This window comes from Salvelinus fontinalis, chromosome 24, assembly GCF_029448725.1.
Source record: "Salvelinus fontinalis isolate EN_2023a chromosome 24, ASM2944872v1, whole genome shotgun sequence".
In the NCBI taxonomy this organism is placed as follows: domain Eukaryota; kingdom Metazoa; phylum Chordata; class Actinopteri; order Salmoniformes; family Salmonidae; genus Salvelinus; species Salvelinus fontinalis.
The window spans coordinates 36,734,638-36,806,726 of record NC_074688.1 but is presented as its reverse complement, the minus strand read 5'-3'; the positions used below and the strand labels follow the sequence as shown (position 1 = coordinate 36,806,726).

The window sequence follows — 72,089 nt, the reverse complement described above, 5'->3', positions numbered from 1 at the left end:
CACCGACACAGGCCAGCCACACCCCAGCTCCAACACCCACCAGCCCCCACTCTGCCCCCCCCAGTCCAGAAGAAACACTGGCTGGCATCGTCCTGTTAATGGACTCAAATGGGAAGTATGTCCAGGAGAAGAAACTTTTCCCTAGACACAAAACAAGAAAGGTGCGGTGCCCAACAACGCAAAGTGCCATGGAGCTGCTTGATAAGGCCCATCTCGGGTCGCCAAGCCACATAATTATACATACCGGAAGCAACGACCTGCATGCTCAGCAGGAGAGGGTGGCGACTTCACTACGGGGAGTGATTGAGAAGGCCTCCGCAATCTTCCCCAACTCAAGAATCATAGTGTCAACCCTTCTACAGAGGAGGGACTTCCACCCTGCCACAATCCAAAGAATAAACGCCAGCCTATCCCGGGACTGTGCCCTGCGACCCAATGTACACCTGGCCCACCATCCCACCCTCGATCTGGACTGTCTCTATGACCATGTTCACCTGTACAGGGAGACAGTCCCCATCTTTGCCAAGACTCTCAAGGACGTCGCTTTAAACCGCAGCCCGACCTGTCCACCCAGGAACAGCGGAGCAATTTCCACCCCTCCGAGATCACCGACACAACACCCCGGACCAGCACCCTGGACCCCCCAGCCACGACCACAGCACCACCAACCTCAATGCCCACCACAGCCAGCGCAGCACAGACCACCCCAGCCCAGCTTCAGAGCCACCCAGATGAGGCCTACCACCCCCCTCCTCCCCACCGCAGACCCACACCTGGAGGAGCCACAGCCCAGCAGGCAGAGCTACGCACAGGCTGTGAGAGGAGCAACTGGCCCAGCCCCCACCAACCAAATGAGTGACATTAAACAAATGCTGAGTCTACTATGCTCACATGTGATAGGCCGAGGGTCATGGTAAGATGAGCACAAGAACACCACCATCCTCACACTACACCCACCCAAGTAGCATGACACAAATTCTTGTGTCATCATCTTAAATGATAAACAAATCACATTTGCAAAATAATAGTTTACTTTAATTGAAAAATCCTGTTAATGGTTCTTCTTGGATTGTGAATGTTTGTCTCATTTTGAAAGGTAAAGAAAAGAGAGAGAAAAAAAAAAAGTTATGAAGTCTTTTTACGTTGCATGTTGGAATTTACAAGGATTGAAGTCCTCTGCTTTTGGGCTAAAGAGCAGAAACCCAGACTTCCTGAAAGAAATTGATGATGTTGATATTGTAGTACTACAGGAAACATGGTGCAGAGGTGATGTTTCCACTGGCTGTCCACTAGGTTATAGGGAGATAATCATACCATCCACTAAATTAAAAGGAATCAAACAGGGCAGAGACTCAGGGGGAATGTTAATATGGTATAAATCTGAACTAATTAATTCAATCGAATTGATCAAAACAGGAGAATTCTTTATCTGGTTAAAAATCAACAAGGAGGCTATCTTGACAGATAAAAACGTCTTCCTCTGTGCCACATACATTCCCCCCTCAGAGTCACCCTACTTCAATGAAGAGAGCTTCTCTATTCTAGAGGGAGAGATTAGTCACTTTCAGGCCCAAGGCAACGTACTGGTCTGTGGAGACCTGAATGCTAGAACAGCAGAAGAACAAGACACTATTAACAGTCATGGGGATAAACACCTACCAGGAAGCAATAACCTTTCCCTCCCCACATACCCCCACAGAAACAACTATGACAAAGTGAAAAACAAAAACGGAGTACAGCTCCTGAGGCTCTGTCGAACACTGGGTCTGTACATAGTCAATGGCAGGCTGAGAGGAGACTCTTTTGGTAGGTACACCTACAGCTCATCCCTTGGCAGCAGCACTGTAGACTACTTCCTCACCGACCTAAACCCAGAGTCTCTCAGAGCCTTCACAGTCAGCCCACTAACACCTCTCTCAGACCACAGTAAAATCACAGTGTATCTGAGAAGAGCAGAACCCAACCATGAAGCATCACGGCCCAATAAATTACATGGTACTAAACAAGCCTATAGATGGAGTGCAAACAGTACAGACATCTACCAAAAAGCAATTAGTAGCCAAAAAATACAATCTCTCCTGGACAACTTTTTAGCCTTAACATTCTCCTTCAGCAATGAAGGTGTAAATTTGGCCGTTAGAAACATAAACTTTATATTTGACAAATTAGCCTCCTTGGCTAATCTAAAGAAGCATAAGAGCAAACCAAAAATAACAGATAATGAAAAATGGTTTGATAATGATTGCAAAAATCTAAGAAAGTCATTGAGAAATATATCTAATCAAAAACACAGAGAACCAGACAACAAAAATATACGCCTTCAATATGGGGAAACACTGAAGCAATACAAACGCACCCTAAGAACAAAAAAGGAACAGCACATTAGAAATCAGCTGGATGGAATTGAGGAATCCATAGAATCAAACCACTTCTGGGAGAATTGGAATAAATTAAACAAACCTCATCATGAGGAATTGGCTATCCAAAATGGGGATATGTGGAGAAATCACTTTGCAAACCTCTACAGCAATATAACAAAGAGCCCAGAACAAAAAGATATACAAGAAAAATTACAAATCCTTGAATTAGCAGTCAAAGACTATCAGAATCCTGTAGATACCCCAATTACAGAAGAAGAATTATTGGAAAAACTATGCAATCTCCAACCCAAAAAGGCCTGTGGTGCTGATGGTATTTTAAATGAAATGATCAAATATACAGACCACAAATTCAAATTGGCTATACTCAAACTCTTCAACATTATCCTCACTGCAGGTATTTTCCCCGATATTTGGAACCAGGGATTGATCACACCAATCTATAAAAATGGAGACAAATTTGACCCAAATAATTACAGAGGAATTTGCGTTAACAGCAACTTGGGGAAAATTCTCTGCAGTATTATAAATAGCAGACTACATCATTTCCTTGACGAACACAACGTCCTGAGCAGAAGCCAGATTGGATTTCTGAAAAATTATCGTACAACAGACCACATTTACACCCTCCACACTCTAATTGATAAACAAGTTAACCAAAACAAAGGCAAAATCTACTCGTGTTTTGTAGATTTCAAGAAAGCATTTGATTCAATTTGGCACGAAGGTCTTTTTTATAAACTAATAGAAAGTGGTATTGGAGGGAAAACATATGATTTTATTAAATCAATGTACACTAAAAACAAATGTGCGGTTAAAATTGGCAACAAGCAAACAGACTTCTTCTCTCAGGGGCGGGGAGTGAAACAGGGCTGCCCAATAAGTCCAACATTATTTAACATCTACATTAATGAATTGGCAAAAACATTAGAAGAATCGGCAGCACCTGGTATCACCCTACACAACACTGAAATCAAGTGTCTGCTGTACGCAGATGACCTGGTGCTGCTGTCTCCCACTAAAGAGGGGTTACAGCAGCACCTAGATCGTCTTCACAGGTTCTGTCAGACCTGGGCTCTGACCGTTAACCTAAAAAAAACAAATATAATGATATTCCAAAAAAGGTCGGGAAATAAGGATGACAAATATAAATTCTATTTGGACACAGTTCTATTAGAACACACCAAAAACTACACATATCTAGGACTAAATATGAGCAACACAGGTAGCTTTCACATGGCTGTGAATGAGCTGAGAGACAAAGCAAGAAGAGCATTCTATGCCATTAAAAGGAACATCAAAATTGAAATTCCAATTAGAATCTGGCTCAAAATTTTTCAATCAGTTATAGAACCAATTGCTCTATATGGCAGTGAAGTATGGGGTCCACTCTCTAATAATGAATTCACTAAATGGGACAAACATCCAACTGAAATATTGCATGCAGAGTTTTGCAAGACTGTATTGCAAGTACAAAGAAAAACTCCAAATAACGCATGTAGGGCAGAATTGGGCCAATACCCCCTCCTCATTCGAATAGAAAAAAGAGCCATAAAATTTTACAACCATCTAAAAACAAGTGACCCTAAAACATTCCATCACACAGCTCTACAATGTCAAGAGATGAAACCAGAGAAGAGTCCCCTCAGCCAGCTGGTTCTGAGGCTCAGTTCACCAACCCAAACCAACCCCATAGAGCCTCGGGACAGCCCTCAGAAAATCTGGCCCAACCAAATCATCACAAAACAAAAAGAAAAATATATAACCTATTGGAAAGACACCACAAAAAATCAAAGTAAACTTCAATGCTATTTGGCTCTAAACAGACAGTACATGGTGGCAGACTATCTGACCACTGTGACTGATAGAAAACTGAGGAAAACATTGACTAGGTACAGACTCAGTGAGCACCGTCTGGCTATAGAGACCGGTCGTCACAGACAAACCTGGCTGCCCAGAGAGGACAGGCTGTGCTCACTCTGCTCCAGAGGAGAGGTAGAGACAGAGGTGCATTTCCTACTACACTGTGACAAATACTCAGACCTAAGAGCATATTTCTTTCCCAAAATTATAACTCAATACAAAGAATTTGAAACTATAAAAGATGAAGAAAAAATCAAATATTTATTGGGTGAAAAGCCAAAATGTGCAGTTTTGGCAGCCAAATATGTGTCCTCCTGCCACAACCTGAGGGACAGCCAGTGAAAAATGCAAAGTAATATTGATAATATTTCCCATTTAGCTTAGTTTTGTTTTGTCTTTCATACCAGGTCATATGTCTTCTCAAGTCATATTGACACTGGTCTACTACTGTTGCTTTAATTTATTGTTGTTCTGATTAATATTGTTGTTGTTGTTAATGGTAATCCCATGTCCACTACTACTGTTATTATTGCTGTTGGTCCCACCATTTATTTATATATAAATATATATATATTTTGTATATATATACATATATATTTGATTTTTATTTTTCGATATGTATACTTTGACAATGTAAGTAATAACGAACCTACCATGTCAATAAAATCAATTGAATTGAATTGAATTGAATTGAGAGAGAGAGAGAGAGAGAGAGAGAGAGAGAGAGAGAGAGAGAGAGAGAGAGAGAGAGAGAGAGAGAGAGAGAGAGAGAGAGAGAGAGAGAGAGAGAGAGAGAGAGACACAGAGACAGAGACACAGAGAGAGACAGAGACACAGAGAGAGACAGAGACACAGAGAGAGACAGACACAGAGACACAGAGAGAGAGACAGACACAGAGACACAGAGCGAGAGAGACAGACACAGAGACACAGAGAGAGTGAGACAGACACAGAGACACAGAGAGAGAGAGAGAGAGACACAGAGACACAGAGAGAGAGAGAGACAGACACAGAGACACAGAGAGAGAGAGAGACAGACACAGAGACACAGAGAGAGAGAGAGACAGACACAGAGACACAGAGAGAGAGAGACAGACACAGAGACACAGAGAGAGAGAGAGACAGACACAGAGACACAGAGAGAGAGAGAGAGAGAGAGAGACAGAGAGAGACACAGAGAGAGAGAGAGAGAGAGAGAGAGAGAGATACAGAGAGAGAGAGAGAGACACAGAGAGAGAGAGAGACACAGAGACAGAGACACAGAGACAGAGAGAGACACACAGAGAGAGAGAGACACAGAGACAGAGAGAGACACAGAGACAGAGAGAGAGACACAGAGACAGAGAGAGAGACACAGAGACAGACAGAGACAGAGACAGAGAGAGTGATAGAGACAGAGACAGAGACAGAGACAGAGACAGAGACAGAGACAGAGACAGAGACAGAGACAGAGACAGAGAGAGAGAGAGAGACAGAGAGAGAGAGAGAGAGAGAGAGAGAGAGAGAGAGGGGCAGGCCAGACGCGTCCTTGGTGAATGATCTGCCAAAAACCTGTTCTGATGAAATACTCTCTGATTGTTCTCCCTGTCAATCTGTGATAATATAGAATATAGAAAGATATCCCAATATTCTCTCAGATACAGGTAGTTTATTATACAGCTGTCTCAGAGAAGGCTTCCTTATCACTGATTTATAAAAAGCATGCCGGCGTGTGTCAAGAGAAAGTCACCCGCGAATCATCAAGCTCCATCTCGATTTCAGAATCGATTGACATGGTGTAATACACTCGACAGGCGGCAATTCAGAGAGAAGCCTAATATCACAGAGGTTACAGTGGAGGGCATCCAGACAGACACTTGTCAGATTTTAGAGATGGGAGAAATGAAACATGACATGGAGTCTCACATCAACTCTCTCCATAACAAGAAAATAACTGATAGTGGGTGACTGAAAGGCAATGTACAAATGCCCGTTTTTTTTTTTTTTTTTTTGGTGGCTTGGTGTTCAACCTCTGAACAAAAGACGCATGTCAAGAACCAAAAACATAAGGGGCCAAATAAAAACAGGGGAGACAATGTTCCATCAAAATTGAGTTAGGTGACATTTGACACACTCACACACACATGAACTCTCTCACACACATACTGTAAAGACACAAGCACCAACCAAAACAGACACTGTAACTTGCATAAAACACAAACTTGCCAGAAATAAAAGATTGGGGAACTTGAAGTGCAGTAACAGTAATAGTTCTGCCCACAAATCTTCTACGGGATTGAGGTCAGGGCTTTGTGATGGCCACTCCAATACCTTGACTTTGTTGTCCTTAACAAGACATTTGTGGAGTGGTTGAAAAACGAGTTTTAATGACTCCAACAGAAGTGTATGTAAACTTCTGACTTCAACTGTAATAGCACAATTGGTTGGACGCCCGTATAACTGCTGCCATTTCTTCCGGCGCCATTTTCAGAAGCACCTTCAACTGGGGATTATTAGTAGGAAACACGTCTATCATCTCCGTGCTCCAAGTTTCCCCACTGGCACCTCTCAGACGTCATATGTCAACAAAAATGACTGCAAGAATGACAGTTATTGGTTAAAGTGTTAATCAGCAGTTGAAACAATAACAAATGCACTCCCCTCCCCGCCACTGCCTCTGTAAAAAGCTGGGGGATGGGGCTAGAGAAATGTAATCACTCTCAAATTCATAGACAGAGCAATGGATGCAAGGACTGACCGTCCATGATATCAACACTAGAGATTTAACCATGTTTTGAGGCTATACACCGTTTGTTTACATTAACTTTGCTTACAAACAAAGTAAAACAAGCTTATATTTTGGGTTCTGATGGGGTATGACAGTTAAGCGCATGAGGCATTTCTAAGTTATATTCTTCAAGAATCAATGGGTGTCCAAATATGGATGTAGCAACTGCTGATTGCCCCTTTAAGTAATAAGCAGTGGGCCTAAAGCAGAATGCTGCGTTCACAAGTGGGAAACTGAAAATACTACGTGTAAACTGGGAGCAAAGAGGTGTGTGCATTCACTGGCTTTGAACTCGTTGAGAACGCCTGACAAGCTGCAGCAAACATGATGTAAAAGTAGGCCTACAGCTTTCATGGTCGTAAACAAATTGTAGTGTTAAAAAAGCATACTGATAGATTTGTATAAATAATGGTTTGTTGCATTTAATTGCCTAAAATGCTGTTCTCAAGGTCATTTTCTTAGTAGATGATGTCAGAGTTCATAATGTTGGAGAAGTCCTAGCTCAGGGGATGATATGCTGCGTTCACGTGCTAGTCGCAACTAGGAAACTTGGAAACTTCTAACTTGCTAACTGGTTGAACACGGCGCATGTATAACTACAACCAGTTAGGAAGTCGGACATTTCTGAGTTTCCTAGTCCTAGCACGTGAACACGGAAATAGACAAGTTTGATTGTTTTGCCTCTTTTTTGCGCATAATGGTATATTCAGACTGAGATTATTGTACTTTCTAAATCAAAAGGAACATGAACAGAATCAATTTTGTATCATCAAGTTGTATTCTGTTCTTACCTTAAAGGTTAATAATCAAATATCATCAAGTAATAGCACATTATTTTCATAGTTTCATCATATTTATTTTGGGGCATATTTTATGTTTATGCTTTCATGGTAATGCATGTTACAACACTATCACACATGCCAATACATCATCTCTATTATTTCTGAAACAGAATTAACGTTGTTCTCACACACAGTAAAATTTCAAACCAAAGCAGGACTGGATCAGCGGGGAGGAGATTGTCATTCTGTGGTGTGGACGAGGGAGAAGAAGGGAGGATAGCGGGAGAGAGGGAGAAGGAGAGAGAGGGAGAGAGGGAGAAGGAGAGAGAGGGAGAGAGGGATGGAGAGTCTGGAAGCACCATAGTCTGTATGCAGTAGACTCTGTGTAGCTCTGTGTGTCTTGTCCAGTCAGGTAACGGGTGGAATTCTGTCCACTGCACAGCTTATAAATCACAGTGCTGGCAGTATTTATCTCTGACTCAGACAACCCTACTGGGACATGAGGACGGGCGGTGAAATGAGAATCAACAGCCTGAGACCCCTCCTCTCCAACCTCCCATCAGGTCATTTCATATCCTCCTGCTACGCCTCCATGGAAACATGTGAAAAGAAACATATAAATACAAAGCAACTGACTCAGACATTCCTCAGGTCAATTTCATGTACTTGGTCCAAACTCAAATAGACCTGCAGTCTCTCTTGGTGCATTTACATGGAAAGACTTGATTTAAAGGTTTTAGTGTATCTTTAGAAGAGTTGCCACCACACTCTATCCACAGCCACACTCCATCCACAGCCACACTCTATCCACAGCCACACTCCATCCACAGCCACACTCCATCCACAGCCACACTCCATCCACAGCCACACTCCATCCACAGCCACACTCCATCCACAGCCACACTCCATCCACAGCCACACTCCATCCACAGCCACACTCCATCCACAGCCACACTCTATCCACAGCCACACTCCATCCACAGCCACACTCCATCCACAGCCACACTCCATCCACAGCCACACTCTATCCACAGCCACACTCCATCCACAGCCACACTCCATCCACAGCCACACTCCATCCACAGCCACACTCCATCCACAGCCACACTCTATCCACAGACACACTCCATCCACAGCCACACTCTATCCACAGCCACACTCCATCCACAGCCACACTCTATCCACAGCCACACTCCATCCACAGCCACACTCTATCCACAGCCACACTCTATCCACAGCCACACTCTATCCACAGCCACACTCCATCCACAGCCACACTCCATCCACAGCCACACTCCATCCACAGCCACACTCCATCCACAGCCACACTCCATCCACAGCCACACTCTATCCACAGCCACACTCCATCCACAGCCACACTCCATCCACAGCCACACTCCATCCACAGCCACACTCCATCCACAGCCACACTCTATCCACAGACACACTCCATCCACAGCCACACTCTATCCACAGCCACACTCCATCCACAGCCACACTCTATCCACAGCCACACTCCATCCACAGCCACACTCTATCCACAGCCACACTCCATCCACAGCCACACTCCATCCACAGCCACACTCCATCCACAGCCACACTCCATCCACAGCCACACTCCATCCACAGCCACACTCCATCCACAGCCACACTCCATCCACAGCCACACTCCATCCACAGCCACACTCTATCCACAGCCACACTCCATCCACAGCCACACTCCATCCACAGACACTTTAATAAGGGGCACTCATCATCAGTTCTAATCAATAGCTAATCTTTGACTCAGACTTAACATAGGTCTATTCCTCATCCCAAAACATCACAGATGTTCCTTTCTGCCAATGGCAGGTCTTTAATTGAACATACTGCCGCTATGTTCAGTCCCCAAAGCCATAAAGATTACATGCAAGACCCTATCACAGTGGTGTGTGCCATAGTGGTGGTAGTTTGGGTGTGCTGAAACATTGGGATGGAGCAGCATTGGGCCTGGGCTGAGGAAGGATGGAGAAAATAGGGAAAGGTGGAAATATAATAATAATAATAAACCATTTCAAGCCTCATCTTCATGCTTCTCTCATTCCTCTCCCTGGAGACAGCCAGTGAGCCACCCAGGATTATAATCATGTCTGTTGTCAGATTGGTACCCCAAGTGAGATTGAGTTCATTGCTTGAACAAATTTGCAAAGTAACAATGCAATTTGTTGCTGTGCGCCACAGAAGGATTGGGGCCTATGAAACTGGGAGGATCTCTGGAGCGAGAATGGAATGGAGAAGTCATCTCTTTCTCAAAGGGACTCATGTTTTCAGTAGATTATTCTTACACTTGATGAGTACACCTGTAAACCAATCAACAAGTTAATTTAAGCATGGGCTCTGCTTCACTAAGACTCTAAAGAGTGGTGAGGAATCATGACTTAAATGAAGTATGTGTCTCAGTTCTTTGAGCTCACAGACAACAAGGTGTTGCCAGGATTCTGTTGTATTTAGAAACATCTCAGACACAGTTTCAGAGTGTTTCCTTCAAACTAATAAGATGTGTCATTTCTATGAACTATAATCACTGACCATAACAGACTGACAGTGCTCTCTGAACAGGTTTGATATGGGAATAGGAATTGGTCTGTCATTTTAGGCTAACGATGAAACATTCCAGGGAGACAGTAGAGCGCTAAAGAAAAATGGCCTGCCATCCACTCATGAACATGACAGTTCCTATTCTCCAAAGTAATTACTCTGTAATAGACTTGGACCAGTTTTAATACAGAAGAGGTGAAGGAGGAGAGGACTAAGGTGAGGGAGAGAAGAATATATTTGTCTGGAAATAAAAGGCCAATGTCTCTTGTGAAAGACTTGCGACAGGTTCAGAAGCTGTGTGTGCATACTGGTAGTACATAGATGCATTCTAGATCCACTGTGTTTTACAACAGGTGCATATATACGCTATGTCTGAGGCAATACAAGCTGGGATTTAAGATAAGTGTCAGAGAAATCAAAATCAGAGGGCACATAGATGTCAATTTCCAAACATGCACTTTGATTTTCTTCCCTATCTCCACCCTTTTCCTCTGACAAATGATTCAATGATACATTCAATAAGGAGAATTACAGTGCATGCTGTGGAGATATTTTACGTGTCCAGAAAGCATATGCTGTCATTTAGATTAATCCATGCCTAAAATGAACACTCTCTGATTGAAGAAAACATTCACCCTCCATACCAGCGACAACAAATTAAAGTCAGCTTCCTGCAAAGCAGGATAAAACCAAGGGGGAAATTCAGCTTCTAACACCTCTACTTAGTGGTATGTCACGCCCATTAACGTGACTACCAGAGGAGAGAGGGTTAAGGAATATGCCCTTTGAACCTTTCACTCAATGCACATGGGACGAGAAACAAAAGACACAGAAGGAACCTTCCACTAATAGGACCAGACACATGTATTTGCATAATATATTCCCTATGAACATCCCCAAAATCAAACTGAATCAATCAACCATTTTCAGTCACATTAGATTTTATGTGCTCTGAATATTGTGCACATGTTTTTTACCAAAGTGTTACAGGAGACATGTCAAAGGAAACATTGACATAAACCCATCAGCCCTGAAGAGAAAACGTAATAGAAAAACTCTGGCATTATTTGTAGCCTACATTTATCTTGATTATGTATAGTACTACCTCAAAATACTAAAAAGCTTTTGACACACAGTATGTCTAAAGATAGAAGTTACATTTTCATTTTGCCATGAAAGGGTAGAAATGTAAACAAAACATCTGAAAGCCAACATCAATACGCCCACATGATGAATTCCTACAAAGCAACAGCTTCTTGTTTATCCCTTTTTCCATCTCTCCAGTACATCCTAGTTTTCTAGCTCAGCAGGAGAGGCTGTCTGGCGCGGTCCATCCTTTGTTTCCTTCCCTCTCTTTCTCTCTTTCCCTCCTGATTCGTGTGAAGTTGATCCACCTCTGTGTTGTGCAAACTCCTCTCCTGTGGTTCTGATTGATTCACTACGACCTGACTGACACTCAGAGCCCAACAGTGTCTTTCCTGACGACCAGAAACTACAGATCTCCAAAAAAGAGGAAAAACAAAAGTAACCTTCTCAATAAAGGCACATTTCCACCAGAAAGCATCTAAGGGTTTTGAGAATCCTCATTCAGTGAAGTGGATATATTCACACCATGAGAACCACGAGGAGGATGCATCCTACAGGGATTTCTACCATCTCTCCCAGACCTTGATACCAGGTTTAAGATGAAGCTACTGTTCACTTCCTTTATCCAGGCTGTTCTACTCTAGATGTGTGATTAAAGTACCCAGCAGTGAAGATGTGAGCCCACTCCACGGCTCTGAGAGGAAAAGCAATGTTCCACAAGACTACACATTCATTACTCAAAATAAATCTCCATTACACAAATGCCGTATGCATAATTATAGAAATAATTATAGTCGTGATTATTTTCTCCGTGAGCCGAACTCCTTTAAATTGTGATTGACACATAGTGTGAAAGACTAACACAGGCACATGGGAATAAATAAATCTAGTCACATACACTCACACACGTTGAATATGCTTTAGAAATGTGTTTCAGCGTGATGGCAAACAGTAGAATAAAGAAACATAACAATGGGACTCAGCATGGATGGCTAAAAACATACCACCGCTCAATCATAATTATATGGAACAGTATGAATACATTTGAGGAAACAGGAAAATCAGAGACAGAAATAATTATATTTCCTTGCTTTTGAATAGCATATTTTCATGTAAGTACATTATTTTCTAATAGAGATAATAACCAAGATCAAATCTATAGCTTGTTGTTTAAGCATAAGGATGTATAGGCTAAAGAAACTCAGTTGTGGAAGTAGCGGAGGGTAGCAGGACATTGATATGGATCACTTCCATCAACAACACTGAACTCAGACACCCTCCCACTGAACTCAGACACCCTCCCACTGAACTCAGACACCCTCCCACTGAATTCAGACACTCTCCCACTGAATTCAGACACCCTCCCACTGAACTCAGACACCCTCCCACTGAACTCAGACACCCTCCCACTGAATTCAGACACCCTCCCACTGAACTCAGACACCCTCCCACTGAACTCAGACACCCTCCCACTGAACTCAGACACCCTCCCACTGAACTCAGACACCCTCCCACTGAACTCAGACACCCTCCCACTGAATTCAGACACCCTCCCACTGAACTCAGACACCCTCCCACTGAATTCAGACACCCTCCCACTGTGAGCCAGCACACCTCAAATTAATCAAACTACAGTACATTGTAAAAATGAGGGACGAGGGAACACAAGCAAAACCCCAAACACACAACCAACCCAGTCTGAATGGGGCGGGGAGCTGGCCAATCCCTTATAAAGGACCCAAGCCCTTGATGTGTCCCACAGCACAGCAGTGCAGTCCCGCTGGCAGGGAATAGGAGAGATATTCTCGTGAAGGAGTGTCCATTACACGTCTGGGCCTGGACCACTTGATGTGCACCTTTCCCCCCAAAGCCATCTCCTATGGAAACAATAACCAGCCTATATACAGCATCCCTCACTGGGCCTTTTGATTTGATCACTCCCTGGGCCTTTTCAATACAACAGGAGGGGGAAAGCATACAGACATGAATGAACAGGTGACATGGGGTGACCTCTGCATGTTATTCATGCATGGGCCTTGCACCAATAGAGAATGATAGAGGCCTTTCGTGGCCAAAAGGCCTTATTAGCATGGGCAGCGCAATTGAGGGCTTCCACCATTTTAATCTAGTCAACTGGGTGGGACTTCCAAATTCATTGGCTGATCCCTCCTGGTGACCCTGTTGGAGTCATGTCGAACCGGGTCATCAGGAGGGATCAGCCAATCGTGAAGAAGCAAATTGACTACTTAAAAATGATCCTCAATGGCGCTGCCCATGCTGTCACATATGCTACAATGGCACAGATAGAGAGTAGTCCTCTATCTATCTCTATGCTTGCACCTCACACAATACATATGGTAAAACCAAAGTCAGCAGGTTTCATACATATGCAAAGGACTAGACAGCCTGCCCGGTCTGGCTTCGCTTCCATTTTAATGGGATTACTAGGAATGTCAGATAAAAAAACCTTGATGGAAAATTGAGGATTTATGTGGTTCTACCACCGGTTACGAAAGGAGACAATTTACAGACTAATCCACAACTGCCTTTTGGAATACAATCTCACCAATCCACATGGCTTCACTCAACACGTCACACCAAAACCATGCAAATTATTCCACTAAGCGGGTGAAAAAAATATGCAACACCAAAAATAAGATATGTTCACATTTATTTATTGTGCAGGGACTTTTATATACAGATACATTTTATACACCTAATTTACATGAATTGTGAAATAAATGTATCAGCTAGTGTTCCAATATTCCTCGTTTTTAATGTTGACTTTGGAAGTACTAACATAACAGAATTAGAAAAAGGAGCACAATGATAAGTGAACAGTGACATGAGATACAGTATAGTATTATACAATTAAATCCAGTCTAATTATTTCAGATAGTGTTTCTATATTTTACATGTTTCATTTTGTTATAGGTCAAATAACTATTGCACTAAATACTTCTGACAAACACATTTCATTTGTATTTTATTTTTTACATAAAAACCACAACTAGTCTGACTTATGTTCTCTAATACAATCAATAATGAGCAACTGTGCAACTGCTCCTCAGTAGTGTCCATTATAGTGTATGAAAACAATACAAAATACATTACTTAGAGGGACCATGGCCCAAACAGAGCAAAAAGTGGTAAAAAAATGTAAATAAATAAAATCATAAATCATTCTCTCAATGTTATCCCTGTCCCAGGGCGGTGACTAAGGGAGACAGATACTGACCTGCTCTCAGCTACTCAGTGGAAAGGACCTGACAGTGACAACTAATCTACTACTAGCTAGTTTATATATTGATAGACACGGATACAGGCTAGTGACATGCCTTACAAACACTTATTAACAGGTACAGAATTCAGCCCTCTTTACCATGAAGTAGCACACATCTAGTATGTTACAATTACTAAGAGTTCTGCACTAAACCGCTGCAGGCAGATATGACCCTGGTTATTCCTCAAAGCTATTAAAACATGCAGTGCGTGGTGAGGTCCTACACTACTATTTGGTGGTGGTGGTTACCAGCTGCGGTTGACTGACTCAGATAGAAAACTCAGGCGATGAGCTGTTGTGTTTTCAGGGCACTTTTCCATGATCAGAAGTCTATTTTCACCATTGCCTCTTTTTGTTGGCTAAGCCCTAGTCAGATATAGCCAGGCCCCTACATTAAAGAACCCACAGCACAGTGAGTGCTGCTATATAACCGTTTGGAAGCCTGGCAAGCCATTCTACCACCACCACATACAGGAAAGTCTGATTATTGCACAGAAGCACTGAACTTGCAAATGTTCATGCAAATGTAGGGGAAACGCAACTACAGTACACTCTGAAATCACTGGTTGTTCACTACGACGTGACACATGATTATTCACTTCTTTAATGGAAGACTAAAACACACTGTTTTGCAGTGGGGAACATGAAGCTCTCTAGGTGACCCTCTACTTGGGCTCTTAGAACCTCAGTTGGACAGGAGTAGAGGCTGAGGAGTGTGCAGGGTAATGACATGATAGAAAACAAACATCAGGAGACTCTACTAGGCTCGACGGTGACTGCATGACCTTCTGCAGACACCAGTAGAACATTTAAAAAAAAAGAGGTGCTGTTACTGTTTGGGGAAGAGCATGGCCCCATGACTCAACCATAGTTGCAAAGAAATTAGATGTATTTCTGTGTGGAATCCTCCTAGCTTCCTACAGTGAAGAAACATGAAGTTACATCCCATCACACGAACACTTCCTGCCAGACATGGTTTCTGCTAAAACACAAAAATAGTGACAAACAGATTAAATCCCAACAACAGAACAAATAATGGGCCGTTGTCAGGGCTCATTCAGTTTGAGTACAAAGCTAAAGGAGAGTTATACAGTAGATGTATAGAAAAACACTTTGCAATCACTAGTAAGTAAGCATTTCCTCAGTTACATATAACTCCATGCACTAATGAAAGGACTATCTCTAAGGAAGGTCAAAAGGAGTGTAAGGCCGACAGAAACGGCAGAAAGAGAGAGAGAAAGAGAGGAGTGGAGGAGTGAGCTGGAGCTGCTGTGATGGGTTAGTGTTGGTGGGGAGGAGATCTCTCTTCTGCTCAGGGGGACTGGGACCCTGACCTGTACTGCTTGAAGCTTCCCAGCAGACTCTGGACCCCAATCCTGACCCGGCGGGCCATGGAGTCAGCAGGGGGAGTGGGCAAGCAGGAGCCCAGGCTGGGAGGCCTCGCATCCAGACACTTCTGGTAGCGCAGCTGTGGACAGAACACACACACACAGCAGGACTCCATCAGTACAGACACTGAAACATATCAATACCATTCCAGTTTATTAATAAAATGTTCTATACTATAGACAACATATCATCCTTCAGCCCGTCTCTCTAGACCACTGATTAATCAATAATGGAGTCCACTGTCCAGTCTGTTGACTCACCATGCAGGCGGCCTGCACCGCCTCACTCAGGCTGGCAGCGTTGGGCTCACACCAGAACATGTGACAGATGAAGTCCCCGGGGCCCTTGGCCATGATGAAGGCAAAGGTGTGGATGTCCTTCCCCACACCCATGAAAGACAGGAACCGCACCCGGCACTCTGACATCACCTCCTCAGTCTGGGAAGGACAGAGGAGACAGCATGGTCAGGAGAGAGCCATACTGACATGACAGCTACCAAATGTCTGTGTGTAACAGAGATGATGTTGTGGATGGGTTAGTTAGTAACTACCTCTCTGGTGAGGATGGTGAGAGTGGCAGGGGCCACGTTGACAGAGACGGGGGTCCAATCCTGCTTCCTTGTGCTGTTCATTGCCGCCTCCAAAGCATCATTGATTGTGTCCACACCTAGGAGACGAGAAAGTTTGACAGTATCAGTATCCACAGTATCCACAGGGTAAGGTAAACTGCATGGGAGTAGCTAGCTAGCTACGTGTGCAGTGAAGCAAAACACAGTCCCACACAAAGCACAGCCATATGCTTTATTGCACAGCTAGATATATTTACCTAACTACTAAGTAAATAAAAGATTTCCTTACCCATGCGTCCCTTACCTACAGGCTTGGTCACAGGTACGTTACCAAGGTAATACACAAGGAAACGTTGGAAATTCTCATTTTTTGGAACGGGAAACTCTGCAGAGGAAGAGATAGGGATGGAGTTAGTGTCTGGTGTTTTACTTCTGTTCTAAAATTAACTGTAGAACTATCACAGGGATTACCTTGAGCAGGAATCTCCATAGCTTTGCACTGGTCAGAATTGTACCTGCTCAGAAATGGCTTGGATAACTTCCTCTCTGTCATTATCTGAATGTAGAGAGAGACATGTTCAGCTCATCGTGAAACGAGATTCCACCAGAAATAGTATATTAGATGTGACATACAGTTGAAGTCGGAAGTATACATACACCTTAGCCAAATGCATTTAAAACTCAGTTTTTCACAATCCCTGACATTTAATCCTAGTAAAAATTCCCTGGTCTTAGGTCAGTTAGGATCACCACTTTATTTTAAGAACATGAAATGTCAGAATAGTAGTAGATAGAATGATTTATTTCAGCTTTTATTTCTTTCATCACATTCCCAGTGGGTCATAAGTTTACACACACTCAATTAGTATTTGGTAGCATTGCCTTTAAATTGTTTAACTTGGGTCAAACGTTTCAAGTAGCCTTCCACAGCTTCCCACAATAAGTTGGGTGAATTTTGGCCAATTCCTCCTTGCAGAACTGGTGTAACTGAGTCAGGTTTGTAGGCCTCCTTGCTCGCACACACTTTTTCAGTTCTGCCCACAAATCTTCTATAGGATTGAGGTCAGGGCTTTGTGATGGCCACTCCAATACCTTGACTTTGTTGTCCTTAAGCCATTTTGCCACAACTTTGGAAGTATGCTTGGAGTCATTGTACATTTGGAAGACCCATTTGCGAGCAAGCTTTAACTTCCTGACTGATGTCTTGAGATATTGCTTCAATATATCCACATAATTCTCCTGCCTCATGATGCCATCTATTTTGTGAAGTGCACCAGTCCCTCTTGCAGCAAAGCACCCCCACAACATGATGCTGCCAGCCCCCGTGCTTCACGGTTGGGATGGTGTTCTTCAGCTTGCAAGTCTCACCCTCTTTCCTCCAAACATAATGATGGTCATTATGGCCAAACAGTTCTATTTCTGTTTCATCAGACAAGAGGACATTTCTCCAAAAAGTACGATCTTTGTCCCCATGTGCAGTTGCAAACCATAGTCTGTTTTTTTTTAATGGCGGTTTAGGAGGAGTGGCTTCTTCCTTGCTGAGCGGCCTTTCAGGTTATGTCGATATAGGACTCATTTTACTGTGGATATAGATACTTTTGTACCCGTTTCCTCCAGCATCTTCACAAGGTCCTTTGCTGTTGTTCTGGGATTGATTTACACTTTTCGCACCATAGTACGTTCATCTCTAGGAGACAGAACGCGTCTCCTTCCTGAGCGGTATGACGGCTGCGTGGTCCCATGGTGTTTATACTTGAGTACTATTGTTTGTACAGATAAACGTGGTACATTCAGGCATTTGGAAATTGCTCCCAAGGATGAACCAGACTTGTGGAGGTCTACAATTTAATTTCGAAGGTCTTGGCTGATTTCTTTTGATTTTCCCTTGATGTCAAGCAAAGAGGCAGTGAGTTTGAAGATAGGCCTTGAAATACATCCACAGGTACACCTCCAATTGACTCAAATGATGTCAATTAGCCTATCAGACGCTTCTAAAGCCATGACATAATTTTCTGGAATTTTCCAAGCTGTTTAAAGGCACAGTCAAATTAGTGTATGTAAACTTCTGACACTAGAATTTTGATACAGTGAATGATAAGTGAAATAATCTGTCTGTAAACAATTGTTGGAAAAATGACTTGTGTTGTGCACAAAGTAGATGTCCTAACCGACTTGCCAAAACTATAGTTTGTTAACAAGAAATTTGCATAGTGGTTGAAAAATGAGTTTTAATGACTCCAACCTAAGTGTATGTAAACTTCCAACTTCAACTGTAGAAAACATGGGAGTCTCACCCTGGAGCACATCTCATGCAGACTGGTGGCAATGTTCTTGGCAGGTGAGTCACAGCGGAACACGTGACACTTGAGGACCTGGGTTAGGTTGTCTCGCGCTACATAAGCAAAGTCTCTGTTTTAACAAATACAGAAAAGTACACCTTTTACATACTGGTACATGAACCCATGCATTTCTCCATCTTTAATGATAACCACCCACAAGAAAAAAAACTGGCAAAACAAAACAGATTGCATGCAATCATGTTAGATATGACAATACAATAAATTAAACTATACGTAGGATAAACACCCTCGGACATGAGAATACATTTCTAAAAGAAAAACTGAAAATAATCGTATCTGTACAATACCTTTCCCTGTATAGGGCAGCGAAATGCAGCATGAAAATAAATAATGATCAGTTAAACACAGTTATTACAAAAACACTAGCAGAAAATTAAAATCAGATTCGTGGTGAATGTCATTGAAAAGAACTTATTGCAATACCATGGACAACCCACCATAGAGCAGCTGTGTTGTTGCAATATCATGGACAACCCACCATAGAGCAGCTGTGTTATTGCAATACCATGGACAACCCACCATAGAGCAGCTGTGTTATTGCAATACCATGGACAACCCACCATAGAGCAGCTGTGTTGTTGCAATATCATGGACAACCCACCATAGAGCAGCTGTGTTATTGCAATACCATGGACAACCCACCATAGAGCAGCTGTGTTATTGCAATACCATGGACAACCCACCATAGAGCAGCTGTGTTATTGCAATACCATGGACAACCCACCATAGAGCAGCTGTGTTAATGCAATACCATGGACAACCCACCATAGAGCAGCTGTGTTAATGCAATATCATGGACAACCCACCATATTGCAGCTGTGTTATTGCAATACCATGGACAACCCACCATAGAGCAGCTGTATTATTGCAATACCATGGACAACCCACCATAGAGCAGCTGTGTTAATGCAATATCATGGACAACCCACAATAGAGCAGCTGTGTTAATGCAATAACATGGACAACCCACCGTAGAGCAGCTGTGTTAATGCAATACTATAGACAACCCACCAGAGGGCAGTGTTGTCTCATGGTTGCAGTTCTGTATTTAAGCATGCCATTGCCAAGTTGGGTTCAAATCCAGTTAGGACTCATAGGCCGCATTTACAAAGGCAGCCCAATTCAGATCTTTTTTTCACTAATTGGTCTTTTGACTAATCAGTCCAGCTCTAAAAAATTCTAATGTGAAAAAATCTGATGTGATTGGTCAAAAGATCAAAATGTGGAAACATATGAGAATTGGGCTGCCTGTGTAAATGCAGCTGTAATGACTCACACAGCTGGGCAAAGAACTGCTATGTGCAAATTCAGAAGGAAAACAGACCCATATCCACAGGTCTAGGATGGGAAAACGCTACCCTAAGGCATGAAGATGAACATGTTTTAATAATACTTCTTTATTTATTTTTTTCACTTTTATTTAACCAGGTAGGCGACCTGGCCAAGATTAAGCAAAGCAGTTCAACACATACAACAACACAGAGTTACACATGGAATAAACAAAGATACAGTCAATAATACAGTAGAAAAATAAGTCTATATACAGTGTGTGCAAATGAGTAAGTAAGATAAGGGAGGTAAGGCAATAAAGTAGGCCATAGTGGCGAGGTAATTACGATATAGCAATTAAACACTGGAGTGATAGATGTGCAGAAGACGAATGTCAAAGTAGAGATACTGGGGTGCAAAGGAGCAAAGTAAATAAAGAAATACAGTATGGGGATGAGATAGTTGGATGGGCTATTTACAGATGGGCTATGTACAGGTGCAATGATCTGTGAGCTGCTCTGACAGCTGGTGCTTGAAGTTAGTGAGGGAGATAAGAGTCTCCAGCTTGTAGAGCGTGCTGTGGGTGGGTGCTGCTATGGTGACCAGTGAACTGAGATAAGGCGGGGGTTTAGCTAGCAAAACTTAATGCTGCAATATGTAACTTTTTTTGGGGGGGGGGGGCGACCAAATTCACATACAAATGAGAGTTATAGATCTGTCACTCATCGAAAGCAAGTCTAAGAAGCGGTAGATCTATTCCATGTGCACTATTTCTATGCTTCAATGAGAATTAATATTTTCTGTGTACACCAAATTCAAACAGGTGAAAATACAATATTTTTAGTTATGGAAAATATATTTCACAGCGGTTTAGAAGGTACAAACATTCTCTACACTTAAACTTGCTTGTTTTGTCACAAACTGAAATTTGGTAAACTATTAGAATTTTTGCAACCAAGAAATGGCGTAGCAATTTCTACAGTGTGCATCTTTAAGAAAATGGAACAAATTACCAGCTTTTATGTAATTCCCAGTGTCTAATATCTCTTAATTAGGTGTGGATGGGTCACGATGAAGTAATAGTTAAGTGACGGCTAAGACTAGATAAACAAGTTACTAATAGATTGTGCTAAATAAACACTATATAAAATATTACAAATTCCAAAGAGTTAAACAGCATTTTCTGTTCCTGTAAAAGTAGCTACATCACTTAATCGGACTGCCACAGTTGTGCAGTGCTTTACAACCTCCAGATGTGGTGCCAAACGGTGACTAACTAGTGGACACTCACCTGCCGTTGTCTCGGCCCACACCCCACACGCGGATGCTGGCAATAGGCTGGGAGTGCAGCAGAGTCTGGCCCAGTGGGTCGATCAGATTCATAGTGTCATTCTCCAGGACCATCAGCATGTCCTTACCCTGGTAACACAACACAAACATATCACGATCCTCCTGAAGCACCACCATGCATAGGAAATTGAACCAAATTACATTTGAATGTGCCATCTGTTCTACAACTAATAATATTCTAGCAAACACCTGTTAGACTTGATCCCGTTTTAGATGAAGAGACATTCCCAAGCATTGGTGCATATGGATGACTATAATTACTATGATGTTCAACATTATTCAACACAGAGCAGCTGCAGGGAATAGCAGTAAATGTGAGAGGTTGCTGGGTAAAAATAGACCAAGCAAGGTAAACAGAGGGTGTTGCCCAGACATCAACCGCATGCCCAGGCTCTTCCCCCAAACAGGAAGAGCCCACCCCAGTCCCTTACTGTAGCCCTGCTCCTCAAACTCACCTCTCCCCAGATGCCAGCAGTGTCATGGAGGTTGTGTTTATGGTAGGACAGCTGTCTAATGCAGTTGTTGACAGCCACGCTGCTCTTCGCTGGTGCCATGTCCTCTTCAGACATCTCCACCCAGCCCAGAGAGCGCACAGCAAAATACTGGAATAGCAAATTGAGGCAGGAGAGAACACAGGATGGGCCAGAGAGAGGGAGAAGGATAAACCGACAGACGCAGTCCAATTAGGAAAGGGAAGAGTAGTTGTATGTTGACAGGAAAGGGACAGACAGACGACTACAGTCTTCCTGCCTCAGTGCATTAGTGAGTGTAAATGTAAGTGAATTTGAATGTACCTTAACCTCCAAGTCAGTGCAATGGGGATCAAGGTTCTCCTCTTCAGATTGAGAACAGCTATAAGGCAGTCAGGTATAGTTTGAGAAAGAATAAGAGAAAGAGAAGGGTTTAAGAGAGACTGTTTTGGCTGAAAATGAGAAAGCTTATCACATAATGTACTACCACAACACCACTTACTTGAGGTTGATGGATGCATAGCGCAGGGTTGCCCCTTCAAACTCCTTCAGGCTCTGATCAGAAGCCACCTCTCCCTCCTGCAATCAAGAAAAATACAAAGAATTTGTCAATTCATTATCACCAAGTTGATCAACATCCAGATGTGCTGCCTTCTAAACTCCACTGTTTCTAAAACTGAAATATTGTGGGTTGAAGCTGGGAAATGTCATGTGCTCTGTTATGGTATTATTATTTTGGCTATTGAAGCGTAATGCTCTGCTTCTGTCCCTTAGTACACACCAAGACAGTAAAAAAACAAAACGTAACCCTACTTTTTCCATGTCAACTATTTTCCACATAATAATGATTTATCCGCAGAGTCTGTGGTGAGAGTTTACGTTGAATGTATATTACAAATTATGTTTTTCAATGAATAATCGGAGACATAAAAATGTCTTTTTCCATACTCATTAAAATAAATAGAAGGTATTTTAACTGTGTTGCGCTTTTGGTATAGTCTATCCTAAATGTGAGGTCTTAGCCATGTCCAGATTCTCATTAGTACTTATTAATATTCACTCTGTCTCTTACCTTCCACAGCTCTCCATCACTAGTCCCTTCATCTGGGTTAGAGAGGTCTCCCCATGTTTCCTAGGAGTCAGACAAATACATGATGCCGTTTTTCTCCCAATATTCCAAATTGGGAGAGCATAGATCTAAGTTCTCTACGAACAGAACATGACACAAATCATCCCTAAGGCCTATGGGTAAGAGCTCACCTCCTGCTCTTCCTCACAGGGTGTTGTCTCCAGGGACATACTGGAGGACATCATGGAGTCTCCCACCTTGTCCAGAGGGGAGGGGGGCTCCCATTGAGTAGTGCCAGTAGGGATGTGCCAGTAGTAGGTGCCAGAGGTGTCTCGAACCCGCATCCACCCAGAGGGCAGGTCTGTGTCCGCCTCAAAGGCCTCAGAGTCCCAGAAGGACTCTGTGTGGAGAGAAGGGAAGGGTTAGAACGAGGAGTCCGCTAACGTTGCTTGCAACCTGAGAAGCACTTGTTATGTTAGACTAGACTATAATCATCATTGCTCCAACAAAACAGTCACACAGCTGATTTCAACAACTCGCCCTTACCTTTGTTTCCATTTGGAGGGCTTTCAACAGTGCTTTCCTGAGACATTGCTGGCCAGTTGGTTTCTTCATCACTTGGTGTTCCATTCACGTTAGAGAACAGCAGACAGGGATTTCTAGCCACACCACCTCCCTCTCTTTCAGCCTCCACAGTACTCTGTTCGGACTCCCTCTCTTCCTCTATAAGACTGCAGGCCTCTTCATCTTCCTCTGGATCTTCCTTCTCTTTGTCATCTTCTTCACCCTCACCCTCTTCATCCTCTGCAGACAGTAGAGTATCAATGAGTAGTGGCTCCTTGAGGATGGTCTTGGCGGTGTTGGGAGATTTGGTCTGCTCCTCGTTCCTCTGCTCCTCCTCAGTGGTGTTATGAGGGGAGAAGTCCTCTTGGTTCCCATTCTGGTCCTGATGTTTCTCAGCAACTTTCCTCAGCTGGTTCTGCCCCTCCTTGACCCACTTAGCATTGTTGCCGCCAGTGGATTCTTGGTCACTCCAAAGGCCGCTGTCATTCAATTTGTTTTTCAGCACTTCATCTTGATGATGGTTGTTGGCTACATGATAAGACATATCATCATCATGGCCACCCATGGTACTATACAGCAGCTCTGAGGGGAATACAGGAGGGTATGGTTTGAGAGAAAAGAGATGCCTTTGCCCATCTGATCACTCGAGAGATGAGTCAGTTTAGTAATGGGAGAAAGTGACCTGGCTGGCTAGTCAACTGTTTGACATTGTAACGTGAACTAACATTAGTTAACTTGCTAGCGAGGTAAAGGTAATGTTAGCAAGCTAGCCGGGTAGCTAGCTACCCAGCCTAACTAGTTCGCTAACTAACGTTGACATATTAAAGTAGTAAGCTAGGTAGTTAATGTCAGCTAATGTTAACTGCGCCATTAACTAGCTACAGTACATTATCCATGATGACACAAATCGCTACGCTATACAGCTAGCAAACGTTACCAGATATCGACAGTTGGCCAGGCCTCTCTAGCTAGCTTGCTAGTTACTAATTTAGCAAGCAATCAATAACAACTTAAATGCCATGACAATGTCAAACGCTAGCTACTATATTATTGCTAATTTAGCATACCAGCAATGTGGGTTAGCTAACGTTAAGTCAACTAAAATGCAAGGTAGGCGGCTTCGTTAGCCTCCTTGCTAGCTAGCTACAGAAAGTAGCTAGGTGATCATCTGAAATAACGGGCATCATCCGCCATCATCATTCCATAATATGGCCAGAATTGGTAACGTTACACGAACACAAAGGACGGCACTTTAAAATGTGCGCCATTAGCTACTAAATATACTTACTTGTGCTGTCAGTGTGTCTTCGATTAAATATGTTCTCGTTATTGTTACATATTTCCACACGTATAGAGGGGTCGTTTATCTGGATTCCCAGTCAATACTGATGCTGCGCTGTTGTGTATAGTGATGATGAAAGATGGGAAGGGGAGGCGGGCGTACGTCACGAATTTGTCGCTCTGTGTTGCCTCGAGGTTCTCTGCCTCAACCCGCTTACGATCGCTGATCGGAGACCACAGAACACATTATCAAAATATATTTATAGAGGTGTTTTCGTACTAAATCAGTGCCATGGTACAGTGGTCTGAAATAAATGACTATCGCCCCATAGCACTCACTTCTGTCATCATTTAGTGCTTTGAGACTAGTCAAGGATCATATCACCTCCATCTTACCTGTCACCCTAGACCCACTTCAATTTGCTTACCACCCCAATAGCTCCACAGACAATGCAATCGCCATCACACTGCACATTGCCCTATCCCATCTGGACAAGAGGAATACCTATTTACGAATGTTGTTCATTGACTATAGTTCAGCATTCAACACCATAGTACCCTCCAAGTTCATCATTAACCTTGCGGTCCTGGGTCTCAACCCCACCCTGTGCAATTGGGTCCTGGACTTCCTGACAGGCCACCCCCAGGTGGTGAAGGTAGGAAACAACATCTCACACAACGTCAACCAAACAAAGGAGATGATAGTGGACTTCAGGAAACAGCAGAGGGAGCACCCTATCCACATCGACAGGATAGTAGTGGAGAAGGTGGAAAGTTGTAGGTTCCTCAGCGTACACATCACGGACAAAATGAAATGGTCCACCCACACAGACAGTGTGGTGAAAGTGCAACAGCACCTCTTCAACCTAAGGAGGCTGAAGAAATTTGGCTTGTCACCTAAAACCCTCACAAACGTTTATAGATGCACAATTGAGAGCATCCTGTCGGGCTGTATCACTGCCTGGTATGACAACTGCACCGCCCACAACTGCAGGGCTCTCCAGAGGGTGGTGCGGTCTTCAACGGGGGCAAACTACCTGCCCTGCAGGACACCTACAGCACCCGATGTCACAGGAAGGCCAAAAAGATCAAGGACAACAACCACCCGAGCCAAATCCTGTTCACCCCGCTACCATCCAGAAGGCGAGGTCAGTACAGGTGCATCAAAGCTGGGACCGAGAGACTGAAAAACTCAAGGCCATTAGACTTTTGAACAGCCATCACTAGCACAGAGAGGCTGCTGCCTACATACAGACTTGAACTCATTGGCCACTTTAATAAATGGAACACTAGCCACTTAAATAATGCCACTTTAATGTTTACATATCTTGCATTACTCATCTCATATGTACACTACCGTTCAAAAGTTCGGGGTCACCTAGAAATGTCCTTGTTTTTGAAAGAAAAGCTAATTTCTTGTCCATTAAAATAACATTAAATTTATCAGAAATACAGTGTAGACGTTATTGTTGTCAAGTGAAAAGGTTTGGAACCCCTGATATACACTGAACAAAAATATAAACGCAACATGTAAAGTGTTGGCCCCATGTTTCATGAGCTGAAATAAAAGATCCCAGAAACTTTCCATACGCACAAAAAGCTTATTTCTCTCAAAATGTATGCACAAATTTGTTTACATCCCTGTTAGTGAGCATTTTTCCTTTGCCAAAATAATCCATCCACCTGACAGATGTGGCATATGAAGAACCTTGTGCTGGGGACAATAAAAAGCCAATCCAAAATGTGCAGTTTTTCCACTAAACGCAATGCCACAGATGTCTCAAGTTTTGCGGGAGCGTGCAATTGGCATGCAGACTGCAGGAATGTCCACCACAGCTGTTGCCAGAGAATTTTAAGTTCATTTCTCTACCATAAGATGCTTCCAATGTCGTTTTAGAGAATTTGGCAGTACGTCCAACCGGCCTCACAACCACACCAGCCCAGGACCTGCATATCCAGCTTCTTCACTTGCAGTATCATCTGCGACCAGCCACCCCGAAAGCTGATGAAACTGAGGAATATATTTCTGTCTGTCATAATGCCCTTTTGTGGGGAAAAACTCATGATTGGCTGGGACTGACTCCCCAGTGGGTGGGCCTATGCCCTCCCATGGCTGCACCCCTGTCCAGTCATATGAAATAAATTCATTAGGCTCTAAGTTCACAGATTTCCTTATGTTTACTCAGTAAAATCGTTGCACTTATATTTTTGTTCAGTATAGTAGACATAATTTTATAAAGTCAGATAATTGACAAGCATTTCGCTACAACCACAATAACATCTGCTAAATGTGTATGTGACCAATAAAATTTGATTTGACAGAATTTTGTAGTAAATGCTGGTAATTCTGTCATAGATACCTTTCCTGTTTGTGCCTACCTGCATGAATTAATCTCCACTATCATGCACAAGCCTGAGAAATTCACCAAAACAAGATCTTTCAGGACTAGACGCCAACATTTTTTTATTAATATACTTATAAATTACATACATTTGTATAAGACATGCTTGGTTTTGGCTTTTACCCCAGTGATTCAGCAGAAATAAGCAAGCTGGTGGAGGCACAGAAAGAACACATGTTCAAAAACAATATAACATTGGCCAATAAAGACGGATCTAACTCATCAGAGAGTTAAGTCAAAAAGCAAGCGGAAACAAAGTAACAGATAGCAGAATGTTAATGTTATCCCCTTATTGTCCATTTCATCTTCACTCGCCTGTGAAAAGTTGAGAATTGCCTCAGGCATAAACATAGCCACAGAATTCAACGAAGATGAGTTGAAGAAAACAAATCCCAATGATCTGAGGGCAGAAAATACTGTGGATGAAATATAACAATTTCTCTATGTAAGCATGTCTGATGCAGTGCACAGAGAGGTGTTTCCCAGTCGAAAAAGTTTGTGCATATATTGACAAAATGTTGTCACTTTTGTTTGTTTTGGTGTTCAGCAGCATTCGACAGGTGTTTTTTCACCTGTTACAGCACACTTCGTTTCCTTGAGGCAAGCTGAAGTTTGGTAGCCAAAGACCACGCCCTTTCATCAGTGATTGGTCAACAGGAATTCTTCAATTACATGTTGTCATTCTATGAGACAAGTTCACACACATTTTGTTAACTTGAGAAATACTGCAACATACAGCTTAGACGTAAAATTGTGCAACTAAGACCTCAGCAAAAAGGTCAACATTGATTACAGATTCCTTGATTTATATTAGATTAATTCAGGCAATTTTGAGGAAGTATTATGGCTGTGTTGTTGTACGGCTTCTGAAGCGGGCTAAAGTAATATTGACGCTTCTTTCTCGTTTTTCAAGCAAATGTCTTAATGAAGTATTGCAAGGCACAGACATTCCCGTCGCCTAACCAAGTTATGCTATGATTAAACCGAACCTAGTATGCAGATGCCTTATAAAGTCAGATACTATACTTCTGACTTCCCACTCAGAGGGTAGTTCTCTCTTTCAACATCCATTGGAATCAAAGATGAACAATTAACACAAAGTAGCGCACGTGTAAAAAGTGGTTCCGCTCATTCCCCTGCACTTCCTGAAGAATACTGGACATTGAAATGCTTTGTTGGATATATAGTCTAACAGCAGGAGCAGTCCTATAACCGTGTTTGCATACATACTACTTGCACTTGAAACAATAGAGGAGGAAACAAGCCATATAGTACACACTCAGTTCCACAAGACAAGCTCCAGGATAATACAGCAACGTATTGTTTTCGTAAGAGCTTTCATTATCAGGAATAAATGGTTGCAAGTCACTTTACAGTGTCTGACCCCTAGTTAGTCAGACCTCCTCCAAAGGTAAAGAAAGGAAGCAGTGCGAAAGACAGATTGTCATCCTGACCTCCACAGGTTATTCAGTCACATAGGCTTGTACTCAGTCCACATGATTAGAACACAACAGTCGTAAGTGGCAATTCTTAGCTCCAGCATGGACGCGATAAGACAGTGACGTAGATGAAAGTACTGATAAAAACTTGTCTTGATAAGTCAAGTAAAAATCATAATCAAGAATAGAATAAGTGACTGTGGCCGTTTTCAGAGGGTTAAGTTAGTGACATTGAGGGCAGCAGTAAGTAGTGAGAGTAGGTCTAAGGCAACACTGGTTAGCACCACATCTCTGGATGATATCTGGGGCAAGATATCAGGGGTTTTGCTCTGCTCAAGGCAGAGCAAAAAAGCAGTTCACTTGTCCTGCATTTTCTCCAGGATGGGTACGATCATGTCAAATTTAGGCCTCTTGGCTGGATCTTCGTTCATACAGATCTTCATGAGCTTGCAGATGTGGGGTGAGATGCCCGGAGGAATTGTGGGTCGTAGGCCTTCCAGGGCCACCTGAGGGCAGAACAGAGATAGAGCCATGTCAGAGACACTGGGAAGGACAAGACTAAACTGAGACATGCGTTTTGAGATTCCTATGTTGTAACGAATCCTATAACTTCTAGCAACCTGAGCTCCAGCGGTCTCACCTTCATGCCGATCTCCATGTTGGAGAGGTCAGCGAAGGGCACCTCCCTGGTCACCAGCTCCCACAGCAGCACAGCGAAGCTCCACATGTCTGCCGACCGCCGGTTGATCTCCTCAGGCTTCTTCTGCAGGGCTGCATGGGCACAGGACAGAGAGAGAAAGAGGATCACACACACGTTCATAGCTGAAGGAGATGTATACTTCATAGTTACAAAAAGCAAATATTTACATTCTCAAAGGTGAAAAGCTGTAAGCAGAGAAAAATTTGCTGAGTGTGTAATGTACCTTCAGGGGCTACCCATGCTGGGGAGTACATCCTGCCTGGACACTGGAAGGAGAACTTGACGTCTGACATGCTGATCCTGGCTGTCATGTCCTCGTCGATCTGTCAAGGAATATCAGGTCATTATAACGGTGGGTTTCAAACACAAAGTCAGTCATCCACCAAGGCATAAGAAGCATGAGTGAAACACATGACAACGACATCACTGTAGTGAATATGTAGTGTTAACGTGAGTCCTCTCACCATGACGCTCTTGCTGTTGAGAGAGTGTCGAGAGATCATGGGCTCGAGCGTGTGGAGGAAGGCCATCCCACAGGCAATGTCCAAAGCAAACTTCACCGCCTGTGTCTGGTCAACCACAAAGTCTGACAGAAGACAACAGAGCCATGTCAGTCATTTTCACACATAAGCAACAGCTGTAACATTGTACTCCTTCTCTAGTAACTAGTACAGTAATATGAATTGCTCTCTTTTCCAATACTTAAGCCTGCACTTCAAACAGACGTCCAGGACCATTCTATGAATCAATGACCTTATTGGAAGTCTTTAGTGCAGAGCACGTTAATGCGGTACTCACTGGTGCCCTCGTGAAGCACGTTGTAGAGGGAGCCATAGGGCATCCAGTGTGTGATGATGATGGGGTGAGGGGCAGGAGGAGACTGACACGCTCCCAACATGGGCAGCACATTGGGGTGGGAGAATATCCTGGGATGGGCCCGAGGAAGAGGGACAGGGGGAGGAGACAGACAAATATGCATATAGGATGGGACATATGAGGGACAATCCAGTAAATAAAAAAGGTACAAGAGGAAGACAGACATGATATCCACACAAAAGGAGAAAATACACCTACAATGAACAATAAGCGAGTAAACAGTTATTACCGGAGTTTGGGATACTCCTCATTGAAGTCTCTGCTTTTTCTGGTGGACCAGTCGCGAACCTTCAACACTTTCATCACGACCTCATTCCCCTGCCAGCGGCCTTTCCACAACTAAAGAAGAAAGAAGCATTGAGACAAAGTTCCAGCATAACCTCCACAATATGACAATATACAGTATAACTACGCAAAACAAAACATATGCTGGTGTGAGATTGATCACTTTGTAACATGCGTTAGTGTGGAGATCAGTAACAGATAAAACAGCAGTCCTGTAGAAACAACAGCTCCATACCTCTCCAGACTGGTTCTCATTGATCTTAGCCAGGAGGGAGAGCTGTTTGAAGTCAATGCCCGCTGCTTTGTTCAACGTGCCGTTACCTGTAAGCATTGACACACAGAGGACAGAGTTGAAGAGCATAGCTAAAGCCCGAGGTCTGGCAAAAAGACCTACTATTTCTGCACAATTTAGCACACTGAAAGGCAGTGGAAATGTCATCAGGCACATTGGGGACCTCAGTGGGACATTTACTGGATGTTCATTCCTACAAACTGTGTCTGATATTCACTTCTTTTTTTCTCAGAGTGTAGTAATGAAAAGCAGGCAGCTAGTAAATGGCTTTGTGGTTGTGGGACTTACGGGGTCGAGTTCTGGTGGTGCCTTTCCAGAACGTGTCCTTGAAGGGGACCTTGGTCAAACTCTGGCCCAATTTCTCTGCTTTCTCTGAGAGGGGGGTGAACACAAAGCACGCATTGATTAGGTAACAGGGCTAACACACATAATAAATCCCCTTTTTCTTGCCAACATTGGATGGTGCAGAGTAATGGGATGTTGAATACCTTGGAGGGCTTCACGCAGGTGAGGTTTGGCTTTGTCCAGAGGAGTTTCTTCATACTTATTACAGATGTTCACCTGAGCTCCGTTAGTCACCAGGTCCTGAGGAAGACAGACATCAATGTAACTCCAGTGGTACATAACAAGCTGTTGTTCACACAGAAAACAGAGACAGTAGCCAGAGTAGGCCACTGACCTCAGCCACTAGCCAGAGTAGGCATACTGACCTCAGCCACTAACTCCTGTCCCCAGAAGCAGGCGTAATGCAATGGTGTGTTGCCATGCTCATTGGCAGTGTTGGTGTCTGCTTTGCACTGGATCAGCTAGGAGACAGAACCACAAGATTAGATACAACAAAAAACTGGAATAATTATTTACAGTGGCACTAGTAATCCACCTATGGCAGGCCTGGAAAAGGATATCTCCTGCCTGCTCACACATTCCAGAGGTATCGTGACATGTCTAATATTAAACCAAATCATAACCATGGTTATGCAGCGCTACCAAACCAGAAACTGCAACTGTCAGCACTGCGACTGATGTCAGTCAGCACCGCAACAAGAGCAGACAAGTCGTAACCATGCAGTGAGTTGGGGTGTTGGGCAGCCATCAACTCTGGTTTCTTAAGTTCCTTCCTGGGCTTTTATAGCTGAAGCTATATCAACCTAAACAGAAGCTATTTCAACCCAATGATATAATTGACCTCAAGTGTTCATATGTGTGTGTGTGTGTAGTGAGTGCAGTGTGTATGTATGCAAGTAGTTTTTGTGCAGTGTGTCCACTCTGCCCCACCTTGCCCACGATGTCTCTGTGGCCGTGGCTGGAGGCCAGGTGCAGGGGTGTGTCATCTCCTCTGTTCATGACGTTGATGCGAGCCCCTCTCATGATGAGCATGTCCACCACGCTGGAGCGTCCTTCCCTGCATGCCCAGTGGAGAGGACTGAAGCCATGGTCATCACTGAGGACAGAATAACATCACACCATACTGCTTTCACACCACGGACTGTTTACTACTAGCAATGAGGAAACTACTAGCCCCTGGTCATTTAGCAATGACCAGAGGGTAATTATGAGACCACATAACCCTGGCATATAACAGCAGTATAGAACTGAAAGCACCTAGCAGGACTCTGAGTAATGGTGTAGGCCTATCTGGATTCTCAGTACTGAAGGACATGAGATACTGCTACTTACAGCATCACCATGTTAGTAAATGAGAGGTTGGCAAAAACTCCCTGTGCCTGCTTGGCCTAATTTAGGCTTCTAGATACATGAAGTGTCTTTAAATAAGCATATCTAGTTCAAACAGCAGAGTTAGGCAGTAGGCAGGGGAATGCAGTGCAGCGATGCACAGCTGTGAGCAAAGAACAGAGAAATGGTGAAAACAGATGATCATGACGGATACTGAAATTCTGTCAACGTCCAGCCAGGAAACAGGAACTAAATGTGAACTCAGCCTGCCCTGCAGCCAGCCACAGAGGAGATGTGCTGCTGGCAGTGGCAACCCGTCCCACTCTGCCTTAGTCACAGTGACAGAAACACATGTTAGGACAGTGGCCTGACTGGCCTCAGTGACAGGACAGGAGTGACACCTCATGACAGCGTCCCCGCGATGACCTTAACAACCATAAGTGACAATGACAGTCAAACAGACAGGCAAGCGAGCATGGTTAGTGGGTTCAGTTCGATTGACCGTTTGCTACGTTGCATAATGCTTTGTACTGAACAACACGTTTCTCCAAAACCTTCTTCACAGGAACTGTTTAACTGAAAATGTCACATTTCTTTTCATACTGATACCCAGCCCAGGCAGAGAATGTGTGCAGGAAAAGGAAAGCGAAGTAGAAATGTGGACAGACAGAGCTGGCCGGCGTATAGTAGAGAGGCAGTGGGGACAGTACGAGAGCTGGCCGGCCTGATCACCAACAACGACAAGACAGCCTATAGGGAGTTCAGAGACCTGGCCATGTGATGCCAGGACAACAGCCTCTCCCTCAACGTGATCAAGACAAAGATGATGATTGTGGACTACAGGAAAGAGAGGACCGAGCACGCCTCCATTCTCATCGACGGGGCTGCAGTGGAGCAGGTTGAGAGCTTCAAGTTCCTTGATGTCCACATCAACAAACGAATATGGTCCAAGCACACCAAGACAGTTGTGAAGAGGGCACAACAATGCCTATTCCACCTCAGGAGACTGAAAAGATTTGGCATGGGTCCTCAGATCCTCAAAAGGTTCTACAGCTGCACCATCCTGACTGGTTACATCACTGCCTGGTATGGCAACTGCTCGGCCTCCGATCGCAAGGCACTACAAAATGTAGTGCGAATAGCCTGGTACATCACTGGGGCCAAGCTTCCTGCCATCCAGGACCTCTAATACCAGGCGGTGTCAGTGGAAGGCCCTAAAATGTGTCAAAGACTCCAACCACCCTAGTCAAAGACTGTTCTCTCTGCTACCGCACAGCAAGCAGCACCGGAGCGCCAAGTCTAGGTCCAAGAGGCTTCTAAACAGCTTCTACCCCCAAGCCATAAGACTCCTGACCATCTAATCAAAATGGCTACCCAGACTATTTGCATTGCCCCCCCCCCCCCCTTTTACACCGCTGCTACTCTGTTATCAACTATGCATAGTCACTTTAATAACGCTACCTACATGTACATATTTCCTCAATTACCACAACTGGTACCCCCATGTATATAGTCACGCTATTGTTATTTTACTGCTGCTCTTTAATTACTTGTTACTTTTATTTCTTATTCGCATCTTTATTTTTTTTAACTGCATTTTGGGTTAACTTCTTAACCTGTTGGGGATGGGGGCGCTGTTTAGACTATTTATGCTAATTTGGCTAATTTTTTAAACGGCTTCCCACAAAATCCTTGATCGTACAATATGCATATTATTATTATTATTGGATAGAAAACAGTCTATAGTTTCTATAGGAGTTGAAATTTTGTCTCTAAGTGGAACAGAGCCCATTCTACAGCAATTTCCCTGACATGGAGTCAGATTTGAGAAATGTTGGCCACTCTTCTGAAGTCAGTTAAAAGGGCACTGTCGTTGCTATGACTATACGGACACTTCTTACGTCTTCCCCTGGATGCCTTTACGTGATGACGATTCCAACGGGGTCGATTGCGCGTTCACAGGCCCTACAAATGAAAAAACCCTGAAGCTAGTCATTCTTTGGGAGCTGCGTCATGAGCCTAGAGGACACCGGCGCGCACCTGTTCCAAGCGTTAGTTTAGCCTGTTATATTTCTCCGGTCATCTTTTCACTCGTTATAGGAGTTAAAAACATCATAAGGTAGTTAATTTAAAGCGTTTTATAGCAATTTATATCCGTTTAGTGCGATTTTGGGACATTTATTTTTGCAACGATGTGAAAAGTTGGGCACGCTTTTCAGTTCATCCCGAACGCAGTTGACATTTCCACATGGCAAGAGGACAGCTTTCCACCAAAAGACGATTTCTCCCAAGAAAGGATCCTTTGCCCAAGATACTGATGGAAGAACAGCTCAAGGTAGGACATTTTTATTATGATAAATCGTGTTTCTGTCGAAACATTTTAGTGGCTTAGGACGCCATGTTTTTTGACGTAGCTTCGCTTGGCGCAAACTGTATTGAAAAGTAAGGATAAATTAAAAAATGTAATAACGCAATTGTATTAAGAATTAAATTGTCTATCAATCCCTGTCCACCCTATATTTTTTAGTCACGTTTATGAGTATTTATGTATAAGAGTAGATCACTGTCTAAGTGGCGCAAGGACTTTTTCTTTACCAGCTTGTCTACATTTCACATTGTCTAACCATGATTTTGGTGGCTAAATATAAACATTTTCGATCAAACTGTATATGCATGTTGTAATGTGATGTTACAGGAGTGTCATCGGAAGAATTCTGAGAAGGTTAGTGAAAAAATTAATATATTTTGGCGATGTTGACTTTTATCGCTCACTTTGGCTAGAATCAATGCTGGGCTGCTAATTGCTATGTGCTAAGCTAATATAACGATTTATTGTGTTTTCGCTGTAAGACACTTAGAAAATCTGAAATATTGTCTGTATTCACAGGATCTGTGTCTTTCGATTCGTGTATGCTGTGTATTTTTACGAAATGTTTGATGATTAGTAGTTAGGTAAACACGTTGCTCATTGTAATTATTCTAGTCCATTTGTGATGGTGGGTGCAATTGTAAACTATGCCATCTACCTGAAATATGCACTTTTTTCTAACAAAACCTATCCCATACCATAAATATGTTATCAGACTGTCATCTAATGAGTTTTTTTGTTGGTTAGGGGCTATAAATATCTTAGTTTAGCCGAATTGGTGATGGCTACTGGTGTTGGTGGACAAATAAAAGATGGTGGATTATGCTAATGTGTTTTTAGGTAATAGATGTACATCTTTACATATTGTGTCTTCCCTGTAAAACATTTTAAAAATCGGAAATGTTGACTGGATTCACAAGATCTGTGTCTTTCATTAGCTGTATTGGACTTTAATGTGTGAAAGTTAAATATTTAAAAAAAATATTTTTTTTGAATTTCGCGGCACTGGTTTTTCAGTGGGGGGGGGGGGGGGGGTGTGCCGCTAGCGCCACGCTGATCCTAGACAGGTTAATAGGGGGCGCTATTTTCACTTTGGGAAAAAATCGTGCCCAAATTAAACGGCTTCGTACTCTGTTCTAGATCATACAATATGCATATTATTATTACTATTGGATAGAAAACTCTGAAGTTTCTAAAACTGTTTGAATTATATCTGAGTAAAACAGAACTCCTTTGGCAGCAAACTTCCAAACAGGAAGTGAAAATTCTGAAAATGGGGCTCTGTCAGGGCCTGCCTATTCAATCGCCTTATATTTATGGATCTGTATGCACTTCATACGCCTTCCACTAGATGTCAACAGGCAGTAGAATGTTGAATGGGGTGTCTAGCTTGATGTGAGACCGAATGAGAGCTTTGAGTGACAGGTCCGCTCTATTGGCAGTATTCAACTGCGCACCAGGGAACCTCACATTGTCTTCTGAAATGTGTTAGGTATACACAACGAAATGCTCCGGCTCGGATTTTATTGGATACATATGAGAAAAACATCATGAAGTTGGATTTTCAACCGAGTTTGACCAGTTTATTCAACGTTTATTGTGACTTTTGGAATTTTTCGTTCCATGCGCTAAGAGTTCTTGGACATGTGCCCTCCACGTGGCTAGCCAAAGTTGCTAATTCGACAGAAGAAATGGACATTCTAAAACAAAACAACGATTTATTCTGGAACTAGGACTCCTTGCAAACATTCTGATGGAAGATCATCAAAAGTAAGAGAATATTTATGATGTTATTCCGTATTTTTGTGGTTTGTGTTGGCTCCAACAAGGCGGAGAATTGTTGGGCGCTGTCTCACAATATTGCATGCTGTACGCTGTACTAAAGTTATTTTTTTTACTCTAACACAGCGGTTGCATTAAGAACCAGTGTATCTTCCATTTGCTGTACAACATGTATATTTTAGTAAAGTTTATGATGAGTTTTTTGGTTAGATTACGTGACTGTCCAAAATATCTCCGGACAATTTGGTGCATTATGGCTACGTATTAACAATGTAAAACCACAATTTGTACCTCTAAATATGCACATTTTCGAACAAAACATAAATGTATTGTATAACATGATGTTATAAGACTGTCATCTGATGAAGTTGTTCAAAGGTTAGTGATTAATTTTATCTCTGTGAGTTTTGTGAAAGCTATGTTGGCGGGGGAATAAATGGTGTTGTGTGTTTGGCTATTGTGGTGAGCTAACATAAATATATGTTGTGTTTTCGCTGTAAAACATTTTTTAAAAATCGGAAATGATGGATGGATTCACAAGATGTTTATCTTTCATTTGCTGTATTGGACTTGTGATTTCATGAAATTATATTATATGATATCCCTGTGACGCTAGGCTAGGCTATGCTAGTCAGCTTTTTTGATGAGGAGGATCCCGGATCCGGGAGGGTGACTCGTTAGAGGTTTTAAGGGCTCGTAAGTAAGCATTTCACTGTACGGTTGTATTCAGCACACGTGACTACTAACATTTGGTATAGAAGTGAGGCAGTGGGGACAGACAGAGCTGGCTGGCGTATAGTAGTGAGGCAGTCACGAAAGGGGGACTAAAACAACAGCAGGATAAGCATTCTCTGCAGGCCTTATAAGGGTCGGGGAGACTTCCTTCACCAGGGGCACACACACACACACACACGACTCCCCAGCTGCTATGTGTTATGTCATGCTGCATTTCTCGTGCCTCTGCTGCGTTATCCTGTCACTGGCCTTCATCACCTAGGCCCCCCCCCTCCACAGATTGTTCCCTCACACGCCAAAACTTCTCCACTACCCTCCCTTCTACCACTGGCTCCCTCCCTCTTTCCTTCTCTCTCGCAGCCCGTCAACAAATGGAGAGGAATTCGACGATGAAATTTTCCATTCTACACTCATTCCTGAATGTTAGAAGAATTCCATTGGGCTCTGATGTGCTTATGATTTGTGCCGAGATGTATGAAGCTCTGTGTATAAATTAAATCATGCTGCACTTGCTAGAAACACGACAGAGAGAAAAGTGCTGAATGTTTAGATCTGAGGGGGTATTGTGATGAAAACAGCCCCCTTTATGGAGTTCTAACCTTCCACAACAACACACACGGGAGACAGTGTTCCAGGGAAAACAGCATCAATGAGGCCCATAGAGTGTGTGTGTTAGGCCTCCCCTAACACACCATCCAGAAACCTGGGTGGATGACCTTCTGTAGATGTGCTCAGAACAGATTTAGCCCAATGTACTCATACAGCAGCCCTCTCCAGCAGACAATAATATCAAGTAGTAATTGTAAATCAATGATCCCAGCAGAGTTCATTCAGGATGAGTCCATACTATGGCTGCACAATATGGGCCCCCCCCAAAAAAATCGAATTTCAATTTGTTTTCACCAAATATTGCGATTTGACACACAATATGAAGCAACACACTTAGGTGAACTGTTGGAATCAAAGAAATATAATGACTTGTATTAAGAAGTAAAGTGGAAAGCTGCATCGTTCTAGTTTGGAACAATCGACTGACCGCATTTGACCTAACAGAACAGCATGCACATTTATATTGAATCTAACAGCGGGGAGGAGGAACTGCACTCTGAGTGACAGGGGGCTGCGCTTGGTGTGTGTGGGAAGCAGCCACAAGGAGAAGACAAACAGAGTAAACAAATGGAGATGCATTTCAAAATATTGCATGAGATATGGATATTGCGCGTCAATATTACGATTTCAATGTGAATTTGATTAATTGTGCAGCCATAGTCCATACAGGCCATTTAAAGCGACCTATCAACCCCTCAGTGGGTCACTAGAGAGAGCAGCGGTGTAGCAGTGCTTGGAGAAATGGGTATACTCAAATTTAGCAAAACATTTCCCAAATGGCCCACCAGGCAAAGATACCCCCTGTGAAAAATCAAATGCGAAACAGTGACATACCCTCTGAATGACCTAAAATGATCAATCACATATTGGTCTTTCACAGTCAGGCCAACCCAAGCTGTAAAAAGAGTGTCAACTGTGCCAGAAATTCACAGGTTTCAGATTCTCTTTTTTTTCAGTCACACTTTTAAATAGAAAAAACATTAATTCTGTTGTCGAAGTCCATAACAATGTTTAAACCACAACAGGAGACCACTTGAGGTCTGTGTAGTTAGTTACCCTTTAATTCCAGTGCACAGGCACCTAGAACTGTTGTTTGGTTAATAGGGTTTCTCTAGCACATGAGATGGAGGTTGCTAAAGAAATGGCCACTGGATTGATGCAAATAATCAGTGTCTTTCACCAGGTAGGCATAGGCTACTTTGTAGCTAGTTAACATTTAATTGAGAAGGTTTTTCCCCTCCACCAGAACACTGTTAGGCCCATCATTAGCATTGCTATATTTTTACTGTCCCTTAATTGTTTGAAACCTGGACGTTTCACTTCATATTATGAGACATGTCTTAACTTGCTTCAAAGTACCCTATTGCCCAAATCTCACCATAGAAAAATGGAGGCAATAATTTGATAAAGGCTTCCTCATATGCATTCTCTTGGTTTTCTAGAAGTCAAAGCCATTATTCCTAGTCATATTAGCAACCCATGATAGTTGTTCCATCATAAGAGCTCTCTACATTTCTAACAGATATTTCCATCTCTGTCCATGAAACCGCTCACATAAACAGTGCGCATTTTAGAATGGTGTTTGCCCACAAATTGCATTTTGGAACATTCACACGTATACCAGTGGCGGATTGTGCCGTTTAAGTTGAGGGAGGACGATTCTTTTTTTTCCTTTTCTTCGTGAGCATGGCCTTATTTCTATTACAGCATATTGGAAGACTGTCATTCATATTCCATTCACCCAGTTCAATTTGACAGCAGTAGGTTTAGGCTACTACATGATGCTCTAATTTTCCATATTGCCATCATGAGGTAGCGACAACCTAATGAATGAAAGTTTACAACGTAGGTGCACAGGTCGAGAAGATTGAGGTAACACATGGACAGACAGTGACACATTCAATAACTCCTCACACATTCTTGCCTGTATCTAGCTGCTCTAGGGTGTAATCATTAGTCCAACAGCTGCAACGAGAGTTTCTATTGGACAAATTCAGGTATGTTTAACCCCATTTCAATCACTACCATTAAAAAAAATGGAAAATCCAACAGAATTGGCAGAATGAATACACCCTTGATCACACGTAAACACAGTTCCCTTTCATAGCAGCCACGTTGTATTCCTTCTTGCATCTATGTGCTCTCCTCTTAAGACCGTTTCCCTTCGTTTGTGGACTTGAAATGCACAACACATCAGGTGTGTTACCAGGCCAAAAGAAAAGAACTTTCCAAGCCAAACCATATCCTAACTGCTACACACAACTTACAGCGTTGACACCATATTACCTAAGATCAACATAGCTAATAGAACTAACGTGTTAGTTCACCTGCTACAAGCACACAGTAATTTTAGAGTACAGTCAGTAAGCGTTTAGCACTTACACCGACGGTAATAAATTAGTAAAACCAAAAACGTACCATGATTTGGAAGAGTTCCAGTGTTGTGTTTGATAGTCATAGCCAGCTAGCTAACATAGCATCCCTCTGTTTGAGAAAGGTGTTTGAGTAGGCTAAACTAGCTGGCTGCATTTGCTAGCTAGCTAAGTGAAACTGGGAAAAAAATACGAAATCTCTTGCTTCTTCATTTTGGAAGAAATTCATTTTTTTAAACTGTTCAACTATTGTATTTATCTCTCAGAGTCAACTACTCACCACATTTGATGAACTGCAGTTCTAGCTAGCTGTAGCTTATGCTTTCAGTACTAGGTTCATTCTCAGATCCTTTGATTGGGTGGACAACATGTCAGTTCATGCTGCAAGAGCTCTGAAGGGTTGGAGAACATCCTCCAGAAGTTGTCATAATTTCAGTGTAAGTCTATGGAAGGGTGTGAAAACCATGAACCTCCTAGGTTTTGTATTGAAGTCAATGTACCCAGAGGAGGATGGAAGCTAGCTGTCCTCCGGCTACACCATGGTGCTACCCTACAGTGCTGTTGAAGGTCTACAGTAGCCTCATTGCAAAACAGTGTGTTTTATCTATTATTTGGTGATGTGAATATATTTAGTAGTTATCTAAATAGGATAACTTTTGAAATTTTATTTTAAAAAAGAATTCACCCTTGCTCCTTTGAGGAGTATCTACTGGCGTAGACCTACCGCTGTGTGCCCATTGCTATGCCTAAAATGTTAACCATTAACATTTTAAGCTAAACATTCTGATTTGTTCCATCAGTCTTAATTGATACGATGTGTGGGGATTAAGTAGTGAGTATACTCAATGCCAATTGAAGAATGTGGGTTTACAGCGTATACCCTCCACTACACCACTGCAGGAGAGAATATTTCACAGAAAATAATGCGTGTTTAGTTGTCTGAGTTGAGTGACGAAAAGTAGCTAACAAAAGTAGCTAACTGCTTCAGATGTGCTTTCTCCTGCCTGTCCCCCCTCCCAACCCCCTGGGTGGGGTTATTTCAGGAAGTTCCACCTGCCAACAGGGCTCAGATTTGTAGACTGAAGAGCCCCGTCTACACCCTGTCTGTCTCTATGCTGAGCTCACTGAGATCATATGCCCACATCAATAGGCTGATACGGATTTACTCTTTCCCACTAGTCTATTTGCAACTGTAAAACACACAAGAAACAAGCCATCCACACAGACACAGAAAGGAGAGTCAAGCTACCAATTAAAGAGGTATGACCTTGATTTGAGAAATCTCATACTTGTTTTGTGTCTGACTAGCCTACAGTAGGATTAGTTGCAGCTGGCTCCAATGGGAGCTGGGAAGGCCCAGAGTATACAGCTGGCTCTACAGTTCACACCCCAGTCCCGGGCCAGCCCCTCTCACACAGATGTAACAACAGGTTGGTGACCCTCCCAGACCACTGTCTGATCTGCCCAGTCAGGGACTGGGCTAGGCGGGTTAACAATATTTACCAACCTCCCCCGGGGAATTAAATATAAACAGCATTCTCCGTGACCATACACAACCCACCCTCCCTCCCTCACCAAACAAGGAGCCTCTAACTCTTTACCATGGTATATCACAGCACTGAATATAGACCTAATGACAGCTTTTCACCCACAGCAGAAATCTACAGAAATAGTCAGCTAGACTAGAGAAGATATTAAAGCAAGAATCCTTAACATGAATTATACTTATTGAATGTGCTTTGACTATACTACGCCTACAGCCATGGTTCACACTCCTTTGCCACCCAGCAAACTGGCAGAACAGTCCACAACACAAACACAGTATTTTCAAGAGTGGGGTTGGGCAGAGCCAGGGAGTCACGCTTGTAATATTCTGGTGTCGGCATTTTCTATGCTAAGAGGACCAAATACACTGACCGTCTGAAAAACCTGCATTTACACAGGCAGCTCAATTCTGGTCTTTTGACAAATTGATCAGCTCTTTTGCCAATAATTGGTCAAAAGATAAGAATTGGGCTGCCTGTGTAAACGTAGCCAATATTATCTTTAAGATCCTCGATCTTCAGTGTAGGAATTTTCTAAAATGTGTATTTACAGTTTCAGTTAAAATCAGAGATGGGTATAAGAGAAAATAAAAAGTAGTATGGTAGAGTTTACCTAAATTAAAGATTCAACTTCAAGAAATAGCCTTACGCTGCATTTAAAAAAAGTGTCACTCATTTGTGTACGTTTGTAATTAGCTGGTTCATCATGAGGAAATGTTGAGGGGAAATGAGTGGCACTATCTAATACCACTGGGAGAGGAGTACAGGAAACAGAAGAATGATTGAGAGGAAGGTGTTATGGCTCTGCCTGTGCATTCCTTCTGCAAAAACACATTTCCATCCATAGTCAAGTAATTCCGTATAAAAGAAAAAACACAATAGCTGTGATGGAAATAGGAAGTTTCGGTACAATTTTAGAGATGGCTACAAAATGTGTTCTTTCGACATGGAGGGATCATTTTGTGTCTGTAAATTTCATCATGCAAAAAAAAGGCGGTGGAAACAGCTTTATGCACAAATATTGATTTATTAACCAACACATCAACTAAGTTAAATGAAATTGTTTTAAGAAGGTCATACCATGGATCATTTTACTATTTGATATTGAATTAAGACACCTTGAAGTATATTTTAAAAAAGTGAAAAATATTGTGTTTGCTTTACTGCCATACAAACGCATTGAATAACAGATTCACAACATGGAACAGATTGTCCCCCAACAAAATCTAAAGGAAGTTTGTTCTGAAGTGTCTGTCCTATATCTGAGGAGACAGGAAACATTTCCATTATTTATTTTATGTGTATTTAACCCTTTATTTTTGTCACTAAAAGGTCTCCATATATACTTCCATTCATTTTTTCAGCTGCTACCAGGGACCTTCAGACGAGTTGTTTTATTACGCTAATTAGACTTCTGCGGGGGCGTGAACATCGACCTTAGGGGCTTAAGATAACATTTTAGAGGCCCACATCTTGGCAGTGTAGAGAAATCTTGCCATTTTAAAACCAATTTGCAGCAATTCTACAAATGTCTTCATGGAGCAGAGATAATTGTTTGCCTGTTAAAAACAAATTTACTGCAATTTCATGCATTTTGCCATTGCTAAAAAATCCAATACTGCTAAAGTCAGGTGACTGTCTAGCTTCTACTTTAGTATTTGTTAGTTCTCAAAGATTATTCAAAAAAATATATAGGTCCATTATCTTTTCTACATACTGTATATGTTTTTAGTCATTTATGTTTGCACAGAAAGCATTTTACCATCCCAGAAATGTATTTTAAAAATATATACTGTTTGTACTTAGGTGGCCCGAAAATCCACAAGCGGCCAACAAGGATTTCAATGGCAGAAAACTCCTTGCACACACTAAGGCAGTGTTTACCCAGGCAGCTGAGTTCTGATCTTTTTCCCACTAATTGGTCTTTTGACCAATCACATCAGATATTCTTCAAAGCTGATCTGATTGGTCAAAAGACCAACTAGTGAAAAAAAGAGATCAGAAATGGGCCGCCTGTCTACACGCTGCCTAACACACACGTTTGCGCCCTACGTCGAGCCCACAACAATTCCCTGGCTTACAACCCCCCCCCCCCCCCCCCCCCCACCTTCTCATTTTTGCCGTGTTATTCCTTGTAAGGGCATTCAGCATTCCACTACGGTCCTTGTCTCGCATTTACATTTGTGCATCCACACAGAGAAACGAGCTCACAATCACCTTCACTAAACCATCAATGAGAAAGTGTGGGATAGGGATATATAGGATATGGTGGGATTCAACAGGGCAGATGTGGGTGTTTGTACAGTCAGCTATAAGACCCATGTAATCACAGTTATTGCAGGGGCTGAAAGGCCCAGTACGGATGTGTTTCTCCCATTGGGAAACTATTCATCAACCTAACTGTTAAGTGGGACTTGACAGGCAATCGGCTAATGAAGAAGGGTTGGCCGGTTGGCCGTGCAAACTCACACAAATACAATAGATCCATGCATTGGTATCCCATAGGCTACTTACAGTGAAGTACACATAACAGTATGAACGCAAAACTAAAATGTAAAATTTTAGTTTTTTGTAATTCAAAACTAAAATGCAGCATGACTCTGTAATGTCTAAGCAAGGTACTTAACAACAATCAAGCCTCTGCATGAGACTGAGAAAAACAGCTTCAGACAGCATGCCCTGGGGGCAACAATTGTGTCTCTCTATAGTTCTATCTGGACGCAGAGATACCAGGCCTGAATATAGGACAGATGGGGTAAACACTGTATTTTATTTTAAGTCACCTTCCTCCAGAAATGTCTGAGTTCCAGCAGTTGTGACAAGCCCTGCTGAGCTTCCCTTCACCGAGTTGACCGAGGATACAAACAGGAGAGGAGACCAGGACGCATGATGTAGCCTGCTTTCTACGGCTGTGTTCACACAGGCAGCCCATTGTGATATTTTTTCCCACAATTGGCTTTTTGACCAATCACATCAGATATTTTTCAGTTGATCTGACTGGTCAAATGACCAATAGTGGGGGGGAAAGTCTGAATTGGGCTGCCTGTGTAACGCAGCCTAATGGACCTCCAAATGCAACCATTAGAGCTAGGCTATAGCTTTTTAGTCTACAATAGAGTCAAATGAAAACAGCCACATAAACAAGCTAAGGTAGGAAACACCCATTATTTTTATTTTATCTTCTCTCCGTCTTTGCCCAGTAACCTGATATAAATGGCAAGTCAAACTAATTCTCAGGGCAGTGCACATGTGAAAACATTTCCAAGACATTTGCCATCCTTGGCTTCATTTTAAGTTCACATTCCAAGCCAAGTCACGTGTCCGGAAAGAAGTGGATTCAAATCTCAGGTCACAATCACAGAGTTGGGGAGTCGGGCTGGCTAGGAGTCCAGCAACAAACAACCCTCACAGTCCGACAACAACAACCACATCAAAAGAAAGACAATGACAGTGCAATTACCCAGCAATGTTACCCATCAGCTTTTGATGTACGAGTAAACCAATACACATCCATGTCCTCTCATTGTACATGGGATGATGTGGTGGGTATCTGTACATTCCTGGAAGTTTTCCCCATTTCAGCTGTGTGGAACTAATTGTATGCACACAACTCAAGGGTCATAACATCACAGGGGATTGGCAAAGAACAGATGTAAAAGTATTCATTGGCAATATCCGAATCCATCAAGCAACTGTATCATTTGTGTATTACGCTATAGAATAATGACTGAGCAGTCCAACATTTGGGTGTGATATCATATTTTAACATCGAAGAGCGTGTCCAATAGAGACATGGCTTCCTGATGCGGGTTACAAGCTCCTGCCTACATGCATGATTCTGAGACGTGATACTGATAGCAGGTGAATTAACATCCTTGTACGTGCAATTCAACATCTGACACAAAAATGCTTATTTAAAAAAAGGTACTTAAGTTAGACTCACCCCTGATTGAGGTCATTCTCTGTGTTGTCCAACCATAGGCGAACAGCTACTGCGTTGCCTTCCCGGCACTGGGTAAAAATATCATCCATGATGGCTCACTCTGCTTCTTCTGTTAACTTACACTCACACTCTGAGACTTTGATGGGACTGGGATACACAAGGGAGGCAGCCAAAGGAATTCAGGGGTGGCCTGGAGTGCATTCGTCCCTTAGCAAGGAGAGAACAGCTACAGTCAGGGACACCGAAAGGAGACCTTCAGCTACACTGTGGAGTTCCAGTGACACAATCCTGAAAAGACAAACACGAGAAGGATGATGCTCAACGAACGTAACTACAAAGATTCCTCGCTGTTCTTAAATACATTCTAAAACATGATAGTGAACACTGTTCCAACTTCCAACCAATGTAATCTATAGACTAAAAACGTTGACAAGGTCACAGTAGGCTTTCAGGGCCCTCATTTGTTTCACAGCACTGCAGCACAAGGATTGTCTAGTTGCAGTGCAACAGGTGACCTCTCAGGCATAGGGCAATCCAGTCAAACTCTGAATCAGTTGCATTGATTGTGCAGTAAAGCCAAGTTGTTTGTGATTTACCTAACGCAGTGTTCCTCAAACTGAGGGTGCACGTTTTGGTTATTACCCTAACACTACACAGATGTTTCAAATTATAAAAGTTTGATGATTAGTTAAATCAGCGGTGTACTGTGCTAGGGCAAAAACCAAAACATGCACCACGTTTGGGAAACACTGACCTAACGCCTGGTCGTGACTCACACCTTCTGTTCTGGGACAGATGACAAACTCTGCAGTAATCCACTACTCGGAGTTGATTTAAAACAATTTTCTGAATGCTTCTCAGGACTAGAAGAACACAAACTGCATACACTTTCATTTTGAGTTTAGTGAAGACTGATTTGAAATTCATAGATTAATATATTTGTAAAGCCAAGCAATGGTCATATTAGTGCTATTGGTGGATATTATCGTACATGTATACAGATAAATAGCCCATGAGACCCATGACATGAGCAGTGGCTGTCAGGGAGCATTCCAAATGACATTTGACTAGCTAATCGCATAAAACTAGCTAATTTATAGTACCTGACAGTTAGCTAGAGCAAATTTTCTTGCTAGGGTTCTTTCCCAAAATATAATTGCTAGTTAGCTATAGCCACATAGGTAGTTAGCCTAGTAGTTAGTGACGAATGATTTGAGATTAATTCAAATATAACTCGGTGCTGTGTAAATTACTGTGTTCAAGCAAAGTGTATTATTGTGTAAAAATAATGTACAAAGAGTACAAACACTGTATCTTCCATTGTAGACACTGACAGCTACAATCAGGAATCATTGGCCAAAGGCAGCCCAACATGAATGTCATATCTAACTACTAACGTTATACTAAGTAGCTGGCCCGCTACTCCTACTATATATAGTACGGTACCTGGCTAACGAGCTAGTTTGAAAGCTAGCGTTAGTACTTAGTAGCAGTTTTGAATACTGATAATAGGCTACTGAAAACGTCCACAGTTATACTGTGGCTAGTTACTGCACTATGTACTTAATAACTTTGTTCAACAACCATTTATACTTAGTTACATTATCAAGCCCCGTAAGGAGGGAACCAGTTGGAGACGTTTTTCCTCCTCTTCTTCTTTGACTTCAGACCGGACGCCTGAAGCTAGCAATCTCGATAGCAAACAAACCTAATAAATAATATGGTTTCTAAGTGTGAATATAGATCAGCGGGGAAAAAAAGACAACTGAATTTAACTTACCCTATGGATTCAACAGGATATATTATTACACAGAAAGAGTTAGCTAGATTGAGATTGAAGCAGATTGTCTGCGTCCACACCCTCGCCGTCGTTTTATGTGGGAGGAAAAATATTTGCCCTCGTCCACTACCAAATTACCCATACTAGCGCCCTCTAGCGGAAAACAGACACTTCTTTCCTGTGTGAAGATTCATTTCCGTTCCTCCAGGGCACGTTTTTCTCTCAGGTTTGAATGACACCTTTATCCTAGGCTTAGCTGTATATTTTCATTTCACCGAACCCAACATGACAACAAACATGTCCATTAATAAGTCTCTGCTGGGGGGTTCCAACTGTGGTGAAGACGAGAGATTGAGGAGAGGACAGTGAAAGTACCCTCCAGACTTAATGATGAAAAGCCATGCATCTTGGATGGTGATTCAAAGATTGTAAGGAGTTCTACGCTTTGAGAATAAGTGCTGAGTTATGTAATAAATAACATGTAAATGCAATGTCTCATCATTCTCACTAGGTGGGAGTATAAACCAGCTTCTCTACAATGACGAGCAGAAGAGCCAGAGCCCCAAGCTGCCTGCAGCCTGTTTTAAGATTCACTCAAAGAGTTGAAAGAGTAAAGATGACATTTCATTCTGCTTGTCTCCTTCTCTCCAGGGGGTTTAGGGGTGTTCCACTGTGTTACATTAGAAAATCTTATGCCAGAAATCAAAGCTTCAGGCAATCTTAATGAGGATGAGATACAAAGCCACAAGCTCACTCATGAATTTGCACATTGAGATACATTTACACTTTTTCCTCACTTGGTGAAACACACACACACCAGATAGACTGCATACATTTCACCCGCTCAAATGCACCCATTCTCTTTGGTTGTAGGACTGACCAGGACAGAACCTCCACACTTGGAGGATGAAAGCCTCTCTGTATTAAACTGAGCAGAGAACGCATTCTAGTCTCTCCTGATCAAGCACATTGGAAATAAGAATAACCACAGAATCTATTTTGTATTTAGGAAATAAAAGGCCAAATACATTTCTAAAGCAACATGTCTATTTTACATTTTCTTCCTCTGTTCCCATTCCTCAAAGAGGGAACATGTGGGTTAATAGAGAATGCAGCACTATTTATATATATATATATACAGTACCAGTCAAAAGTTTGTTCATTCCAGGGTTTTTCTTTATTTTTACTATTTTCTACATTGTAGAATAATAGTGAAGACAAACTATGAAACACATATGGAATCATGTACAGTTGAAGTCAGAAGTTTACATTCACTTTAGCTAAATATATTTAAACTCAGTTTAGCAATCCCTGACATTTAATCCTAGTAAAAATTCCCTGTCTTAGGTAAGTTAGGATCACCACTTTAATTTTAAGAACGTGAAATGTCAGAATAGTAGTAGCGAATAATTTATTTCAGCTTTTATTTCTTTCATCACATTCCCAGTGGGTCAGAAATGTACATACACTCATTTAGTATTTGGTAGCATTACCTTTAAATTGTTTAACTTGGGTCAAACTTTTCAGGTAGCTTTCCACAATAAGTTGGGTGAATTTTGGCCCATTCCTCCTGATAGAGCTGGTGTAACTGAGTCGGATTTGTAGGCCTCCTTGCTCGCACACGCTTTTTCAGTTCTGCCCACAAATCTTTTATAGGATTGAGGTCAGGGCTTTGTGATGGCCACTCCAATACCTTGACTTTGTTGTCCTTAAGCCATTTTGCCACAACTTTGAAAGTATGCTTGGGGTCATTGTACATTTGAAAGACCCATTTGCAACCAAGCTTTAACTTCCTGACTGATGTCTTGATGTTGCTTCAAAATATCCACATTATTTTCCTGGCTCATGATGCCATCTATTTTGTGAAGTGCACCAGTCCCTCCTGCAGCAAAGCACCCCACAACAGGTCTATTTTTGTTTCATCAGACCAGAGGACATTTCTCCAAAAAGTCCAATATTTGTCCCCATGTGCAGTTGCAAACCGTAGTCTGGCTTTTTTTACAGCCTTTTTGGAGCTGAGGCTTCTTCCTTGTTGAGCGGCCTTTCAGGTTATGTCGATATAGGACACGTTTTACTGTAGATGTAGATACTTTTGTACCTGTTTCCTCCAACATCTTCACAAGGTCTGCTGTTGTTCTGGGATTGATTTGCACTTTTCGCACCAAAGTACCTTCATCTCTAAGAGACGGAACACCTCTCCTTCCTGAGCGGTATGACGGCTGCGTGGACCCATGGTGTTTATACTTGCGTACTACTGTTTGTACAGATGAATGTGGTACCTTCAGGCGTTTCGAAATTGCTCCCAAGGATGAACCAGACTTGTGGAGGTCCACCATTTTTTTCTGAGGTCTTGGCTGATTTCTTTTGATTTTCCCATGATGGCAAGCAAAGAGGCACTGAGTTTAAAAGTAGGCCTTGAAATACATCCACAGGTACACCTCCAATTGACTCAAATTATGTCAATTAGCCTATCAGAAGGGTCTAAAGCCAGGACATAATTGTCTGGAATTTTCCAACCTGTTTAAAGGCACAGTCAACTTAGTGTATGTAAACTTCTGACCCACTGGAATTGTGATACAGTGAATGATAAGTGAAATAATCTGTCTGTAAACAATTGTTGGAAAAATTACTTGTGTCATGCACAAAGTAGATGTCCTAACCGACTTGCCGAAACTATACTTTGTTAACAAGAAATTTGTGGAGTGGTTGAAAAACCCATTTTAATGACTCCAATGTAAACTTCCGGCTTCAACTGTAGTAACCAAAAAAGTGTTAAACAAATCAAAATATATTTTATATTTGTCACGTTCTGACCATAGTTCTTTTGTGTTTTCTTTGTTTTTGTGTTGGTCAGGACGTGAGCTGGGTGGGCATTCTATGTTGTGTGTCTAGTTTGTCCGTTTCTATATATGACCTGATATGGTTCTCAATCAGAGGCAGGTGTCAGTCATTGTCTCTGATTGGGAACCATATTTAGGTAGCTTGTTTTGTGTTGGGGTTTGTGGGTGGTTGTCTTCTGTCTTTGTGTTCATTGCACCAGATAGGACTGTTTTGGGTTTGCCACGTTTGTTATTTTGTATTTGTGTAGTGTTATCGTCTTTTATTAAACATGTTGAACACGAACTACGCTGCGTCTTGGTCCGATCCCTGCTACACCTCCTCTTCAGAGGAAGAAGAGGACGGCTGCCGTTCCAATATTTGAGATTCTTCAAAGTAGCCACCCTTTGCCTTGATGACAGCTTTGCACACTCTTTTCATTCTCTCAACCAGCTTCATGAGGTAGTCACCTGGAATTCATTTCAATTAACAGGTGTGCCTTGTTAATTTGAAATTTCTTACCTTATTAATGCGTTTGAGCCAATCAGTTTTGTTGTGACAAGGTATGGATGGTATACAGAAGATAGGCCTATTTGGTAAAATACTAAGTCCATATTATGGCAAGAACAGCTCGAAAAGAGAAATGACAGTCCATCATTACTTTAAGACATGAAGGTCAGTCAATCCAGAAAATATCAAGAACTTTTAAGGTTTAAGTGCAGTCACAAAAACCATCAAGAGCTATTATGAAACTGGCTCTCATTAGGACCGCCACAGGAAAGGAAGAGTTACCTCTGCTGCAGAGGATAAGTTCATTAGTGTTACCAGCCTCAGAAATTGCAGCCCAAATGATTCACAGAGTTCAAATAACAGACACATTTCAACATCAACTGTTCAGAGGAGACTGTGTGAATCAGGCCTTCATGGCGGAACTGTTGCAAAGAAACCACTACTAAAGGACACCAATAAGAGCCGAGAAACATGAGCAATGGACATTAGACCAGTGGAAATCTGTCCTTCGGTCTGATGAGTCCAAATCTGAGATTTTTGGTTCCAATCACCATGTCTTTGTGAGATGCAGAGTAGGTGCACGGATGATCTCTGCATCTGTGGTTCCCACCGTGAAGCATGGAGGAGGTGTGATGGTGTGGGGGTGCTTTGCTGGTGACACTGTCTGTGATTTTGTTTAGAATTCAATTCACACTTAAGCAGCATGGCTAGCACAGCATTCTGCAGTGATACGCCATCCCATCTGGTTTGCGCTTAGTGAGACTATCATTTGTTTTTCAACAGGACAATGACCCAAAACTCACCTCCAGGCTGTGTAAGGGCTATTTGACCAAGGAGAGTGATGGAGTGCTGCATCAGATGACCTGTCCTCCACAATCACCCGACCTCAACCCAGTTGAGATGGTTTGGGATGAGTTGGACAGCAGAGTGAAGGAAAAGCAGCCAACAGGTCCTCAGCATATGTGGGAACTCCTTCAAGACTGTTAAAAATGCATTTCAGGTAAAGCTGGTTGAGAGAATACCAAAAGTGTTCAAAGCTGTCATCAAGGCTACTTTGAAGAATCTCTCATATAATATATATTTAACACTTATATTGATTTATACATGATTTCATGTGTTATTTCATAGTTTAATGTCTTCACTATTATTCTACAATGTAGCAAATTGTAAAAATATAGAAAAACCCTTGAATGAGTAAGTGTGTCCAAACTTTTGACTGGTACTGTATATATTTATTATTATACAAAATTATCAACTTACATCCCTACAACAAACATGTCTAACAAAACAAAACAAGTATAAACAAGAAAATACTAAATACATACAACAACAAAAATATATATATAAATAACATTAAAAAAATATTTAAAAAATGACAATCCTAGTGCAATTGTATTCACTCAGAAAAAAAATCTCATTATAATGATTCAGCAAGATGCTATTATTTTTTATTTTTGCTATTCACTATGGCTAATGTCTTAACAAGATTATTAAATTAAATAAAAAATATTTGTAATTTTGGTATAGAATTCTGGAATTTTTGTTTGTGTATAAAGTATTTGGCAACAAGAATAAAAAAATCACAATCATTTCAATGATCTTGTTATCATTGCAATTGTAACATATTATATCCTTCATGTTAAAAACATGGGTAGTGTTAAAAAAGGTAAATAAGTACACTGAAAGGTTTTTCCAAAAATCTATCACAGATTTACATTCAGAGAACAAGTGAGTCAGATGTTCACCGTCATTTTCACAGAAAACGCAGATATCATCAATATCAACAAATTTCGACAACATAGAATTACATGGATATATCTTATGTAGAATCTTAAAGTGCAGTTCCTTAAATTTATTTGGTATACAATATTTGTAAGGCATCAACCAAGCTTTTTTACAGACAATGTCAGGATTAAGCATATTCCAGAAAAATGTTCCTCTAGCCGTAAATTGGTTCCGTGAATGGAAAATGTGTCTTATGTATTTGTTACAACAAGATTTCTCAAGCTTCCAAACTGAGTTCTGGATAAACTCTGTGGTCATCACCAAAGCTAAGATGAGTTTTCATTCGTGTAGTAAGACCACTGGGAATGGCTTTGATCACCGAAATAAACTCTCTGAAAGGTAACTCATTCAATGTTATAAATTGTTCACATGAAAGAATATTACCCCTGTTGTCAAAAACATCAAGAACAAAGTTAATATTCTTCTCATGCCAGCTAGGGTAGAACAATTACTTATTCCTTACGGTTATGTCTGAATTATTCCACAAAAGAGCTTTGTGTTGGTAAAATTGTGCAGGAAACATATTTTCCAGGACATTAAAGCTTGTTGGTGAAACCTAGCCAATTTAGCGGGTAATCTTTCAGGAATATAATTACATTTCAGTTAACTGAATACCTCCCAACTTATTAAAACACATTGTTTAGAATTAAATACCAAATTGATTCTGTATTGACCAAACATATTTTCAACCAATTGCTCTTGAAAGTGTTATTTATGTCAACAAAATCCAACACTTCCAGACCTCCTTCAGATATTTTATTTGAGAGGACTAACTTTTTTATTTTGTAAAATGGATTTTTCCTGATGAAGTCAATAAAGGTCTTGTTGATCTCTTTATAGGTAGAGGGATTTACAAATAAATATAATGAGGTGTACACAAAACAAGACAGTCCCTCTGTCTTGGACAGAAGCACTCTCCCAAGTATAGAAAGATCCCTTTGTAGCCAATTATTAAATATATATTGGTTTTCTTAATTTTAGGAGAGAAATTCATGTGTCTAAGTGTTTTTTTTGGTAGATGTATTCCTAAATATTTAACACAGTCCTTTACAGGAATATTTTCTATTTCTTTACATCAGAGTCATATAATCATAATATTTCACATTTAAAAATGTTTGAATTCAGATGTGATAGAGAATGCAGTGATAGCGTTAAGGGTATGTGCGACCTGGTCTTTGTCTTAAAAAAAAGAAGAAAAAAAAAGAGTAGTATCATCAGCCAGTTGGGGAATTTAGATTTCTATGTAAAAATGGATAAGCCATGCAGATTTGTATTATTCAGAATATCTAGAGATAGAAGTTCCACTACCAAAATGAATAAAAAGGCTGAAATTGGGCATCCCTGTTGTACACTTCTGTTGATACTGAATATTTTGGAAGTAGTAAGGTTTAATATCACAGAACTATTTATCTATGTAAAAAAATGTGAATGACTTTGAAAACATTTTCACCGAAACCAAAAAGTTTAAGAGACTGAAAGAGAAATTAATGTTCAATTGTGTCAAAGGTTTTACAGAAGTCCAAAACTAAAATGACAGCATCTGAGTCAATTGCATCTGAACACTAAACGAATGGTGGAGCTTTGTCATAAACCAGAGCAATCAATTTGTAATCAATATTTAATAAAGTAATTGGTTTCCAATTGTCAATGAAAGAAGGGTATTTATCAGGATTCGGAATCAGTGAAATAAGGCCCTTTTTCATAGTGGAGACCATTTTACAATTTTCAATTAAACATATTAAAAATAGGGTATTCTAGTATCTCTCAAAACTGCCTATAGAATTAATCTGACAGGCCATCAAGGCCAAGTTATTTCCCTTTTTTCATTGAATTCAGAGCCTCATCTAATTTCTTCGATTGACACAGGTGAATCGCAAACAGTGGAACTAATCTTCAATTACAGGAACATAATTCTGAATGTGGAAAATGTAGCTTTCACAGCCATCTTCCTGAAATTGTGAGTTGTAAAGGTTTTCATAAAAGGACTTGACAAATGTTGATAATATCAGATATTGTAATGGGATCTTTTCATTATTTTACCTTTATTTGACTAGGCAAGTCAGTTACGAACAAATTCTTTTTTTCAATGACGGCCTAGTGTTCCTTCCTTGTTCGTCAGATTTCTACCTTGTCAGGTCAGGGATTCGATCTTGCAACTTCTCGGTTATTAGTCCAACGCTCTAACCACTAGACTACCTGCCGCCCCATATACATCATTCATTTTGAGTGCCATTACAGATTTTATTTTGTAGTTTCTCTTTTCAAGTGCAATCAAATAGTTGGTGTTTCTTTCCGAGTTCCCAGTTGTTTCATGTAGAGTGGCCTCTCAAAACGTCATATCCTGTTGTGCGCGTGTGGAGGGTTGCTGTTCTGTCTGGGTTGGACGGGGCCTGCTGATTATAATTGAAGCACCAGCAATAACAGGGGACTGAAGGTAAAAGCAAAGATTGTTATAACGTAAAAGGGAGAACAATAATGCCGGGAAAAAATACATATACACTGTAATTCCAAATCATAACGATTTGTAATTCTTTAAAAGTTGACTGGTAACAATTAACGTACAATTCGCGAGTTCACCCGACCACCGTTTTACTATCTTGCTAGCTAACGTTATGCTAAGTTAGCTAACTAACCTGCAATAACACGCCGCCGTTGTGGGTAGAAAAACAAGCTCAGCTGGCATTCGTTGGTTATTTTTTGGAGGATGTGTGATCACTGACGGATCAATACACCACCTTGGAGAATCTGCAGAGGATTTGCTACTTCGTGAGAGCGTTATCCAGTTTGCTATTTCGGGGAGAGGGTCTCTTTGGCTAAAGTATCTAAAGAATTCAAGGTAAGGAGCTCATCGTCAGTCGACGCAGAACTCGAATGAATGATAACTAGCTGTTACGAACTAACTAGCGAATGTCAGCCAGCTAGCTGCTAACAACCGAAAACTATAGGCAGTAAACCGTTAATTTACTATTTAATTCAATTGAAATGGCTTTATTTGCATGGGAAACATGTTTACATTGCCAAAGCAAGTGAAATAGATAAGAAATAGGTGAAATAATCCATACAAAATGTACAGGAAACATTACATTCACAAAAGTTTCAAAGGAATAAAGACATGTTAAATGTCATGTGGATATGTACAGTGTCATAATGATGTGCAAAAGGGAAAATAAATAAACATAAATATGGGTTGTATTTACAATGGTGTTTGTTCTTCACTGGTTGCCCTTTACTTGTGCCAACAGGTCACAAATCTTTCTGCGGTGATGGCACAATGTGGCATTTCACCCGATAGATATGGGAGCAAAATTGAATATGTTTTCGATTTCTTTGTGGGTCTGTGTAATCTGTCTCTAATATGGTCACACATTTGGCAGGAGGTTAGAAAATCCAGCTCAGTTTCTGCCTCATTTTGTGGGCAGTGTGCACAGCCTGTTTTCTCTTGAGAGCCAGGTCTGCCTAGGGTGGCCTCTCAATAGCAAGGCTATGCTCACCGAGTCTGTACATAGTCAAAGCTTTCCTTACTTTTGGGTCAGTCACGTGGTCAGTTATTCTGCCTCTGTGTACTCTCTGTTTAGGGACAAATAGCATTCTAGTTTGCTCTGTTTTTTTGTTAATTCTTTCCAATGTGTCAAGTAATTATCTTTTTTTTTTCTCATGACTTGGTTGGGTCTAAATGTGTTGCTGTCCTGAGGCTCTGTGAGATCTGTTTGTGAACAGAGCCCCAGGACCAGCTTGCTTAGGGGACTCTTATCTATGTTAATCTCTCTCTGGGTGTTGACTTTGTTATGGAAGGTTAGGGAATCTTTTCTTCCGGTGGTTGTAGAATTTAACGTCACTTTTCTGGATTTTGATAATTAACGGTTATCAGCATAATTCTGCTCTGCATGCTTTATTTTGTGTTTTACGTTGTATAAGGAAGATGGATGTTTTTGCAGAATTCTGCATGCAGAGTCTCAATTTGTTGTTTGTCCCATTTTGTGAATTCTTGGTTGGTGAGCGGACCCCAGACCTCACAACCATAAAGGGCTACGGGTTCTATAACTGATTCAAGTATTTTTTTGCCAGATCCTAAAGGCCCTCCTTGTCTTGTCTCTCAGTCCATGTTGGACCACCAACAGAGCTGCTGAAAATGACTAATCAAGCCATGTCTTTGTTGGTAAATAGCAGTTTGTTTGTTTGGTTGAGAACGTTAATGTGACAAATTGGTCAGGTAGTTGGCTAACTTTCCCAGGTTACCGGCATCTTCGGCTTTATCAAATATGTGGCTTTATCTAAGCATGTTTAGTAAGTAACTAGCTATCTACTAAGGTTAACGTTTTGTCTTGCTAACGTTGCTTAGTTAATGTTAGCTAGCTACACTAGTTAGCTCTTCATTTCAGTAGGCCATACAGGATGGCTAATTGTAACTTCCTTTTGTAAACATCAGTCATTGGTAGCTAGGTAGAGATAGCCAGATGGCTAGCTAACCGGCCATTGTTCACAGCAGGTCCTGCAGAGGCAAATTTAGTTCAGAGTGTGTTAACTAACCATTATCCATTGTTGTTCATTCACCCATACCTCCATGCATTGGTGTCATTTTATCTGTCAACAACATTTTTACAAGGGGCAGGTGTAGATGGCGACCTAGCCGATTAAACTAAACTCCACGATTTATGATGAGTTGAGTCGGCTAATATCGATTCATGGTCACCTTTCGACGTAACGTTACTCTGAAAAGGCCCGGTCTTTTAAGGCTTGCCCGCTTCAGTTGAAGTAGCCTCATATGTTTCATGCAGTAATGTTATTTAGCTAAGTCATATCACCCACATGCTAGTTTTTCTTTTGAAAGTAGCAACCTACCCACCTAGTTGGTGTTGTTATTGGTGCTGTTTGAATTTGTATCAATTCAAGTGTCTTATTGGTACCCAGTTCTCATCAAAATCATAAATAGCCCACAGATTAACACTTGATTATTTTAAATACAAATTTGGAATTGACTAAGTGCAAGGGATCCATTGGATTTTATCTCAGCAAACAGTACAGTTCAAACAGACACCAGTCACTTCTGTGTAATGTCAGGCCCCTCCCACTGTTTATCATTTTATTGTGTTAACAAATAATCATTGAACATTTGACTACTCCTCTCCCAATAGAATATGGTTAGATCTATGTAGCCTATCCTGTAGCAGAACGTGTTGTCCATTGTGTTTCTAGGAATTGATAATGCTGGTTCCCCTGTGGGGAGGCAGGTAGCCTAACGGTTAAAGGAAAATTTCACCCAAAAATGGTCTTTCGGTATTTGTTTCATTAGTCTCTATTTTGAAAGTTAAATGTCTTAAACTTGATTGCTGACATGTAAAACATTTTGGGGCTATATCAATAATGGACTAATAGTTTTTGGGTGGAGTTTTCCTTTTTAAGAACTTTGGGCCGGTAACCAAAGGTCCCCGAGCTGACTAGGTGGAAAATCTGTCGATGTGCCCTTGAGCAAGGCACTTAACCGTAATTGCTCCTCTAAGTAGCTCTGAATCAGCGTGTCAAATAAATGACTAAAATATATAATGTTATGCTATTTCTGCCATCTTGGAGATAGGAAGCAGAATGTTTTGGATCCCAACAGACGTCTGACCTATTAGTTGATGTAGGGAAAAGCTCATCCTCTAAAGCGGAACAACTTCACATGTGATTCTTTGAAACTCACATGTCAATCTATTGGCCAAGAGATCAATTGCCATGATGAGCTGCAGTTTGGATTGTGCTTTGTAAGTCTAATCTGAGATTTGACACTGCAGTGTTCAGGCATGTTGCCCATCCCTTGGAACAAAACAAATCGCTAGTGACATACCAGCAGAGAGCTCATCTCTTTACCTGGCAACACCAGAGTACCAGTACTGTAGCCTACCTCCATCTGTCATTACGACTTGCATCATGCCATTCTCTTTTGAAACGTCAGCTGGAAGTCAGCGTAAACAAACCGAAAAGAGGCGACAGCTCAAGCTAGCTGCAAAAGGTTTCACCCAATAAGGTCATGTTACTACCATGATGGTAGCACTAATTATGTTTGTCTTGTTCCTCTAGAGCAGTGGTTCCCAAACTGAGGGGTCGGCAGGAACTCAACTTACTCTTTAAAGTTGTAATTGTAGAATACACCTTGGGTATTGCATTGTCAGTTCTTCTGGTCATGTTTTCTAGCCCATATATATTGTTTTAGTCACTCAAATATCACATGAATACACATGGCAAAATACACTGCTCAAAAAAATAAAGAGAACACTAAAATAACACATCCTAGATCTGAATTAATGAAATATTCTTATTAAATACTTTTTTCTTTACATAGTTGAATGTGCTGACAACAAAATCACACAAATTAATGGAAATCAAATTTATCAACCCATGGAGGTCTGGATTTGGAGTCACACTAAAAATTAAAGTGGAAAACCACAATACAGGCTGATCCAACTTTGATGTAATGTCCTTAAAACAAGTCAAAATGAGGCTCAGTAGTGTGTGTGGCCTCCACGTGCCTGGATGACCTCCCTACAATGCCTGGGCATGCTCCTGATGAGGTGGCGGATGGTCTCCTGAGGGATCTCCTCCCAGACCTGAACTAAAGCATCCGCCAACTCCTGGACAGTCTGTGGTGCAACGTGGCGTTTGTGGATGGAGCGAGACATGATGTGCTCAATTGGATTCAGGTCTGGGGAACGAGCGGGCCAGTCCATAGCATCAATGCCTTCCTCTTGCAGGAACTGCTGACACACTCCAGCCACATGAGGTCTAGCATTGTCTTGCATTAGGAGGAACCCAGGGCCAACCGCACCAGCATATGGTCTCACAAGGGGTCTGAGGATCTCATCTCGGTACCTAATAGCAGTCAGGCTACCTCTGGCGAGCACATGGAGGGCTGTGCGGCCCCCCAAAGAAATGCCACCCCACACCATGACTGATCCACCGCCAAACCGGTCATGCTGGAGGATGTTGCAGGCAGCAGAACGTTCTCCACGGCGTCTCCAGACTCTGTCACGTCTGTCACATGTGCTCAGTGTGAACCTGCTTTCATCTGTGAAGAGCACAGGGCGCCAGTGGCGAATTTGCCAACCTTGGTGTTCTCTGGCAAATGCCAAACGTCCTGCACGGTGTTGGGCTGTAAGCACAACCCCCACCTGTGGACGTCAGGCCCTCATACCACCCTCATGGAGTCTGTTTCTGACCGTTTGAGCAGACACATGCACATTTGTGGCCTGCTGGAGGTCATTTTGCAGGGCTCTGGCAGTGCTCCACCTGCTCCTCCTTGCACAAAGGCGGAGATAGCGGTCCTGCTGCTGGGTTGTTGCCCTCCTACGGCCTCCTCCACGTCTCCTGATGTACTGGCCTGTCTCCTGGTAGCGCCTCAATGCTCTGGACACTACGCTGACAGACACAGCAAACCTTCTTGCCACAGCTCGCATTGATGTGCCATCCTGGATGAGCTGCACTACCTGAGCCACTTGTGTGGGTTGTAGACTCCGTCTCATGCTACCACTAGAGTGAAAGCACCGCCAGCATTCAAAAGTGACCAAAATATCAGCCAGGAAGCATAGGAACTGAGAAGTGGTCTGTGGTCACCACCTGCAGAACCACTCCTTTTTTGGGGGTGTCTTGCTAATTACCTATAATTTCCACCTTTTGTCTATTCCATTTGCACAGCAGCATGTGAAATTTATTGTCAATCAGTGTTGCTTCCTAAGTGGACAGTTTGATTTCACAGAAGTGTGATTGACTTGGAGTTACATTGTGTTGTTTAAGTGTTACCTTTTATTTTTTTGAGCAGTGGATATAGAATTGCAAGAAATTAGCTTTAAACCCACAGAATTTCTCCACCAACAAGAGGGATGTGAATAGTTTGTCATCAGCAGTGCTTCTGCGCATAGAAAAGACGTGGAGCGTGCGCGGGGGGGATGTTCCCCAATGCTGGAATGGCAGCCCGAGTGAAACATTTTGTGAACCCCTGATCTAGAGGACTTCACGTGTGTATGAGTTGTGTAAATGAGAAGGAAGCAGCAGCAGGGGGTGGGGAATTGAAAGGTATTTGGCAGTTATTTGATTGTGTAGCCTAGTTGTGTAACAGCCGGTGGGCAGTGCATCACAAGGTGGGGATTATTTGGTAGTCCAGTGCGGTGCCCATGGTAACTGGGAGTACGGCCAGCCTGTGCCAGGGCAAGCTGAGACAGGTGGCCGCTGGTCTCTAACTGAACAGAGCTGGCTGCAGAACAGACACAGACCCAACACTTTCTGGTGCTGAGGATTCACATACACACGGGCCAGAATCAGAAAGAGGAGTCAGTCAACACAGAGACTTGATGGTTTAATAAAAAACATGTCAGCCTTGCTGGTCCAATTTCTTTGCTCTCCTCATTTTACACCTGCATGCCTGTAAAGGCGTCCGCATGCTTCCCATCCAAAACATTTTGGAACAGTTAGAGCATATGTTATGACATTTTGAACAGATATGTAACTGTTCATTGGATCAGTCTAAAACTTTGCACATACACTGCTGCCATCTAGTGGCCATAATCTAAATTGCACCTGGACTGGAATAATACATTATGGCCTTTCTCTTGTATTTCAAAGATGGTACAAAAATTAAACTCATGTTTATTTTCTTTGTATTACCTTTTACCAGATGTAATATTAAATTATCCTACGTTCATTTCACATTTCCACAAACTTCAAAGTGTTTCCTTTTAAATGGTATCAAGAATATGCATATCCTTGCTTCAGGTCCTGAGGTACAGGCAGTTAGATTTGGTCATTTTAGGCAGAAATTGAAAAGAAACGGTTCGATCCTTAAGAGGTTTTAACAAACAATAGAACTATGCACAAGGACTACTTTTAAAAATGGCCACTGAATATGTTACAAACACATTTACAGTGCATTCGGGAAGTATTGAAACCTTTTTCCACATTTTGTTACGTTACAGCCTTATTATAAAAATGATTACATACTTTTTCCCCCTCATCTACACACACTACCCTATAATGACAAAGCGAAAGGTTTTTATTTATTTATTTTTTAGCAAATTTAGGAACACATTTTAAAACATTCATTATGTACAAAAGTATTCAGACCCTAGCATCCCGAGTGGCGCAGCGTTCTAAAGCACAGCAACTACAGATCCTGATTCGATCCCAGGCTGTGTCGCAGCCTGTCTCGACCGTGAGACCCATGTGGCGGCGTACCATTGGCCCTGCGTTGTCCGGGTTAAGGGAGGGTTTGTCCTTTTCTCATCTCGCTCTAGCAACTCCTGTGGCGGGCCGGGCGCAATGCACGCTGACATGGTCGCCAGGTGTACAGTGTTTCCTCTGACACATTTGTGTGCCTGGGTTCTGGGTTAAGCATGAGTTGTGTCAAGAAGCAGTGCGGCTTGGCGGGGTCATGTTTCAGAGGACGCACGGTTCTCGACCTTCAGCTCTCCCGAGTCCGTACGGGAGTTGCAGCGATGGGACAAGACTGTACCTACCAATTGGATATCATGAAAAAGGGGTGAAAAAATATATTAATTATTCAGACCCGTGGCTATGAGACTCGATTTGAGCTCCGGTGCATCCTGTTTCCACCTGTGGTAAATGCAATCGATTCGACATGATTATGAAAGGTACACACCACAGTTGACAGTGCATGTCAGAGCAAAAACCAAGCCATGTGGTCGAGGGAATTTTCCGTAGAGCTCCAAGACAGGATTGTGTCGAGGCGCAGATCTGGGAAAGGGTACCAAGAAAGTTCTGCAGCATTAAAGGTCCCCAAGAACACAGTGGCCTCCATCGTTCTTAAATGGAAGAAGTTTGGAACCACCAAGACTCCTCCTAGAACTGAGCAATCGGGGGAGAAGGGCCTTGGCCAGGGAGTCGACCAAGAACGCGGAGCACCAAGTCTAGGTCCAAAAGGCAGCTTCTACCCCCAAAGCCATAAGGCTCCTAAACAGCTAATCAAAAGTTGGGAAAATTCCTTGTGTCATGCACATGTCCTAACCGACTTGCTAAAATTATAGTTTATTAACAAGAAGTTTGTGGAGTGGTTGAAAAACAAACAAGTTTTAATAAGTGTATGTAAACATCCGACTTCAACTGTAGATAAAAGTATTCAGAGCCTTTACTCAGTACTTTATTGAAGCACCTTAGGTAACGATTTACAGCCTTGAGTCTTCTTGGGTATGACACTACAAGCTTGGCACACCTGTATTGGGGAGTTCTTCCCATTCTTCTTTGCAGATGCTCTCAACCTCTGTCAGGTTGGATGGGGAGTGTCGCTGCACAGCTATTTTCAGGTCTCTCCAGAGATGTTCGACCGGGTTTAAGTCTGGGCTCCAGCTGGGCCACTCAAGGACATTCAGAGACTTGTCCCGAAGCCACTCCTGTGTTGTCTTGGTTGTGTGCTTAGGGTCGTTGTCCTATTGAAAGGTGAACCTTCGCTCCCAGTCTGAGGTCCTGAGCGCTCTGGAGCAGGTTTTCATCAAGGATCTCTCTGAACTTTGCTTCATTCAGCTTTCACTCGATCCTGACTAGCCTCCAAGTCCCTGCCACTGGAAAACATATCCACAGCATGATGCGCCACCACGCTTCACCGTAGGGGTGGTGCCAGGTTTCCTCCAGACATGGTGCTTGGCATTCAGGCTAAAGAGTTCAATGTTGGTTTCATCAGACCAGAGAATCTTGTTTCTCATGGTCTAAGAATCCTTAGGTGCCTTTTGGCACGCTCAAAGCGGGCTGTCATGTCATTTACTAAGGAGTGGCTTCCGTCTGGTCACTCTACCATAAAGGTCCGATTGGTGCTGCAGAGATGGATGTCCTTCTGGAAGTTTCCCCCATCTACACAGAGGAGCTCTAGAGTGACCATCGGGATCAAATAAAATTATATTTGTCACATGTGCCGAATACAACAGGTGTAGGTAGACCTTACAGTGAAATGCTTACTTAAAGCCCTTAACAAACAATGCTTTAAGAAGTTAACGTCTATATGTTGGATAACATTTACATGAATAACATGACTATTGTTGTCTCTTGCTAGGCACGTGAGGTTGTCACGACTGCTAGGGTTTGAGCAATTGTACCGCAGTTTTAAAATGATCCTGAGCCAAGCAGCTGAATTATGAAAACAAGTGATTTTAATCATAAGATGGTATGAATTCTACAAAAAATTACTTTAAATATCCTCGCTGTCCTGTAGACCAATGGTTTCCCAACCTTTTCAGTTAATGTAACACCAAGTACATTTTTCTCTGTTCAGAGTACCACTGAAGTACCCCCTTATGTATATTTTACCAGTAGGCCTATGGTCTCATGAGTCTTCTCAAGTACCCCCAGAGGTGGAAAGCCGAATAAGTTGCAAACAATATATTCTGGGCACCATCAGACTACTCAAGATGTTTTGAGAGGAACAAAATGGTCATGCAGAAACAGGGGTGTAACTGTAAATATTGGTTATTTACAGAAATAGCTATATATGATGATAATATGTAGCCTAGGAAGCCAGTAATGGGTGCTAGATATGCACTAGGCTAGATATGCACATTGGCTGCCAAGGATAGATAATTTACTAATTCATAAACATTAATTATATACAGTGCACGACACAAGTCATTTTTCCAGCAATTGTTTACAGACTATTTTTCTTATAATTCACTGTCACAATTCCAGCGGGTCAGAAGTTTACATACACTAAGTTGACTGCCTTTAAACTGCTTGGAAAATTTTCTGGAATTATGTCATGGCTTTAGAAGCTTCTGATAGGCTAATTGATGACATTTGAATCAATTGGAGATGTACCTGTGGATGTACTTCAAGGCCTACCTTCAAACTCAGTGCCTCTTTGCTTGACATCATGGGGAAATCAGCCAAGACCTCAGAAAAAATGGTGGACTTCCCTCCAAGTCTGGTTCATCCTTGGGAGCAATTTCCAAACGCCTGAAGGTACCACGTTCATCTGTACAAACAATAGTACGCAAGTATAAACACCATGGGACCACGCAGCCGTCATAACGCTCAGGAAGTCTCCTAGAGATGAACGTACTTTGGTGTGAAAAGTGCAAATCAATCCCAGAACAACAGCAAAGGACCTTGTGAAGATGCTGGAGGAAACCAGCTCAGCAAGGAAGAAGCCACTGCTCCAAAACCGCCATTAAAAAAAAGCCAGACTACGGTTTGCAACTGCACATGGGGTCAAAGATTGTACTTTTTGGAGAAATGTCCTTTGGTCTGATGAAACAAAAATAGAACTGTTTGGCCATAATGACCATCGTTATGTTTGGAGGAAAAGGGGAAAGCTTGCAAGCCGAAGAACACTATCCCAACCGTGAAGCCCTGACCTCAATCCTATAGAAAATGTGTGGGCAGAACTGAAAAAGCATGTGTGAGCAAGGAGGCCTACAAACCTGACTCAGTTACACCAGCCCTGTCAGGAGGAATGGGCCAAAATTCACCCAACTTATTGTGGGAAGCTTGTGGAAGGCTACCTGAAATGTTTGAAACAAGTTTAAATGTAAAGGCAATGCTACCAAATACTAATTGAGTGTATGTAAACTTCTGACCCACTGGGAATGTAATGAAATAAAAGCTGAAATAAATCCTTCTCTCTGCTATTATTCTGACATTTCACATTCTTAAAATAAAGTGGTGATCCTAACTGACCTAAAACATGGCATTTTTACTAGGATTAAATGTCAGGGATTTTGTGAAACTGAGTTTAAATGTGTGCGTAAACTAAGGTGTACGTAAATTTCCAACTGTAAATGTGATTTGTCTAAACCCTGTTTTTGCTATTGTGTGTTTTAAAATTGATTTAATTAGATTAAGACTGTAATATACTATCCCTTACTCTACCATTGTACAGGTGATCATCACAAAGTAGCCTTCTGCCATTGTAATCCTACTTTTTTTTCCATTTTTTTTTTTCATGTTGCCTAAGTCTGAGGTTATTCTTTATTATTACTTTTCGAGAAGGAAAAACATGTTAACTATGTAGAAAAGATAATGAATCTATATACATATCTTTTTTATATAATCTTTAAGAACTAACAAAATAGAAGCTAGACAGGGAGAATAGAAAATTCCAAAAACAATGAATTTAGAAGTATTCATTTTATGTTTGAGCAAAAGTACACTGGGCAAAATCTATAGAATTGCAGGAAACTAGCTTTAAAACGGCAAAATATTCTCTCAGCTCAATGGAGAAATTTGTACAATTGCAGGAAATTGGCTTCTGCTGCGCCAAGATGGGGGGCCTCTATAATGTTCTCTAAAATGTAGCCTCCCCGACAACCAACCACGCTCATTGCCACGCCCCCTGCCGTGCAACAGTGTTTTTCCTATCTGACAGTGCCTCTTATTTCCAGCTTACATTACACACACATCTTGGAAAGTGACATTTTTGTAATCGTCATGCGGGCAATTATTTTCCATTGTCATAAGCCAACACAGTGACGTGTTTTCATGATCATTAGTACTCAGTTTCATTTTTAATAATAATCAATGAAAATGTATCCTCTTTCAATTGTGGCTAATATCTTTATCTTTGTTGTCTTTCGGTCCCCCAGGTATTGAGACGTTTTTGTCAGAGACACATCTGACGCCCCTCCCCTTCCCCCGCTTTTCCCCCTGTGACCCCACCTTGACACCCAGCAACCTTTTGTCCTCTGCCCCAGCATGAACGACATCATTGTGGTCAGAGAGGGCTGGCTCCATAAGAGGGGTGAGCTGAGCTTCACTAGTTGCTGTTTCACTGTGTCTGTTACTCTGTTTCTAGGACTGTGTCCACTTTACTCAGAATTAGTTAAACATAAACCCTAAGAGGGGCACATGAGCCATACATATAACTCCCGCTCCCCCCTCTCTCTAACTCCCGCTCTCCCTCCCCTCTCTAACTCCCGCTCTCCCTCCCCTCTCTAACTCCCGCTCTCCCTCCCCTCTCTAACTCCCGCTCTCCCTCCCCTCTCTAACTCCCGCTCCCCCCTCTCTCTAACTCCCGCTCTCCCTCCCCTCTCTAACTCCCGCTCTCCCTCCCCTCTCTAACTCCCGCTCTCCCTCCCCTCTCTCTAACTCCCGCTCTCCCTCCCCTCTCTAACTCCCGCTCTCCCTCCCCTCTCTAACTCCCGCTCTCCCTCCCCTCTCTAACTCCCGCTCTCCCTCCCCTCTCTAACTCCCGCTCTCCCTCCCCTCTCTAACTCCCGCTCTCCCTCCCCTCTCTAACTCCCGCTCCCCCCTCTCTCTAACTCCCGCTCTCCCTCCCCTCTCTAACTCCCGCTCTCCCTCCCCTCTCTAACTCCCGCTCCCCCCTCTCTCTAACTCCCGCTCTCCCTCCCCTCTCTAACTCCCGCTCTCCCTCCCCTCTCTAACTCCCGCTCTCCCTCCCCTCTCTAACTCCCGCTCTCCCTCCCCTCTCTAACTCCCGCTCTCCCTCCCCTCTCTAACTCCCGCTCTCCCTCCCCTCTCTAACTCCCGCTCTCCCTCCCCTCTCTAACTCCCGCTCTCCCTCCCCTCTCTAACTCCCGCTCCCCCCTCTCTCTAACTCCCGCTCTCCCTCCCCTCTCTAACTCCCGCTCTCCCTCCCCTCTCTCTAACTCCCGCTCTCCCTCCCCTCTCTCTAACTCCCGCTCTCCCTCCCCTCTCTAACTCCCGCTCTCCCTCCCCTCTCTAACTCCCGCTCTCCCTCCCCTCTCTAACTCCCGCTCCCTGCAGGAGAGTACATTAAGACGTGGAGGCCGCGGTACTTTATCCTGAAGAGTGATGGCTCCTTCATCGGCTACAAGGAGAAACCAGAGATGTCGTCCGACCACAGCCTCCCACCCCTCAACAACTTCTCTGTGGCAGGTTGGTCTCTGTCATTTTTGGGCCAACTTCTAGAGCCTGGTGGTACTTGGATGAGGATGAGAGTTGCTTGGTGGTGTTCACACAGATTGGCTCTAAGTTTTTTTTCTTTTGTTACATTTTTTATTATTCCTCGTGTTTCCTCTCCTGGAATCCTTTCCTCACATCATAAGGTGCCGTATTGAGGAGGTTTGTAGAGAAGACTGGAGGAGAGGAATCGAGGGAAGACTGTTGAGATTCACCCAGTGTCTACAGTAGCACACTCTAACCTCTCAATTACTCCCTGTCTGCAGAGTGCCAGCTGATGAAGACAGAACGGCCCAGGCCCAACACGTTTGTCATCCGCTGCCTACAGTGGACCACAGTCATAGAGCGCACCTTCCACGTGGAGAGTAACGAGGAAAGGTGAGAACGGAAAGGTCCAGTGGCAGGGACAACATGGAAGAGTTGAATGGGTGTTTGTTTCTCTGTAAACTGGGCAATGCCCTCCTTCTCCAAGTTGTATTATTTTCTACTAAACCAACTTTCAGGATTAGAGGTCTGCAATTGACCCCATTAGTGACCTCAATTGACCTCACTAGTTAATCACCCTCATCCCCACCGTATACACACACACACACACACACACACACTCAGTCAATGTACATTCATGTCTTTTGGGCTTGAAGTGATCTACATTTAACCTCCTTTCTCCTTCCAGGGAGGAATGGATGAGAGCGATCCAAGCGGTGGCCAACGGCCTGAAGACGCGAGAGGAAGAGGCGCCCATGGACATCACGTTTGGCTCCCCCAGCGACTGCAACAGCATGGAGGAGATGGAGGTGGCCATGTCCAAGTCCCGCAATAAAGTGGTCAGTGTCCCCCTGCCAACCTAGCAGACCTGTCACTGTCCCCCTGCCAACCTAGCAGACCTGTCACTGTCCTCCTGTCCCCCTGCCAACCTAGCAGATCTGTCACTGTCCTCCTGTCCCCCTGCCAACCTAGCAGACCTGTCACTGTCCCCCTGCCAACCTAGCAGACCTGTCACTGTCCCCCTGCCAACCTAGCAGACCTGTCACTGTCCCCCTGCCAACCTAGCAGACCTGTCACTGTCCCCCTGCCAACCTAGCAGACCTGTCACTGTCCTCCTGTCCCCCTACCAACCTAGCAGACCTGTCACTGTCCCCCTGCCAACCTAGCAGACCTGTCACTGTCCTCCTGTATCCCTACCAACCTAGCAGACCTGTCACTGTCCTCCTGTCCCCCTACCAACCTAGCAGACCTGTCACTGTCCTCCTGTCCCCCTACTAACCTAGCAGACCTGTCACTGTCCTCCTGTCCCCCTAGCAACCTAGCAGACCTGTCACTTTCCTCCTGTCCCCCTACTAACCTAGCAGACCTGTCACTGTCCTCCTGTCCCCCTAGCAACCTAGCAGACCTGTCACTGTCCCCCTATTAACCTAGCAGACCTGTCACTGTCCTCCTGTCCCCCTACCAACCTAGCAGACCTGTCACTGTCCCCCTATTAACCTAGCAGACCTGTCACTGTCCTCCTGTCCCCCTAGCAACCTAGCAGACCTATCCCTGTCCTTCTGTCCCCCTAGCAACCTAGCAGACCTATCCCTATCCTCCAGTCCCCCTAGCAGACCTGTCCTCCTGTCCCCCTAGCAGACCTGTCCCCCTAGCAGACCTGTCCCCCTAGCAGACCTGTCACTGTCCCCCTACCAACCTAGCAGACCTGTCAGTGCTCTTTGTGTTTGTCCAACAGCCCTTCTCTAGATTTGGCTGCTTTTGTCCATTGGAAACTCTGTATCCTAGTTCTGAATATCTCCTCCTTAGTAACAGTACCTCATCACAGCTGGTTTCCCATCTCCCTATGTGACCTGGGCCATAGTGTGTGTTGGTGCGTTGTCTGCTCCATTCTCTGCCCGTTCTTCATCTAAAACCCTGGTGCAGGTCTATGGAAACTCTTTATTACTTTTACTCTGGAATTGTCATGGTCAAATAAATCCTGTCATCCAAACTGTCTTGAATAAGCCTGAGATCTGAACTCTCATGGTGTTTGTGTCCCCCCCACAGACCATGAGTGACTTTGACTACCTGAAGCTGCTGGGGAAGGGAACGTTTGGTAAGGTGATCCTGGTGAAGGAGAAGGCCACAGGAATGTACTACGCTATGAAGATCCTGAGGAAAGAAGTCATCATCGCTAAGGTAACCATTTGGCATCAAAGGAAATGACAGTCGCTCAGACAGAGGCGTCCAAATGGTTCCTTATATATGGCGCTACTTTTGACCGGTACCCATAGGGCGCTGGTCAAAAGTAGTAGTGCACTATATAGGGAAAAGTGTTACATTCTGTACGAGACCAGATTTCTGCACCATACCCCTATAAGTATGCTGCTTTTGATGACTGTTACTTCTTGGTTCTATTGTGGGTTCTTGAGTGGCTCAGAAGTCCAAGTCCAGCTGTACACTGCTGGGTGAATGTCTGTCCCTCATGGTGTGTTTTTGTGTGACGTGTTCCATAAGGATGAGGTAGCACACACGGTAACAGAAAGCAGAGTCCTTCAGAATACAAGGCATCCCTTCTTAACGGTGAGTTCCTATCTGACGTCATCTGACCTTACTGAACACCGATTACAATATTTCACCAAGCAGCCACCTGATTCAAATGTGGTCACTAATTCTGACTCTACCCCCTCCCACACAGACACTGAAATACGCGTTCCAAACACATGACCGGCTATGCTTTGTGATGGAATATGCAAACGGAGGAGAGCTGTTCTTTCACTTGTCGCGGGACCGCGTGTTCACAGAAGACCGGGCACGGTTCTACGGTGCGGAGATTGTGTCTGCGCTGGAGTACCTCCACTCACAGGACGTTGTCTACAGAGACCTTAAGGTAATGGCCGCTTCCCTGTCTGTCTACCAAATGGGACTGGAAGTCTGGCGGATGTTTCCCTGACTCACCCATACATTTACACGCACCTCCTCACATTGAAAGTATATTCTCAAGACTAATATTTTGCACAATAGGAAATATGGTCTGTTTTCCTGGACCCAGATGAAGCCCAGTCTTGGACTAAAAGTGCCTCTGAATTAGTCTAGGACTAGGCTCAATCCTACCACAGACTGCTTAATCTGTGTCAAGGAAAACAGCCCATATTTCCTATTGTTTGAAATGTTTCCGTACTGTTTAACCCATTTCGTATGTAAATACTGTATTCTAGTCAAGTCCATTTTATTCAGCTATAGCTGTGTGTGTGTGTTACTATTCTATCCTACGTATTCTTCAGATATACTACATATACTGTCCATAACGTCTATACATCCCATCATATATAAATATGTGTATGTGACAATACATTTTGATTTGAGCACCAGCCTCTTGGTGAAAAGCCTGTAAGTCTGTGGTACATTCTACAGTTAGCTGTCATGTCAGCGGTGGTGTTTTCTGCTGCTGATTCTCCTGTGGTCACTCTTCGTTCATTCTCTCTGTCTTTCTCTTCCAGCTGGAGAACTTAATGCTGGATAAAGATGGACACATAAAGATCACAGATTTTGGACTGTGTAAAGAGGGAATCACAGACGGGGCTACCATGAAGACCTTTTGTGGGACTCCAGAATACCTTGCACCTGAGGTAACTACAGTATAATGAACAAAATCATACATTCTAGTTGTGCTTTGAACAGTACATGGCAGTGTGTCCAGTTAACAATTCCAGATGCATTCCTTGCTGGTTTCTCATCTTGGATTGGTTTCCAGTCAATAATTATCTATCCAGCAAAGAATGCTTAACATACAAAGTTAATAACTCTACCATTGGAAAGTAAATGATTATCAACCGGAATAGACAGCCGGTCTGCAAATAGTTCATTGTTCATATTGCAACAGATGTAGAAAGAGACAGTGCCAGGGCTTCCATAGAATTGGATTTACTATTTCTCTTTGTCAGTTGTATCTCTCTCCCCCTCCAGGTATTAGAGGACAATGACTACGGCCGAGCGGTGGACTGGTGGGGTCTGGGTGTGGTCATGTATGAGATGATGTGCGGTCGACTGCCCTTCTACAACCAGGACCACGAGCGGTTGTTTGAGCTCATTCTCATGGAGGAGATCCGCTTCCCCAAGAACCTGGCCCCCGAAGCCAAGGCCCTGCTTTCTGGCCTGCTCAAAAAGGACCCCAAGCAGAGGTGTGTGTTTTTATTTATTTATTTATATATATATATGGGGATCTGGACATGTATGTATGTATGTATGTATGTATGTATGTATGTATGTATGTATGTATATATATATATATACACATACATACATACAT

The 72,089-nt window shown here is 42.6% G+C and overlaps 3 protein-coding genes across 5 annotated transcripts in view; 1 reads left to right on the top strand and 2 right to left on the bottom strand.

Moving 5' to 3' along the window:
- Positions 1-14,107: 14,107 nt before the first annotated feature.
- Positions 14,108-25,230, bottom strand: LOC129822381 (amyloid beta precursor protein binding family B member 1-like). 2 transcript variants are annotated; one of them, XM_055880626.1, is made up of 14 exons: positions 25,064-25,230; positions 23,758-24,357; positions 23,403-23,611; positions 23,215-23,274; positions 22,645-22,721; positions 22,467-22,524; positions 22,128-22,274; positions 21,614-21,741; positions 18,988-19,102; positions 17,165-17,249; positions 16,983-17,078; positions 16,676-16,791; positions 16,386-16,562; positions 14,108-16,204 (listed from the first exon to the last, which is right to left on the bottom strand). In XM_055880626.1, exons 2-14 carry the CDS (start codon positions 24,338-24,340, stop codon positions 16,049-16,051), a joined length of 2,007 nt encoding a protein of 668 aa, XP_055736601.1. In that variant the 5' UTR covers positions 24,341-24,357; positions 25,064-25,230; the 3' UTR covers positions 14,108-16,048. The 2 variants fall into 2 exon arrangements, with proteins under 2 accessions (XP_055736601.1, XP_055736602.1); XM_055880627.1 differs by having other exon boundaries at positions 16,998-17,078.
- Positions 25,231-27,494: 2,264 nt separating this feature from the next.
- Positions 27,495-47,982, bottom strand: LOC129822380 (integrin-linked protein kinase). 2 transcript variants are annotated; one of them, XM_055880624.1, is made up of 13 exons: positions 47,858-47,982; positions 46,078-46,365; positions 32,326-32,491; positions 31,761-31,856; positions 31,539-31,635; positions 31,339-31,422; positions 30,994-31,079; positions 30,703-30,812; positions 30,396-30,523; positions 30,062-30,183; positions 29,821-29,920; positions 29,538-29,668; positions 27,495-29,403 (listed from the first exon to the last, which is right to left on the bottom strand). In XM_055880624.1, exons 2-13 carry the CDS (start codon positions 46,164-46,166, stop codon positions 29,254-29,256), a joined length of 1,359 nt encoding a protein of 452 aa, XP_055736599.1. In that variant the 5' UTR covers positions 46,167-46,365; positions 47,858-47,982; the 3' UTR covers positions 27,495-29,253. The 2 variants fall into 2 exon arrangements, with proteins under 2 accessions (XP_055736599.1, XP_055736600.1); XM_055880625.1 differs by lacking the exon at positions 47,858-47,982 and adding an exon at positions 47,679-47,764.
- An 18,581-nt stretch (positions 47,983-66,563) lies between these two features.
- Positions 66,564-72,089, top strand: part of akt2 (v-akt murine thymoma viral oncogene homolog 2) — a 9,037-nt gene continuing 3,511 nt past the window's right edge. The window contains exons 1-9 of the mRNA XM_055880623.1: positions 66,564-66,674; positions 67,661-67,792; positions 68,083-68,194; positions 68,490-68,640; positions 69,848-69,979; positions 70,298-70,363; positions 70,479-70,670; positions 71,281-71,409; positions 71,747-71,961. Coding sequence (XP_055736598.1) covers positions 66,629-66,674; positions 67,661-67,792; positions 68,083-68,194; positions 68,490-68,640; positions 69,848-69,979; positions 70,298-70,363; positions 70,479-70,670; positions 71,281-71,409; positions 71,747-71,961 — 1,175 coding nt within the window. The 5' untranslated portion in view covers positions 66,564-66,628. The remainder of the gene's footprint in view (positions 66,675-67,660; positions 67,793-68,082; positions 68,195-68,489; positions 68,641-69,847; positions 69,980-70,297; positions 70,364-70,478; positions 70,671-71,280; positions 71,410-71,746; positions 71,962-72,089) is intronic.

Bases quoted from the DNA above. Each gene is read 5' to 3' on its own strand.
- LOC129822380 (XM_055880624.1), bottom strand. From the start codon at position 46,166: ATGGATGATATTTTTACCCAGTGCCGGGAAGGCAACGCAGTAGCTGTT. The intron at 30,524-30,702 runs GTAATAACTGTT...GGCCCATCCCAG, and splicing joins GAGGAGTATCCCAAACTCCG to GATATTCTCCCACCCCAATG. The intron at 29,669-29,820 runs GTACATTACACA...GTGCCCATGCAG, and splicing joins AGCATGGGTAGCCCCTGAAG to CCCTGCAGAAGAAGCCTGAG.
- LOC129822381 (XM_055880626.1), bottom strand. From the start codon at position 24,340: ATGGGTGGCCATGATGATGATATGTCTTATCATGTAGCCAACAACCAT. The intron at 16,792-16,982 runs GTAAGGAAATCT...CTCGTCTCCTAG, and splicing joins TGTAGGTAAGGGACGCATGG to GTGTGGACACAATCAATGAT. The intron at 16,205-16,385 runs GTGAGTCAACAG...TTCTGTCCACAG, and splicing joins CGGTGCAGGCCGCCTGCATG to CTGCGCTACCAGAAGTGTCT.